The sequence below is a fragment of the Gigantopelta aegis genome, chromosome 8, assembly GCF_016097555.1.
Source record: "Gigantopelta aegis isolate Gae_Host chromosome 8, Gae_host_genome, whole genome shotgun sequence".
NCBI classification, from domain to species: Eukaryota; Metazoa; Mollusca; class Gastropoda; order Neomphalida; family Peltospiridae; genus Gigantopelta; species Gigantopelta aegis.
The window spans coordinates 34,885,118-34,947,307 of NC_054706.1; the positions used below are offsets into that span (position 1 = coordinate 34,885,118).

Below are 62,190 nucleotides of genomic sequence, written 5' to 3' on the forward strand. Positions count from 1 at the left end.
ACTTTTAACAGCACCTTTAACACTGCAATGCCTGTAAGATATATGATAGAACCCATTGTCATAAAGTGTTGATATATAAATTTATATACTGTGATATGAACTACATGTAACTACATTTTGTGTGGATCTACATGGCATGGTAGTTAAGAATGCTTTTGAGCAATGTAAGGACCAATGTTCTTTAATTAATTGTAAGGATGAGGTGTTCTAGTATTTATATATTCATGTTCAATGGAAGTATACAATGATGCATGTAGCAAACAGTAAGAATACAGCAGAATTGTTGACTATGAGATTTCATAAATTTTGATCATATATACAGGGCATTATTGAGAAAGCTTATAAGATTACTATTATCCTCCAACCCCTAACCTAAAACAGACATACATGTATCTGTACTGCAATTTATGTGTAGGTCAGTTATCTGTATTTCAAATGAAAACAACAAAAATTAAATAAGAAATGTTACTGACAAGTTAAAACAATTTTGTACATTATTTTCCTTTACTTACATGTTGCACTTTCAGAAACCATTGTAAATTTAGTTACTTTAACTTATAAATCATTAGTAAATCATTAAATGTTACAATGACAGATACCCATCAAGTAACAGTTTTAAAATTATTTCAATACTAGCTGATAATGATATATCAGGGCTTCTAGAATGTTTATAAAAATCACTAGCCATGGGATCAGTGATTTTAAAAATGTACTAGCCATGATTAAAAATTCACTAGCCGTACTTTTGAGTAAATACAATTTTACTTATAGTAATAATCGAATATGTCACCTTAAGAGGAAGATAGAGCTTAAAAACTCTTAGATTTGGGAAGAGGATATTCATATTTACTAAATAAACTTAAATACAGCATTTGACAACTTCTTTTTTTCACTAGCCATCGGATAGTAGTTATATATACTAGCCCAACATTGAATATCACTAGCCATGGGAGTGGGGCTACCATAATCTAGAAGTCCTAGATATATACCTATATACATGTACTGAGTAAATTATGCAAAATACTTTTCAGTGTATATATCTCTAAAGTACAATAAATACTGAATGGAATTATAAAAAATAAAATAAACTTTCAGATTATAATGAATAGCATGCAGCATCTACAAAAACAATTACTTTAAGCTCTAGATAAACATTACCAATTCAGTCAGTGTATTAAATGCATTATCTACTGAGTATAATGTGCTACTTTTGCTATACACTACAATGTATACTCTTCAAAAGAAGAAACGCAAAACCACATTGTCGTAACATTTGGAGAATTGATTTAATTATTGAATGGTGAGTCCGATAATTACCAAATGTTGCAGGATTGTTCACAATTCACTCTAGTCCATTGTGAGTAAGTGATAGGACACACCACCAAGGTCAAGGTCATCTGGAGTCAATACCGGGTGTGGCCTCCGCGTGTGTTGACAACTGCATGGCACCGCCTGCCCATTGAAGCAACCAGAGTACGGATGACGTCCCGGGGGATGGTGGCCCACTCGGCCTGCAAGGCTGCTGCCAGCTCGGGCAGGGTCTGGGGCTGTGGTTGTCGCTGTCGGTCCAACTCGTCCCATAGATGCTCAATTGGGTTCAAATCCGGTGATATCGATGGCCAAGGAAGGACATTAATGTTGTTGTTCTGTAGGAAAGCCGTTGTGAGACGTGCTGTGTGAGGCCTGGCGTTGTCATGTTGGAACACTGCGTTGGCATTGGCCATAACTGGAACGATGTGTGGCCGGAGGATCTGGTCAATGTAGCCCTGTGCATTCAGGTTGCCCTGCACGTGGACCAGGTCAGTTCTGCCAGTGTGTGAGATGGCTGCCCACACCATGACCCCCGCCGAATCTGTCCACTTCCTGCACGCAGTTTGCCGCATAACGTTCACCACGACGCCTATACACGCGACATCTTCCATCATGACGTCGGAGCAGAAATCGGGACTCGTCACTGAACCACACCTGTCTCCATCGCAGTTGAGGCCATTGTCGATGAATCTGGCACCACTGCAGTCGGAGTCGACGGTGTTGTGGTGTTAAGATGACACCTCGAACTGGACGTCTGGCACGAATTCCTACCTCACGTAGGCGGTTCCGTACGGTCTGGTCGGATATCCTGCGCAAACCTGGTATTGCTGCGGCTGTGGAGGTGGCAGTAGTCAATCGTTCCCGAAGGTGGCGTACCCGGATGTAGCGGTCCTGCCCGGGGGTAGTGACCCGTGGTCGACCGGATCTAGGGAGGTCACGTGTTGATCCATGTTGCTGGTAACGGTCCCACAGTCTGGAGATGGTGCTTGGGGACACATGGAATGCCCTGGCAACGGCCGTTCTGGATTCGCATGCGTCTAGTCGGCCGATGGCATTGTTTCTCTGCGGTTCACTGAGACGTGGCATGTCCTGGATTGTCAACTGTCGGCCAGATACAGAGGCCAGGCAAGCGAACACCCTGCACTTTTATACTGTCGGTGTTCATGTTGCACGTGCAGACAACGCACGTGCAGTGGTGACATGGTTTGCACGTGGCTGCGTTTTTGCGAATATTCACATTTTGGAACTTTATTGTACAGTAGCTGCATTTTATCGAATGTAACCGTGGGAATGTGTTTGGGACATGCAATGACCTTATATTCACAAAGCATGAACCGGTAGGAAACATAAAATCGGAGTTATAACCCATTTGTACCCTTTTGCGTTTCTTTTTTTGAAGAGTATATATATGAACTATATATACTAAAGACTCATACATATAATACCCGGTATCCTTCAGTACAGAAGAGAACCTCTCTAAATCAGATACCACTTAAAACTAGACTTTTTACTTGATCCCTTAGGTATCTGGTTTAGATGGGTTTTACTGTGCTAGACAGTTTGCAATCAAACTAAAAATACCGGTAACAAAACTTTAATAGCCATAAAACACCTTTTTATTATTTTACTAAAGAACTTGAGAACTGACAAGCATGCAGTATTTGATGTATCAGTACTTAAATGTACATATACTTACTGTATATTTGTTGACTGCTGAGGTCAAAAAAAGATGCGACAACCAGCACAAAGAGTGCTGACTGCGGCAACGCCATGGCTTAGCGTTAGACCTCGGTCTCTGGTAGATGAACGTCTGCAACAAAAATACTTTAATTTTAAAAAAGGTTATTTAACCAATTCCATAAAATACACTGTTTGCACGTATCTTCAATAAATATATGTCATTTCTTTTTTATTTTTGAGTTCTCGATTGATGTGTGGTCGGTCTAGGATCGATCCCCGTTGGTGGGCCCATTGAGCTATTTCTCGTGCCAGTAAGTGCACGACGACTGGTATATCAAAGGCTGTGGTATGTGTTATCCTGTCTGTGGGATGGTGCTTATAAAAGATCCTTTGCTACCATTGGCAACATGTAGTGGGTTTCCTCTCTAAGACTATGTAAAAATAACCAAGTGTTTGACATCCAACATCAAATGATTAATAAATCAATGTGCTCTAGTAGTGTCAAGCAAGAACATTAAAAAAATATATATATAACTTTAAAAAAATAATAATAATAATAATAATAATTAAAAAAATTGGTGCCTATATTCATCGAAAGTTCTATTATTGTTCTAACCACAACTCAGCTTCAAGTATTTGTATGGACATTGTCCAGAACAAAAATTAAAGAACTGACTGGTGATGCTTTGCATACATTACTTGCTTGGACCATTTGACCAATTAATTTCACGATTGAGTACAACCAAGTATAATAAAGAGTTACTGCCCTTCTAATTATATGGTCCTTGGTACACTAATGAATACATTCATAAAAATATACATGTTATGTATTATTGGAAACATACACATTTCAATTATTTGTACTACAAAAGTTATACTAGCCAAAAACATGCAGGCAGCAGCCATATTTATTATATCCTTGTAGCTATAGAAACACTACATGTACATAAAGTACATGAACCCCAACCATTAAAATTGTAACTCAAAATCCATCTACCAATCTAAAATTTAACTTTAATTTAATACTATGCTACAGTTTGCACTATAAATTGTATATACATATAACACAAACTCATATTTCATTCAAACTTTATCTTTATGAATTTTATATGTTTAAACAAAATGATAGTAGTTTGTCCTCAAGGCATACGTGTATATATATGTATAATATTTAACTAAACAGTAATTCAAAGAAAAACAACTGAATAGTTTGGTTTACACAGTAAATATGACAGTGCATTAAAGTTCTAAGAAGACCTCCGAGGTCAGAAGAGTGTGTACAAGTAATGAAGCAGTGACTCCGACATTTCTCACATAAATCCTCCAGTATATTGCTTCTTTTACTGTTACATTAACACTTTAGTGTGTCAAATAAAACATATGCAATAAAACCACACCTTTGCTTGCCGTAAACGAACAGCAATCCAATACTGGTATGCTTTAGATATCGACATGAATTTTCTCTGGGATTCATTTTTTTTTTTTAATTGTGGAATGGGAAATAAAAAATGGCAATGTGCAGGGCTTGAAATTGCATCTGACAAAAAGCAGTCCATTTTGTTTAGACCAATCTGGTGATGTAAAAATTCACCTGCTAAACCTAACAAAAAAGTGCTGATTATTTTTCAAGAGACAGACCTACATACATGTATGTATGTACCAATAGATCTCATCTGCTATGTTATGTAACTCATGATCATGTTATTTTTTAATTCCATAATCCTCAATAATACATCTCATAGCCCTGTTATAATTTTCCACACACTGTCCCAAACCCATCCCTTCACCCCATATGGTCTTATTTCCAGCAGGTCATATGTTTTTCTTAGTAAGACATATTTCTTTTGGCCTGCTATGTTAAAAAAATAAAACAGCACCACATGTTTTACTTCCTATTTCAAGCCCTGATGTGTGTCGTCTTTTTATTAAACTTCTTCATGTGATCATTTATGAACACACCCATATAAATATGTATTAGCCTAAAGACTTATTTAATTCTGATCGTAACAATAAGGTCATCCTGCAAAACCGACAACAAAAAAGAACCTCTTGAGTTTTAGAATTTAAGGTGTGGATGGAAGTTGGGTAGAGGTTGTCAGATTTTAAAAACTTTTTTTGTTTTTTTTGTTTAAAGGCATCGGTTTTAAAGGCATACTGTCACGGATTTAAGGACCTTATTTCTCTAAAAATGGATAATAAATAAAAATTGCATTAATTGTTGGAAAACAAATCTAGCTATTGCATCACTTTAACTAAACCATGATGGAATGAAATCCATGTTAGCCATCAAGGCAATTTTAGTTTTTGAATTATGGACCATTGCCATAATTCAATTATTTTTACAAAATATCATTAATAAATGGAGTATGGTGGTTATGAAGATGCTAGAATGAAGTAAATTTAGGGACAAATCAAATAATTTTTGTTCAAGTAATAGTTTGTTAGGTCAGTGGTCTGTGACAATATGCCTTTAAAAACTACATACCAAATTTAAGTCTATTTATTTACATGTAAACTGGGTGTTCTACATGAGTGAAACAGAGAAAGTAAACATACAATTTTAAGGAACAGTGATGTCATATTATTATGAATCATGACAATGTTTCTTTGTGACATGTTAAATAAGCATACCCACTCAGGTTTTAGGAGTGTCTCTTAACACTGGCAGATCTTAGTTAAAATCTGAAACCAACATTACTTGTACACACAATTCTGACCTCTGAGGTCTTCTTAGAACTTTAATGCGCCATCGTATTTACTGTGCCATTGATTTGTAGGCCAGCTAGTGCAGGGTCAGTGGGGGTGCATATCTTTGGTGGGTAATTTTCAAGTCTTGAAAGGTTTAAAGGGACATGTGCATTCGTATACTACAATCATGGAGAGATAATATTTGACATATAGGACCGACAATGGCATTATGTAACACCAGCATGGCAGAGCACCAACCTGGTTAGGGAGTTGGAGAACACTGTACATTTGTTAAAATACAGCATGTGTCATGAATGTTAAATATAAGTACAGTAAAACCAGTCTAAACTGGACCCTGAAAAAAACTGGAATCATGTCAAAACTAACCAGGTTTCATGGTCCCGAAGTTTCTAAATTCTAAAATGTAACCTCTAAACACCGGATTCTGTCTAAATCAAACAAATGTTACTTGTTAGGTCTCCAGTGTGATCTGGTTTAATCTTGTTTCACTGTACATACTTGGACCTGTACATGTTCAAGGAACATTTTGTTTTCAAAATCTTTAACAGCAATATAACTAGTCAATTGAAAATGTGTTAGCAACTGCTGTTTAATGTTTTTAAAATGTGCAGCAATCTCTGAAAGGTGAGTAGATACTAGATACTGTATGACTGATTAAATAATTGATAATGTTTATTAAACTTTGGAAAGATAATATACAATTGATGTAGATTTTAGAATTTATCAACAATGAGATACAGTGTACTGACATTGACATTGCCCCTGTGTATATGCTTCACTGCATGTATGCTTCAGCAGGCAACAGCATAATGAACAGGCACCTTATTATGAAAAGCTATGTTAGAGCTTGAAATCGCGGCTGGCAAAATTTGAAAAGCAGTCCATTTTTAAGACCTAGCAGGTGTAATAGATATTACCTGAATACCTGTATAGACCTGCTAAAGCCACCCAAAAACTTCAGCAGGTAATTTTTCAAGATCTATCTCAGAGGTTAATATTTTTACCCACTATTCCAGACCCTCCCCTCACCCCATGCTGTCTTATTCCAGAAGGCCATATGTTTTTCTTAGAAGGACATTTCAATTCAACTTATTTTTGTGCTTATATCCAATTAAGGTTCAAGCACGCTGTCCTGGACACACACCTCAGCTATCTAGGCTGTCTGTCCAAGACAGTAAGTTAGTTGTTAGTGAGAGAGAAGAGGGTGTAGTGGTCTTACACATACCCAGTGAGTCATTAAAACTCGCTCTGGGTGGGAGCTGGTACTGGGCTGCGAACCCTATACGATGGCTTAACCACTACACCAGTTTTATTAACAACTGCTGAAGGGTGGTTAGTATTTAGAAATGCATTTCAAGTTATTTTTTCAATAATAACATTTCAGTTGAGGTGAAATGTTTTGAGATCAGCACGTTTACAAGTACTTAAATTGAGCATGTTTATTTTGGCACAAAGTTTTATCACCTTAAATTTGGTGCAATCTAAAGCACTAGCAGGCCATATTTTACTTCCTATTTTGAACCTAGTATATATAGGTTTGTATAGGTACATGCAGATCTGTGTGTGTATTTAACCATTCATGTACGAGGATATGGATGTTTGTTTAATGACACCTTAGCATTTATATATATATATATACACATTTTGCTATCAATTTAATAACTGATTATCAGTATATGTAAATGTAGCATCTACTGGTTAACATTTTAGAATTGTCAACTGATCTCTATAATTTGCATACATAGCAAATCATGATGCGATGGACGTAACCCAACTTAGTAAAGTGCTTCCTTGATGTGGGGTCTGTCTACAATTGATCCCCATCTGTGGGCCCATTGAGCTATTTTTCGTTCCAACCAGTGCACCATGACTGATATATCAAAGACAGTGGTATGTGCTATCCTGTGTGTGGGATGGTGTATATAAAAAGATCCCTTGCTACTAATCCCATAGCAAAATGTAGTGGGTTTCCTCTCAAAGCCTATATATATATCATTTATATGTCTAAATTACAAAATGTAATCAATATGCTCTAGTGGTGTCATTAAACAAAACAAACATAGTGTTCGAAATAAGCACTTGTCTGTTTGTCCTGACAAGTGAAAATCGGCACAGATAAGCATAATGTACCTCCTTGGTTGTCAAGTGCACAAGTGAAAATGTGCAATGCAGTTTGATTTTGAGCAATCAAAACAAAAAAGCACCTTACCAATCAATGCATTCACATTCAACTGTGCATGCATGTGCATTTAAAGATGTCATTAACTGGAGTTGGGACGAGGCCAGTTACACATTATTTTATTTTCAAATGGGGCAATGCATTATTTTCAGTCAAAGGGACCAGTGTCCCCTGGCTTTTCTCCCACACTTCTGATGCCTAAGGTATGCATATAATTTAGTTTTTTTTAAATTCAATGTGTTTTTGATCACCCTAAAAATTAATTTTAAGCATTGTATTGTATTATCATATCGCCATTTCATTATACATGCATGTACTTGAAGAAAAGAAATGTACAAAAAGACATTAAATGTTAGTTTATAAAAAAAAGTTTTTTGTATGCTTATTATGCCCATTCAATGCAAATTTCCCTGTCATTTTGTCCTTTAAAAGATTTGAACAATTTTGAAATCACTTTTTTTTTTTCAGGGGGAGGGGGGAGGTCCGACCAAAGGTGTGTGCAGAAATTTATTCAGGGAAAAGGGGTCTTGATTGTGGCAATCAAAATTGATAGTGGGATTGGTCGAGTCATGCTTAGCCGGAAAATATATGGGGGAATTTTTTTTTTAATCTGCAATCCACCCATCACTACCCCCCCCCCCCCCCCCCCCCCCCACACACACACCCTCAGTGACCCTGCACTCTGCTCTGGTACAGTAATCTGTAAAATGTAACAAGATTAGATTCTCCACCCCACCCTGTCTATAAAACCAGCCATATTTAATGTGTTGTTGAAAAGATCCTTTCTAAGTTTCTTGTAAAATTATTATTTCAATTAACAAAATAATAATAACTGGATAATGTGTATTAATTACAACATTATCAACAGCCTATCACTATGACTGTACACATCAATTTTATTTTACAAAAATATTTGGGCTCGACATTCCTCATGAACGTCATTCTGAGCTAAGAAAGTAAATAAATTAATTAAAATTTAACGAAAAAACATGTTTCTAAACATACCCTCTCTTTCCGTCGTTTTAATCCAACCTTGTTGCATAAAATCCTATGAATGATTACGTTTCCACGTGAAAAATATATAAACAAATCAGTAGTAATGTCAGCCGGCAGTCTCGCTACCACGCCTTGTGATACAGGTTATGATATGTCGCTAGCTTTACCCACTGAGTTTCAATAATAGCAGGCAGTGCCAACCTGCTATTTTGAATAGCTTTCAATGGCCAGTGATTATTTCGCAGAAGTCGCCAAACCGGTTGGGGCAGACACACCTCCATCTTTGCAAACCGCGCCGAGTAGCTGATAAAAATAACAACCAATAAAAATGTTTTGCTAATAAGCAAAGTTATACTATTAGTTTCGCTAATGTCAATATTACATGTTACAAGAATGGACTATTAAAATAATATAACATTATTAATCATGAATGGGTACTGGTCGTATAATTTATTAACGAATGGTGATGTTCAGTGTCGTGCACTAACTGCACCAGAGACGGATTTTGTGGAGAACGGGTGACATAGGTTCTCTTGGACGAACTCTAGTCCCATTGTCGACAAAGTTAACATTTTCTCATAAAACTGTCTGCATTTAATCGTTAATTAATATTTCATTTGGTACAATTTACATATTTAAATTTGACTGTCAATTAGCATATCATATTTACGGGATGATTTAAAAAAAATTTTTTTTTAATTAGACCACATAAAAAAGTAGATTAGCGTCAAATAATAATAATAAACAAAAATAATAAAATAAACATAAACATAAGCAAATAAACAAATAACAAATACAAATAAATAAAAAGCAAAAAACTAAGTTGCTGAGCGCCCCCTTTTTAGACACAAATGCTGTCTATTTACATACACTTAGTTTCATTAAAAAAAAAAACCCACAAAATTAAACAGCTCGAGAGTGGCTGTCCTCTTATAAACGAGGCACTAGATCGCGATTCATGGAATCGGCCACCATTTTGCCAAATACACATTCGACTCTGCATTGTGCAGAGATACGTTTTTGACCATGAATAACGGTTTTGACATTCAGATTTATGTATATATATGAATTGATGGACATCAGTTGTTTTTTGATCGGGAGGGGAGGAGGGGTGGGGTGGGGTAGGGAACTCAGGGAGTAAGAGAAAAAAAAGGAAACGAGAGGGACTGGGAGATGGAGCAGAAGGAAGACGTACAGAAGATGAGAGAAACAGTAATCACTTATGGTGCGGTAACAGATGAGGTAGCTACAGGTCCAAACAAGCAATTTTTGTTCAAGCAAAATGGCAGGGGCGGATTATGCTTTAGGTTCCGAAACAATATGTAAATGTTTACATCTACGTGGTGGGATTGTTGTTTTTTTAGCCGGAGGGGTGGGGTGTGTGTGTGTGTGTGGGGGGGGGGGGGGGTTCCGTGCAACTGGGAAACCCCCATAATCCGCTCCTGAAATGGTATCAGTTGAACAAAAAGTAATAAAAAAAAATTCCCGATTTATGATAAAGAAATTGAATAATTTTCCTCTGTATTTGTGGAATTTATCGTACTCACAGTTTTTTTAAATAAATAAATTTGAATTTTGGTTTTTAGGATGTGTTCAATAGCATTTACATGTAAATCTTTGTGGAGTATTTTCATGTTATAAATATAATACTTTATATAGAATATTAACCAATTCACTACTAAGCTATAGGTTAGTTCGCCATCCTCTAGCGGAAACACAAATACATCTTTGTTCAGTGAGGTGCCAACTGCGGTTTTTTTTTTAAATATATATAATTTTAAAAATCAAATATCCACTTTCCAATAGTTCCCCATAGGTTTCTTACTTTAATGTCACCATAAAACTGTGCTGCAAAGTCTTTGCTTCATTATTACAAAAAGTACATTTGTTTGAATGTACTTTGGGACATTCCTGAGTTTGCTGCAATTTTAAAGATGTTATCGACTAACAGAGACTTTTTGACGACTGTAATTACATATCAAATATATTTTTCTGCATAAAATATTAGTGGCTGTATATTAAACGTGTTTCTGATCGTTCTAATATTTGTACTAGATTAAATTTCATTTTATTTCCTAAAAAAAGATTTTTTTCGTACGTACGAAATTATTTGAAGACAAAATCCAGTTTGGGCTTCTTACAAATATTAAGACGACCAGAAACACATTGAATACACTGATATTCTAAACAAGAAAATATATGTAAGTTTTTTTAATTCTTTTTCTTCTTCTTCTTCATGTATCATTTCATGAGATGTGAGTTCAAATAAAGTTCTGTTCTGTTCTGTTCTATTTTTACAAGTCGGCTAATTCATGGTAGAAGACCTTAAAAATGAAAATCTCGATTTATACTTGGGGGGGGGGGGGGGGGGGGGGGGGGGAATCAATGGCACAACATAGGGTTTGTATCAAGCACAATTTTAAAACTAAGCTATGTATCACAGTGTAAGTTACACTATTAATATATAATATAATAAACTGTTCTTGTACAAAATTACAATGTGTTTGTGTGTACACTTTTACTTCTATTCAACTTTAAACAGTGGGACCTTTTTATATATAAATCATCTGATATATTATCATCATCATCATCATCATCATCATCATCATTATTATAACATAGGTCACTGTGACTCGAATCATTGTATTAAGTAAATTATTGTTCATGAACCGGCCTCGATGGTGTCGTGGTTAAGCCATCGGACTTAAGGGTAGTAGGTACAGGGTTCGTAGCCCGGTACCGGCTCACACCCAGAGCGAGTTTTAACGACTCAATGGGTAGGTGTAAGACCACTGCATCCTCTTTTTTCTCACCAACCACTAACAACTAACCCACTGTCCTGGACAGACAGCCCATATAGCTGAGGTGTGTGTCCAGGACAGCGTGCTTAAACCTTAATTAGATATAAGCACGAAAATAATTTGAAATGAAATGAAATTGTTCCTGAATATAGTGTTTGTGTTTACTTTATTGAATATACATGATTATGGTCGTTATCTGTGTTATTATAGACTACATGTAAGGTCTCCTTGAGTCAAATTACTGGTTCCCGATTCAGAACGTTCTACTTTTAGGTGTTAAAGCGATCTATCAACAACACAGGCACTGCTGTTCCGCTGTTCGGACGGCACTGCGAGTGTTGTGTACCGTGACAACGTAGCGACAGGTTGATGTATGGTACGAGTGGTAGATCTCGTCAAACGGGTTGGCCAGTGTACAAAAATAGCAACTACACCCAGCGAAAACCTGCCTGTGTAGGTGGAGACTTCGCAACTAGAAGAATGTGTAATACCTTATGAATGTGAATAACCTTGTGAATGTGGATTAGACTTAAAAAGGTGAATACAATGTATAAAAAGATTGAGGACACAAAACATTTACATAATTATTACACTGCATGCCTTAACGATTAATAAGAAAGGGGTGGGACTGAATGGTGTGTGTATTGTGTGGGTACGTGTATGTTAATGCGAGAGGGAATATATTCATATATAACTATGCACGTGGGTATGTACTGTACTTATGTAGTGAACAGACAAACAGAAATACTGACATAATTATTTAGTCGTAAATGATGACAGTTTAATGAGGCTCTGGAAAGGAATATGCCTTGCTTGTTTTTGTTCTGAGGGAGCAGTCAAATCATTGTTTAAATACTTTTTATTTGTATTTGTTTGGTGATATGCCGTGATTATTATATTTTCTTTCTTCGGGACTCATTATAAAAGCAAAAGTATGTTTTATTTAACAACCCCACTAGACTTGTGTACATTGATTAATTCGTCATCGGCCATTGGATGTTTGTTAATTCGGACACGCAGCGTTCAATGGAAACCCGCTACCTTTTCCATCAGTATCAAAGGATCTTGTATCTATGCACTTTCAGTCAGTATTTATATAGGTAAGAAGATGATAGTATACGAAATAATGTTAATACTTGTGGCCCTCAACGATACTAGCAAATCGTTGTGTTTTCACAGTGTTACACAACAAGGAGCTATATATATTATAATATATTATTTAAATTTAATAATTAAAACGTATTATAATATATTATTATTAAAATTTAATAATTAAAATATATTATAATAGATTATTATTTAAATTTAATAATTAAAATATATTATAATAGCGTTATTTATTATTTAAATATTAATAATTAAAATATAGTACTAGTATAATAGACTATTATTTAAATTTAATAATTAAATATATTATAACAGATTATTATTACCACGTCTCATTGCACAAACATTTATTAGCAGCATTACTGAGTGTAAGATAGCTGATACTAGATGTTATTTATATAATATATACGAAATACGAATGCATAGATATATATTAGCATATCGGCAATGGGTCACCAGCTAGACATGAGTAAGATAATACTAGTCTACAAGTGTGTCCTCTAGCTATCGACTTGTCACGTTTACACACTCTTGAGTCTATATTTTACTAGGTATATATGTTTTCTCATCTCAAAGATCGTGGTATGTGCTATCAGAGGTGTCTGTAAAAATATTAATGTAAAAGATCCGTTGTTGCTATTGGATCAGAGTAGCATATGTGTCTCAATTCTAGATCAAGAGTCGCATTAATAATAATAATATATTAAAGTCGCAGACCTAAGTTTCAACCCGTGAAAATGGACACTGAATTTAGTTAATATGTAACACGTGTGAATGAAGTTACACATGTCCTGCATTTCGTGGTATTAGAAACAGAAAAGCAAAAACACTTCGAATGTACGGAAATGGATAATCTAAACAATAGTATCTAAATAATATCTGATTTCAGTTATCAAAAACGGCTTTAATAGTGAAAAATACAAAGGTCTGTCATTTTAAATAAAGACGGACATTATATAGATGGTGACGAGCATTACGTTCCCTTGATGAAAGGCAGCGGGATTCTGCCGAAACATTGTAACTTATATAATGAAATCTTTAACTTTTCGCCGATTTAGGAATTTCGTATAACTATCTTAGACACCAAATAGACGTAGTTTAGAAAATGTTTTGAGGTGTCATTATATAAATACATTCCTTTCAAAACCAAAATCTTATTTAAGTTCAGAAACTTTAGTCTTTATTATTGGATGGTGCTTGGACGGGAGGTTGTCTAAAAAGACTCATATTGTAACTACTAGATAAAATGTTTTATGTTGCCACACATGGTTGGTAGCAAAATCATTATTTGCCACGTGTTATGACAATGTGTTAAACACACCTTTCTAATTCTTCAAATTAAAATTTCTGATAAAAACATTTCATGGTTCTCATGATGGTAGCTTTAGGAAAATAGGACATCTTCTCCGGGCTTTAAATGTTGAGACAAGAGGTAAACGTCAGCAGATGCCTTATTGGGTGATGACCGGCCTCGGTGGCGTCGTGGCAGGCCATCGGTCTACAGGCTGGTAGGTACTGGGTTCGGATCCCAGTCGAGGCATGGAATTTTTAATCCAGATACCGACTCCAAACCCTGAGTGAGTGCTCCGCAAGGCTCAATGGGTAGGTGTAAACCACTTGCACCGACCAGTGATCCATAACTGGTTCAACAAAGGCCATGGTTTGTGCTATCCTGTCTGTGGGAAGCGCAAATAAAAGATCCCTTGCTGCCTGTCGTAAAAAGAGTAGCCTATGTGGCGACAGCGGGTTTCCTCTAAAAAAATCTGTGTGGTCCTTAACCATATGTCTGACGCCATATAACCGTAAATAAAATGTGTTGAGTGCGTCGTTAAATAAAACACTTCTTTCTATTGGGTGATGAAGTTGAGCATTTTACTTTTACCTTACACACAATACAAAGCTGTTACATTTTTTCATTAATTCAAACGTCTGAAGGGTCCATTGGCGAAAGATGTCATTGCAATTGCTTAGGTATTCAAGAACACAGCATTATGTTAGGTAAAGTGCCGCAGTCGTAATTACAGTTTTTATATTATCTTGGTATAGGACATTTTTGGCGTGCTTTCATCAGAAAACTGTTCAAGTACGCCTGTCGTTGGCACAACCCCTGAGTTCGCTAGAAGGTTCTGTCCATGAGAGGGAAGTTTATATCTTGTCCAATGGTGTATTTAAGGCGTGTACTTGCAAGGCTACTGTATACTTGACTGCAAAGAGGTCTCACATAATACTCTAAGACAACCAAAATAATATAATATTCTGTACAAATATCTATCAAAGAGGGTTTTGCAATAAAAAAAAAGTTTACCACCGAACACCTACATGGATTGGGCGAAGGACCACAGCCGATGAACCATTGTTTTATGAGAATTGCGAATAGTGGGTCAATGTTTCTCCGGTTATAGACACCTACGTTTTCCGGTCAGCATAAACTATTTGCATGTTTAGTGGACTATCGAAGCAAACGATTAGTAATGCTTTTGTAACTTATTAAAACATCGATGCAAAGACTACACAAATATTTGTAATCTGAAATGGATTTGTAATGTTACAGTGTATTACACAATGTTTGTTTCAAATTCCGAAATTATTTCTGAAAATCCAAGGGGAGAATAATCCTCTTTTTTTTTTAAAGTTTCTAAAATGTATATGTTTGCTAATCTCCAAAACGTTTAATAAAATTATACACAAAACTTGATTTTAATGTTTGTATTTGGCTTGATAGGACATGTATTCGAAGAAAGCCAATTTAAAATGTTTTAGAATGTATAAACTACATACACCTTTGTTTAGGATGGACGTCTATTTAAAGCCCTTCAATCACACGTATTCACAATTGTTTATAATTAGTTACTTCGTGGGCCTCTAGGTTACTCAAATCCTGCTTATATAAACATTAATTAAAGTTACTTCCTATTTTTACACTGGGGAAATGTGCTACTATTTTAAGTTTTATTTCTTAAACAAATATACAAACAACATATTTATTATCAAAAAATAAATATACAAATAAATAAACAGAGAGAGAGAGAGAGAGAGAGAGAGAGAGAGAGAGAGAGAGAGAGAGAGAGAGAGAGAGAGAGAGAGAGAGAGAGAGAGAGAGAGAGAGAGAGAGATGTTTCTTAATGCTAACAAGGGTACAGTTAATAACACTGTTGCCCTTCGGCCATAGTTATAAATGACATGACCAAGAGCGTTCACCTATGGCAACCACCAGTAGCCTTGCAGACAGAGGCGCGGAACGCACGGGCCAGTGCACGCACGATGTGCTTTCATACCACCTTAACATGCCATAAAGTGGACTACAACTGGGAAACATGACCACTAAAAAATATATCCCAACTGCAGGCATGTTCGGGCGGTGAGCAAACACGCCATAACGATGCATCTTTAATTGGTATTGCTGGGCGGTAGCAAAACACTACGACCTCAGGTTGAATCAACTGGGGACACACATGTGTTCTGGTTTGACCTAACTGCATACCAACGCAGGCGACATACCTCTTAAGTAACATATGTCAACGCATATAAACCAATAGTAGTTAACGTGGGGTTCATCTCGGAATATAATGTTACTGAAACAATAAAGAGCTATCAGTCTATTAAGAAAATAAGAGATTCAGTGGTAATTTTTTGAAGAAAAATAAATTATTATATACTATGTACTGCGAAGTTATATATATTGTTAGTTTTATTATACTGAATAATTTGTAGACTTTTCTAACAAATTTATAACGCATATTTGAAAGCACCGTTCAAAGTGTACATTTATGATCAACCTTTATTGTTAGTTTTATTGTATTGTATAATTTATAGATGTTTCTTGCAGAAATGTATACTGCATATTTGGAAATACGGCTCAGTAAACAATACAGATAGTTTTATTGTATTGTATAAGTTATAGATGTTTGTAGCACAAATTTATAATGCATATTAGGAAATACTCGGTAAACACTAAAAATATGTTGTTAGTTTTATTGTATTGTATAATTTATAGATTTTTCTAGCAAAATTTATAATGCATATTTGGAAATACTGCTCAGTAAACAATAACGATATATTATTAGTTTTATTGTATTGTATTGTATAATTTATACATGTTTCTAGCAGAAATGTATAATGCATATTTGTAAATACTACTCGGTAAACACTAAATATATATTGTTAGTTTTATTGTATTGTATAATTTATAGATGTTTTAGCAGAAATGTATAATGCATATTTGGAAATACTACTCTGTAAACACTAATTATATATTGTTAGTTTTATTGTATTGTATAATTTATAGATGTTTCTAGCAAAAATTTATAATGCATATTTGGAAATACTGCTCAGTAAACAATAAATACATAATGTTATTCTTATTCTATTGTATAATTTACAGATGTTAATAACATAAATTTATAACGCATGTTTGCAGGACAGTGCCGTTCAGTCTGTAAGATTACATTTATAGAACGATGTACAGACATATGACACGGAAACGCGTTGCAACATTCACTACTAATGCAATACAATTAAATAATAAAAAATAATGTTAATTTTGTGCATCATGTTATTATTTATTGGACCATTGAGGAAACTGTGTGTGTATGTTGTGTGTGTATGTGCGTGCGTACGCGATATGTACTTTCGACTTAAACGTGCCGACAAAAAAAGTTTGTTTAAAGTTTGTTTTGTTTAACGACACCACTAGAACACATTTATTATGTAATCATCGGCTATTGGATGTCAAACATTTGATAATTCTGACACATAGTCTTCAAAGGAAACCCGCTACATTTTCTTAAATGCGCAGACAAAGACATTTACTCAAGATGATCGTGTTTCACAACAACATGCAGAAGTATGTTGAATATTTTCTCTATAGAAATTTGAATGTACGTATGTGTGCGTACACGCACATGCATACATACACACAAGCACATATGATCGTATAATCATTTATATATGCTATGAAAATATATGACTATTTTATATGTAAAGGCATCGTTTATTTGTAAAGGTACATAGCAAAATAAAGCAAACAAAATAAAGTCACTTATATTATATAAGTTAATTGTAGAGAACAACCAAGGGTTACAGAATACGATGGCCCAATGCTCAAGACCATTATTTTCATTGATCCCATTGGTCAGTGTTAAAATAATCTTCCCAATATAGAGGTACCATATTGAGTGATAGAATGAATGAATGAATGAATGAATGAATGAATAAATGTATAAATACACACACATTCGTGTATAGAGCCTAAGTATGTGTATGTATTTAAATACACACATATACTACATATATAGTTAATAAATAAAGAAGAATTAATCATTATTAAGTTAGTTTGTTTTAAGCACACCACTAGAGCACATTGATTTATTAATCGTCGGCTACTGGATATCAAACATTTGGTAATTTTGACGTCTAGTCATATTTGTTTCATTAGTATAAAGGGATCTTTTATATGCATTATCCCACAGGCAGGATAGCACATACCATGGCCATTGATACACCAGATTTAACGAGAAATAGGCCAATGGGCCTACCAACGAGGATCGATTCTAAACCGACCGCGCATCAAGCAAACGCTTTGCCACTAGGACTTTATTAATGAATAATTAACACAAAGTCTGTCAGACAAATGTGTATTTGTAAACATAACTATTTTCATTTTATGAAATAAAAAGAGCATGCATATCTTTGTTATTGTCGAACTATTTAACTGGAGGCATGTGGAATAAATAATGCACAGAAACCCTCTACACCCGATTCACAGTGGTTAGATTGTAGCGCGGTGAGCAGTAAAAAGGTGTGAACCGTATATGCATACCGAACGAACCGGGAGAACCAGTTAGTCTGCATAATGTGACAATAGATATAGACGTCTACAAATACAACTGTCCTATTAATCCAGGGATTTCACTGTTGTTACGCCTGTGCTGTATGCATATGCAGTAATGGGGGGTGCAACTCTATTGAAATGAAGCGAACTGAAACTAGACTTTAGCAGAATTCCTTTTGTCATACCTAGGTAATATTGACCCAGCTGATACCATGGCCGTAAACAGAGGAAACACCGTGGGAAGAGAGATGTGGGTGGGGGGTGGGGGGGGGGGGGAGTGGGGGGGGGGGTGTCAATTGGGGATGTATTAAAGAAGTTTACAATGCCATTTTTGTGAGCCAAAGAATGAATGAATGGATGGATGAATGGATGAATGAATGAATGAATGAATGAATGAATAAATGAAAGTTAACGACACCCCAGCACGGAATAAGCCAAAGAAGACCACATTGTTCCATTTTAGTTTTTAAGAAGAATTTACTGTCTCCACCCCTAGTTGTGTTTAGGCTGGGTACGGCCCGTAACATCAACTATTATTTAATCTTTAGTTAAAAACATACATACCCAAAGGCCTAATTCACTAAACTCTCGAAATTGTGCGATCTCGCATTTCAATGCAAAAAGACATGCAATGATGATAGTGCAGTCGATCTTGTCACAAGGCAAATATAGTATTTTGTAAATAGTTATTTGTATTAGTATAGTTGATGTATTGAGCTACATAATCACTGTGTATTTTATTGGTACATGTATATTGTATAAGTTAAGACAGTGTGGTAAATAGTTATTTTTATTAGTATAGTTGATGTATTGAACTACATAGTCACTCTGTACTTTATTGGTACATGTATATTGTATAAGTTAAGGCAGTGTGGTAAATAGTTATTTTTATTAGTATAGTTGATGTATTGAGCTACATAGTCACTCTGTACTTTCTTGGTACATGTATATTGTATAAGTTAAGGCAGTGTGGTATAACAAGCTAGAAGTAGCTTATTGACAGACTTGCGTGTTAAGTTTGGTGTAATGAAACAAAAGAGAAATAGCTTGGCTTGTACTTGTTGAGGACGAGTGCAATGCGTATGCATGGAATAATGTGTGGTGCACGTAATGTGTGCTTGGGTATGAGTAGTTTAGATGAATAAAAGAAGTGTGTTTGGTTGTATCGGCCCCTATCTTGGACATAACTCTCTTGCGAAGTCACATATTGTACCCACGACAGGCGTGCTTGAACAGTTCTCTGATGGCAGCAAGACAAAAATTACCCAAATCCACATGTATTGGTCACTTAGTAATTGAAAAATATATCAAATTGGGTGCCCATTCAAAAATGGCGTTATATAATTCATTTAATAATAAATCGAAATTTCCCCCATCCCCTTACTCCCTTTAACCCTGGACCAAGTCACTGGTCATACCAGAGGCAGGAGCTAGGATGGGCATGCCTGTACCTGAAGGATGTGGGCATGTGACTTTTTATTAGTTTAAGAGTTCGTAAGTAGATTGTCCCATAAACATGATAGTACATACATAATACATCATTTGTGGAGCACTGGCTGGGACAAAGAATAGCCTAATGGGCCCACCGACGGAGATCGATCCTAAACCGACCGCACACCAAGGAAGGAAATGTTTTATTTAACCGCACACTAAGAAAACGCTTTACCATTGAGCTATGTCCTGCCATCATACTGGGTTCATATCTCGATGTTGGCTATCACTCGGAGCTTTCATTGTGAAGTGTCAGACCGCAGACTTCTCTCTCACTAACCACTGACAACTAACCCTCTTTCTTTGGTAGACAGCCCAGATAGCCGAAGTGTGTATCCAGGACAGCGTGCTTGAACCGTAATTTGATATAGGCCTAATCACAAAAATAAAGTTAAAATTAATTAACAATAAACATGTTTAACAGAGATAAACAACCATTATACATTTTTATGACGAGGTGAGTGGTGAAACCACAATAATGTTTTGGCTGTGCTCTACAACTGCTATCTCAGTATCACCCTGGATACACAAAACCTGCACAACGACTTCACTTATAAGATCTTTTAGATCTTCCCGGCAACGCATCATAAGAGAATGAATGAATGAATGTTTTACGACACCCCAGCACGAAAAATACATCGGCTACTGGGTGTCAAACTATGGTAATGCAAATAAATAAAGTAATGATCAACATCAATATAAAAATTCAAGGTTTAAACAAAAACAGTGTAAAGAACAGTGTAAAGAACTGTGCAAAAACACAAATATCACAGAATTGTACGGATACTGAATTTTACTCAAAACTTCACTTTTGTGCTGTATTGGCCATTCTTAAAGAAAATGCTACACCCCTGCACCGCGGTGAGGTTACAGCACGTACAGGGGCATCATCATAAGAGAAGTCGAAATGTTAAGGTCTTGCTTTATTTTGATCAAAAGTCAATAAATTAGGGACCCATTGTGCAGAAAGGTTTTCCATGACTAAAACATTAGTCTTAAGTCCTGTTCACACGAACAAATGTACCCCTGGGGCAACTGTATCCTATGGGGAAATATTACCCCAGGAGTTAAATTGTCATGTAAACGTATTTACCTTTGGGGTAAAACTAACCCCTGGTTGGCAATTTGCCACAAGTCTTGATGTGCTCCAAATCGTGTTACTACCTACCATAGGCAAAAATACCCCCATAGGCAAACATGTCATGTAAACGCTGTTCTGCAGTATTTGACTAGGGACAAATGACAACTATTTGCTATAACACACATTTTTTGACACAGGCTTTGTGTATTGCGTTATAATTACCAGATCATCCGGAGTAGATATTCTGAGCTATTTTGATGTGACCTATATAATGACCTATATAATCAGTACATTCAAGCTGCTCTTGGTCGATACATATATTTTGATGTCTCCATCAAAATTGCTATTGGTCTCAAAATGATCCTTGGTCGTGCAATTTTGATTTAAGCAGTTCGCAAGTCACAACTATCGTTCCGTCTAGACACTGATTAATAGTTTATCAAAAGAACAAACCATGGCAGCAACATTCATTTTCAAGAATGGAAGAAACTCAAAATTAAGAGGAAAACTCAGCCTTTAGATGTTGTGGTTGCATGTCAAAAGGAGTTCCATATATATATATATATATATATATATATATATATATATATATATATATATATATATATATATATATATATATAACAGGGGTTGAAATTGGCTGAAATGTTTGCAGAACATTCGGTCCGGAAAGCTACAAATTCAGCCGGCCTGAATCAAAACCAACCGGACCAAATATGATTATATATTATCATTACTGGGGTATTTAAAAACAACAACAACAACAAATAACAACAACAAATAATAACCCCATGTTTTGTATTAAACTATTAACATAAAATGTTTTTTTTTTTTACAGATTAACATTCAAGACAAAACACCAATGATCGACTATGTATATATATATATATGTGTGTATATATATATGTGTGTATATATATATATATGTGTGTATATATATATATATATATGCCTACCATTCTCATTATCTTAATATAAAAAAACAATTTCCAATTACAATGTACATGTATGTATGTATATATGTATGTATGTATAAATGGCTTATTTGTGATCCTTATAAGGAGTAACTTCTGTGGTAGCAAGGAGTGTCGTCTCTAACACTGGACAGACAGTCAGAATTATTATATACGCATGTATTATTACTGACGCCGAATGGTCGCTGACTAAAGCTTTTCCTCTTCTTATGCAAAGTCAACTTCTTTCGCCTTGTGGTAAACTCACAAAGAACCCCAAATCATGACAATCAGTTTAAAATTGTTTATACAAGTACAACACGTTTTCGACTGAACATATATTCAAGTCACACCGCATTGCATTCAGCTGGTATCAAAGCGCTAAACAGCCTGCCAAATATCTTTCATTTTTATGTTACAGACTAACATTATGTCGTTTCAGATCAATCATATTATACGTTAGATACGCATATGTCTATAAAAGGAAATGAGAAACAGCAGGGCGGTCGTTTTTTTCCTCTCTCTTATTTTCTCTTGTCTCTTTTGTGTGTGTGTGTGTGTGTGTGTGTGTGTGTGTGTGTGTGTGTGTGTGTGTGTGTGTGTGTGTGTGTGTGTGTGTGTGTGTGTGTGTGTGTTTATTGTCCCAGAAAAGTGTCATCGCTAAATCACTAAATTACATAGCAAACATACACTACACAATCTTAATCTGAATATAACATGTATATTGGAGCAGCAACAAAGTATAAAAGAAATAAAATATAGGCTTAAAGAGACGAGGCAAGGATAAAAAGACATACTTTTAGATATACTTCCCAAACTGCCATCATTATTAAAACAAAATATGTAATAAAAAATATTAAATGTCTCTCTGTAGCGTTCTAGAACTCTCAAGCATAATTACGAGTTATCATCAAATTTTATATGTTACAGTTTGGTAATATGTGTGGGTGTATTTCTCTATTTGTAATTTGTCTTTAATGAAATGTTTAACTCCAGTTTAATTTAGTATATTCTTTTGTGACTCTGTTTTATATATTATATAATACTTAACGTTAGCAATTAACCAATTTACAAATGTGTATTTACTATTAATAATTCCAAATAAAACGGTGGTCCTATTCAGCTGGGTAGAATCACTTTCAGGGCAGTTATTAAATAGATGTTGAAATGTTTCTGGCTCGTGTGACAAATATTACAACTATTAGAATCAATCAGTTTTATTTTGTGTAATCTGAATAACAAAACCGTATACCGTAATCGAAATCGTATCTCTGCACAAAGCAGAGTCGAAAGAACGTTTTTATGCAAAGCCGCGATTCCTTCCAGTATCCATTATCAGGAAGAACCGCCAAAAGCTGAAGCAGAAGGAATATTGCTCGACATGAAGGGGAAATTGACTTATCGAAAGCTGAAGTCATCCATTTTATCATAGAGCTTTGTGTGAAGGCCAATATCGGTCTGATTATCTATGTATGTCCCATTCCCAAATCTGACATACATGTTGTCAGTGAGGAAGTCCAGAATTTCACATGTGTGTCTCATGATACCTTTGTCTTGATTTACATTCAGTCTTAACAAATTGTTCAGATCCAACGAATATAAATTTGTATCTCTGTTCACCAGGTGGATTTTAAAAGTTTTTTATTTTTTATTTTTTATAAATACAATGGTTTAATGAGATAATAATAATCCATTAGGGTTTCCGCCAGGATAGAGTATAGAATTTGATAATAACCTAATAAGAATGAAGGAGTAAGAATTACAAAATCAAGTAACATGGTAAAGAGTTGGTCTAAAAGTATTACAAAACTTAAAAACTTCGAATAAACATAATAAACTTTCTTAAAATCATTGTGCTGACAAATAAATACTACTACTAATATTGGGATTAAAATAATGTAAATTAAAACTAATAAGACATAATAATTATTAATCTTAGCAAGGAAATAATTTTTTTTTTACAATTATGAATTTGCTTATAACTATACTAAATTGTAGATCCTTAGTATTTAAAAACATTGCCTAATGGCATTTAAAACAGTTTTATGATAGACATTTGGAGGTTATATCTACAAAATGCAATGCATTGCTGACCAAAATTGTAACTGTTGCTATTCCATATTTTGAACTTCTGCATACTTTTTCTTCTCTTTTATGAAACTCTTACACATTCTGTGATCGTTTTAAATGAAGTTACGGATTTGACAGCTGTGGTGGCAGTACGCATGACGGGTGCCATCGTTGGGGCAGGATATACGAACGCACGATGTCATCACTGTTATGACAGAGATTCGTGAGTGCATGTCGTCACATCTATACTAATTTGGGGGTGACACGTAGCCCAGTGGTACAGCGCTCGCTCGATGCGCGGTCGGTGTTGGATCGATCCCCGTCGGTGGGCCCATTGGGCTATTTCTCGTTCCTGCCAGTGCACCACGACTGGTATATACTACCCTGTCTGTGGGATGGTGCATATAAAATAGCCCGTGCTGCTAATCGAAAAGAGTATCCCATGTAGTGGCGACAGCGGGTTTCCTCTCTCAATATCTGTGTGGTCCTTAACCATATGTCTGACGCCATATAACCGTAAATACAATGTGTTGAGTGCGTCGTTAAATAAAACATTTCTTTCTTTCTATACTAATTTCTAATGAGCTCTGTCCGTTGCTAGTTTTAATTTAGTAAACTAGTCTGGTAGTGGTAGTCCTCTTTGTGGCGGTGCAAGGATGAAATCTCTAGTCAAAGGATCACTTCGGGAATGACAGTCCTCCTATAGACGAGGCACTAGATAAAGATTCATGGAATCAACCATCATTTTGCCAAACGCTCATGCTTTTCATCATGGATAACGGTACTCTTCAAACAAGAAACTTGACATTGCTAACAATAATGCTATTGGATTATTTTTTACAGAATCAGACATCGTAAAGACAATCAAGTAAGTCACCAAATGGTGATGCAAAAGAACTAGAAAACACGTTCGATTCGCATAAACGTAGCCATAGTCAACGTTTGTACTGACACGCAAAAGCGCAATCCTCAGAGAAGCACGTGCCTCATGACGTTCTGTAACATTGCATGCCGAGCCCTCCGTTGGTGGGGCTTAAAAGGCCACATCAGTAGTGATTCAAACATACCGCATAACGACACTGTAGGTAATGCAATAATGCCAAGATTGACGTCAGCTCAACGCAATAATGCCATTGGGAGATTGCAAGCATTGGCAACTCAACAAGCTGTGGCAAGACACTTTGGCGTCTCCAGACAGACCATATCTACTTTATGGGCCAAGGTCAGGTCGTCCCAGAGTAACCAGCGCCGTTCAAGATCGATACATCCGGGTGTGTCATCTTCGAAATCGAACCACAACAGCAACAATCACTGAGACACAAATCCCTGGACTACGCAGAATTTCTGACCAGACAGTTTGTAATCGGCTGAGGGAGGCAGGAATTTTCCCTAGAAGACCAGTGCGACATAACGTTTTGATCCCACGTCATTTGCAGTGGTGCCAACAGAGGGTGAGATGGACATGTACCAGATGGAGGACTGTTTCGTTCTCAGATGAGTCTCGTTTTCTTTTGACGCGTGCTGATGGACGCACACGTGTCAAAAGTCGTCGAGTTGAACGTTATGCTCCAAACTGCGTGCAACAAGTCGACCCTTTTGGTGATGGCAGTGTCATGGTGTGGGCAGGAATCCATCATGGTGGTAGGACGGCTCTTGTGCATGTGGCGGGTGCACTGGCGGGTATCAGATATCGAGATCCTGCAGCATCACGCCATTCCGCACATGAACGTCAACGGTGGAATGTTTCAGCATGACAATGCCAGACCACATGTTGCCCGTGCTAGTCAGGAGTTTCTGCAGCGCCACAACGTCCAGACATTACCTTGGCCTGCCCGTTCGCCGGATTTAAACCCAATAAAACATCTATGGGATTCACTGGATCAGTGTGTGCGCCGGAGGAATCCACCACCCCAGACACGTCTGACGGCACTGCAGCATGAGTGGCAGAACATTCCACAACGTGATGTACAACTTTTGATTGCATCCATGCGTCGCCGTTGTCAAACTGTCATCAGGGCTCGTGGTGGTCATAACCGATACTGACATTTTGCCCACCCCTATGTCACACAAATGCCTGTGTACATGTTTCAGGTGGATTTCCAAATATACTCTTTCGGACATGTACAGAGTAATCCCCTTCACACGGCGTCTTGATCTTTGGTTGCTTGTATCATGTCTACCAGTTTTTTATTATTAATCTTTACAACAAAAAAACAACTTTGAAAATCAATGTCAAGTTTCTTTTTTTTGTGTAAGAGTGTATGCATGTATGTATGTATGTATGGATGGATGGAATTTTTCGATCTAGAGGAAGAATTCTTCATCTTTAGAGGAATCCAGGCACTGCAACATCGCTGTTAAGTGTATGGACCTCCTAGGGGCTTACCTTGAAAAGTAACAGGTAAGTACTAGTATGCTCATAGAGACGTCCGCCCTAGTTAGACCAAACACTCTTTGATCACCCCTCGTCGTAAGTGGGATTCCCAGAATAATCTATATTTAATGCTAATGGCCTGTGACTTATATAGCGTGCTATTAGAATGACGATTCTATTGTTCAAGTACCCAGGAGAACATTTCAAAATTCATTTTAGGAACGGGTATTTTTTTATTAACATACTCTAATAATATATTTTAAAGTAAATTAATTATTCATGTGCTGATTACTTGTGTGTTTAAATGTAAACAGCAAAATTAGAAAAAACACCGTTATGCATATTCATAACGGGTGTTTTTTCCCGTTTTCGTCACCTAATGTATATTTCGAGCTGATATTTTGGGTAATGACGATATATATTTAGAGCCATATCACCTATTGTCTACTACTACGATATATAGGCCTTACTGCTTATATTCTGCATTACATAGTACACCTATTAGTTCTGAAAGGACGTGATTTTATAAAGGTATGTTAAGATTATATTTTATTAATTTTCATTTAATTTTATATATGTCATGATAAATAAACATTTTGTAATAGTAATTATTGTTATTATTATATATTATTTACTAACATGTTTTATTTTCTCAGAAAATTGGTTAAACTTTGTAATGGTGGATACAAAACGTAATGAACTATCATTGAATAGGCGTCGGGAGTTTAGGGTTGTTATATATTAATTCGTTTTTCAACTGGGTGGGGATCAGTGTATAATCTTCATAGGGGAAATGCCCCCCTTCACACCGCTGTTATACATGAAAGGTTATTTTTTTTATTTCAACGACAGCGCATTTTAAACTATGACTGCTCGGTGTCTAAAATATGATTATTTTCAATTGGAGAGGACTATAGCTTTCGTTTCCGTCCGTCCGTCCGTCCGTCCGTCCAACTGTCCTTCTGTCCCACATAAAAAAAAATTCGGTCCCTTTTCCACACTGCCTCAAGATATTGAGCTGGAATTTTGAGTATAGGTTTATCATGTTGAGTTACAGATCAAGTTTGATTTTTATAGGGATTTACCCATTTTAAAAAAACATATAACCATATAAGATCCAGGTCGATTTATTCAAGAGACATAACTGTGTCAAAATTAGAATTGATCCATATCTCACAGAGTTATGGCCCTTGAAAAAGGTGTACACATATGTGGGGCCCGATAGAGGACACGTATTCCTTTATATAGCCTAAGTTCAGCCAGCAAACGTTTCGCTAACGTTCGCGAACTATTTGATTGATTCCCCACGTGGCCATTTGCCCTCAGATTACAGTTATCTTACAATTTGGAAATTTGTCCGCGCAAGTAGTTTGACTGTGATTATTTCATGGCAGACAGCTATGAAGTGGCAACTATTTGACTGAAGTTGACAGGGGAGAGCATGTAGTTTGTAAACATGTGTAACTTGTTGACATTGAAGACTTGTAACTTGTGGTAATTCTGGCCCATGCAGAAGTAGTCCTTTTTGTGTAAAATGGGTGTACTCCGGCCAGGTTTAAAGGGTGTGTTTGTTTAAATCAATATCCTAGGAGAATGAGCTGAACAACAGGGGTTGTCCTTTTCAGGGTATGTGTCCCCCAGGCAGACAAAGGTACATACAAAAATCCACAGGCCTGCTGATATTAATAAAAATGTTATAGCCACTAAGGCTATATAGAAACATATAGCGAAAGTAATTGTGGTCTGTGCCATTTGGTTTAACGCGAAGCGCATAAACCAGTCTAGCGGATGTTAGCCACAAGCGGTTGATTGAATTTACCCCCAGTACTCTCAGAATGATTGTAGATTGAGATAGGAAATTAGCTATCGCCACATTCACTTCTCCTACCAAAATCCTAATCCTAAACTCTATTAATGTGCTTCTATCCATTTAAGGTTCAGGTACGTCTCTCCCATACCCAATCTCTGACATGGCCAGTAATTGGCACATCCTACCGAAAAGTAGCAAGGAAACTTTTATATGCACACATTTTATAGACCGGACAGAACTCACCACGGGTTTTGATTCACACTGGTTGAACTGTATTTCCTTTAAAAAGTTCAAATTTTATTTTATTTAACGATACCACTAGCGCACATACTATTGAGCGTCAAACATTTTGTCATTCTGACATATAGTCTTAGAGGAAACCCGTTTCATTTTTTAATTTGCAACAAAGGATCTTGCACTTCTCATAGACAGGACAACATATACCAGTCATAGGCCATAGGTTTGGGCGGGGAAAAAAACAATCGTAGAAAGGGTCAACCAATGGGGTTCGAACCCACGACCCAAGCACCTCAAGCGCGCGCTCTACTACTAACTGAGCTAGATTCCGACCCCTTCCTTTGGAATACTTTAAGGTTAAGACAGGACTATTTGTTCAACGACACCTCAAGACATTTCATAGGTAAAGTCACTAACAATGTCTGACTGGCACACTTTATGTATTAGCTAGATAGTACCTTGTGTCAAAACAAAATATGTACGAAATACTGACAAGTTAATTAATTTAGATAGTTCAATATACAATAGAACAGCACCTACATGCAAGTGGTATTCTAGTGGACAACCACGAAAATAACACCTGCTGGTTTCAATAAGTCGGGATATGTACTGGATGTCAGAATTGCCAAAATTAATGTTTGACATCCAGTAGCCGATCATTAATATGTTAAATTTATTGTGCCCTATTTGTGTCGTTAAACTTTTAACTTTTTTGTGATATTTACACATGTCTTAACCTATTGTATAATAACGTTCTTCAGCTCGTTCGCGATGAAAGCCGAGTTGTATAAAAATTGAATGCTGTCACTTTTGTTACATGAAAAGTTATTTCCTTGTTTGTTTTTTTCTTATTTGTTTTTCCTACTTACTTTTCTTCTCATTATTTTAATTATTCTTTTACACTTCCAAATTTGGTATTGATGAACGTTAAGTAAAAATTGAAATACTGAGTATAAAAAAAATCGAAATTAAACAGTTAGAAACACAGAGAGAAAATAATTGAAACAGCAAATAATAATAATAATAATAATAATAATAATAATAATAAATACATATTTATTCGGGTAACAAAAATGGCAGTATTCGGCATTCGTAGATTTACGCCATTTGAAAAAGTGTCAAGTTTCAATGTGATTTGTTTAGTAGTGCATGGTGTCTCGAGAAACCTTTATGCATATGTGTCTCTATTTATAGATCTACATAGACTGGAATTCCCAGAATAATCTATATTTATTTTTTCCCCCTTTTTTCCCCACAGAACATTAAGAGCACTGATATTAATGGAATGACGACACTATTATTGTCTATATATTTAGAACCGTGTCATCTACTTATCTGCCACTAATATTTATAAAGACGCATTGATTAATTAATCATCGGCTATTTTGATAACTGAGTTGCAGTCATCAGAGGAAACCGGCTACATTTTGTCCTAACGCAACAAGGGATCTTTTATACGCACTTTGTCACACACAGGACATCACATACCACGGCCTTTGACCAGTTGTGATGCTCTGGTTGGAACGAGAACTAATATTTATAGGATTTACTGCTTCTATTCTAAATTATGTCATACACCTAATAGTTCTGAAACGACGTTTTTATAAAGGTATGTTAAAATTATATTTTATTAATTTTAATTTAGTTTTATATTTGTCATGATGAATAAACATTTCATAATAATAATAATATTATTATTATATGTATTATAAATGTGTTTTTTTCTTAAACAGTTCAGTCATGAAACTTGTTTAAGAACTTGTTTATACATGGAAAGCAACATTGACTACAAGAAATACAAAAGATGGATTGTGGTGGAAACATAGCATGTAGAACGTTTCGAAAGTACATATGCAGTTAAACGAGTTCAAGGGCGGGACATAGCCCAGTGGTAAAACACTCTTTTGAAGCGTTGTTGGTCTGGGATCGATCCCCGTCGATGGGCCTGTTGGGCTATTTCTCGCTCTAGCCAGTGCACCACGACTGGTATACCAAAGGCCGTAGTATGCGCTATCCTCTCTGTGGGATGGTGCATATAAAAAATCTCTTGCTATTAAAAGAAAAATATAGAGGGTTTCATCTCTATGACTGTCAAAATCACCATATGTTTGACATCCAAAAGTCGATGATTAATAAATCAATGTGCTCTAGTGGTGTCATTAAACAAAACAAACTTCAATAAAAAAAAGTTTATCTACCTATGCAGAAACATATATCTATATATATTAAGCTCTTATATACATGATTTACTCTAACCGCTTTATTTTATTTAACACTTGGTTGAAATAGAAAATAAGTAATTGGAAGTAATTAAAACAAGAAATAAAAACTCTATAAATTACTCCTCTGCCATTCTTCTGAATAAATCCCAATCTAGATCTGTGATTTATTATACTCCACTTGAATTTTCAAACATGATATACGTTATACGTTGGGATAGTCCCCCAAGTCAGCATTTTATGGTAATTAATTTTTTTAAGATGTCAATATGTTTATCCCTCCCTGCACAAAACAGCACACACCATAAATTCAAAACTGATCTTGTACATAATTTCAACGATAACCTACCTCTGATTTGGAAATATTTTATGGTCGTCTATAGAAATTACATCATTTTATAATCGTTGGTATTGGTCTGCTCAACGAAGAAAGATTAAATTATTATTTATTTTGTTCCAGTGATTGACTTTGGGACTAAAAGATGACATCGTTAAAACTGCTACTGGTTTTAACGTTCGTGACTCTCAGCAAACAACAGGTCTACAGTAAGTACTCTATGGCCTTGACTACGTAAGAGCTGAAGAGTTGTGTCCCTTCTCTTTCGACACCAAGCAATTACAACATACGCGCCCTCGTTCGTTTAGCTAGTTAACCATCTATCCAAAGGAAACGGCGGAGAAGAAGGGAAGTATTGGTCTATAATTTAGTGTGTGTATGTGTGTGTGTGTGTGTGTGTGTGTGTGTGTGTGTGTGTGTACACACATATACCTACACACACACGTATATATATATATATACAGTGGACTCTGTCTAAACCGGATTCTGTGTAATCCGGATCTCTGCCTAAACCGGTCCATTTCTAAAGGCCCGTCCAGCTACCGTTTATCTCTTAGGTATAAATCTCTGCCTAATCCGTACTCTGTCTACTCCGGACTCCGGATCAAAAATCAAGAACGAAAGAACCGTTCATGCATTAATTACCTCTGTCTACACCGGATTGGGATTTGACTGAACGACGGGCTGCTTAATTAGTTGAACAATAATAGTCAATTGCCAAGTAATCAGGACGCCGTCGCAAGATCAAATACAAAATGTAATCGCACTCGTGTGAAGTTTACTCTTATTGCGGTAGGCCGTTAGATCTGGATTTTGTATTCAAACAATTTCGTACGTACGAATAAATTTAATAATGTTTTAGGACATAAAATGAAATTGAACCTAGTATAAATATTGGAACGACCAGAAACACGTTTAATATGCAGCCACTAATATTTTATGCAGAAAAATATATTTGATATGTAATTACAATCGTTAAAAAGTCTGTTAGTCGATAACATCTTAAAAATTGCAGCAAACTCAGAAATGTCCCTTGAAGTATATTTTTATGTCTGCGACATAATCGATTGCAAGTCTGGCTTGTATGACTGTTTTCCAACCATCCTTGGGTTCAAATGTCATTGTTGATCGCGAGTTGTCGATCATTCAAGAACCATAATTCTGGATGAACTCTGTCTAAACCGGTCCTCTATGTAAACCGGACTATTTCGACGGTACGAAGTGAGTCCGGTTTAGACAGAGTCCATATATATATATATATATATATGCATACAAATAGTACCAAGTAGAGCCAGTATAATTCGATCATACTTGCTCAAATGATCTCAACTACCAGGTTTTCAGTCAAGTGTAAATTTATTAAACTCAATAACGAAATGCATTCTTAAGTTTCCATTGATCTGTTGTTATTGTTAAAGCTATTGTGTAAATTACGTAATTATATTTGCAGCTACTTGTAAGTCATTCAAAGAAGAGATTGGATCAATTTCAATCTATATGGATGAAGCCAAAACACAGTATGATATTGATAGTAAGTATCACCTGGTCCAGTCTCTTTCAATACTGCCATTAAACTCCACTTTGGGAGCCTACTTCAATAAATTTGGCTAAATCCCGTGTCCGAATGACGGCACCGTACAACGGATAACTAGGTCTGAACGACATCAAAAACGTATCTCTGTATAATGCAAAGTCGGACAATACAAAGCGCACTGTCACTCCCAAACTAGATTACAAATTCAAAACTGGCACAGAATAAGGTTCATTGGAATAAATATAGCTGTGGTGACATGCACTCATAAATCACTGTCAAAATCGTAATGACATTAGGTGTTCTCGAAAGCTGAGCATATCCTGCCTCATCGGTGGCAGCCGTCATTCGTGAGGACTTCCACCACAACGGTCAAGTCCCTGCATGTAGAGTTTAATTTCAAGGTGTACTATCTATTTTTAAATTTCAGGGTTTAGGTTTGAAATGGAATATAAGTAGCTGAAAAAGGTAATTTGTGATTGCATACAGTATTAGTAAAATATTCAAGTATATTTACAGACAAAATATTTTTAAAAAATTAACCAAAGCACCCATGGCATAGCGGTGTCAGTAGCTAGAGAAACCGTAAAGCTGTATCCTAACTGGATGCGAGTGACGCAAGCGATTATTTTAGAAATCATTGATTTCAATTGCTGCATACTAACCGCACGCGTGTGTCGCGACATATTTATGTGTCGCGACATATTTATGTGTCGCGTTGTATGCATGCAGTTAGGACACTGTGATTGAAATCAATGATTTCTAAAATATTCGCTCGCATTGATCGCATCCGGTTAGGATACAGCTTAAAGCTGTATTCTAACCGAACGTGAGGAATGCGAGCGATGCAAGCAATTATTTTACAAATCATTGATTTCAGTTGTCGCATCCTAACATATTTATTTGTATTAAAGCTGTATCTTAATGGAACGCGAGCGATGCGAGCAATTATTTTAGAAATCATTAATAGTAACAATGCCTGTTTGGGGGTCACTGACCTTGACCTCGGTGTGTTAGGCAATGACCTTGGTGTGCATGTGCGCGACCTTGGTCTGACCTTGGTGTGCAGGGGTCAACGCCCAACCGTGTCCCTGACCTAGTTAGAGGGACCGTGCTATCCTGTCTGTGGGATGGTGTATATAAAAGTTCCCTAGCTACTAATGGTAAGTGTAGCGGTTTCCTCTCTAAAACTGTCAAAAGTATGTAACTAGGTCAGGGACACGGTCGGGCGTTGACCCCCTGCTCAAGTCGGTCAGGCACCTGCACACCAAGGTCAGACTCACACCAAGGTTGCGCACCTGCACACCAGGGTCATTGCCTCACGCACACCAAGGTCAATGTCGATGACCCCAAACAGGCCTTGTTACTACTATCATTGATTTCAGTTGTCGCATCCTAATCGCACGCTTGTGACGCGACATATTTATTGGTCGCGCCGTACGCGCGCGATTAGGATATGGCGATTGAAATCCATGATTTCTAAAATAATCGCTCGCGTCGTTAGGATACAGCTTAACACATGTGGATGTTCGCGACAATTCATGTCTACTAACGATGACATTCAAAACAGAAAGGCAGTAGGATTGGATTTTAATTAGATATATTTCATACCATGAATCATAGGTGGCTTCGTGTGTTTGTTTATGTATTTTGTTTTACCATTGTCGGGATTAAAACAGGAGAATTCCACACCACTGTTTTGATTGAGATTTCCTTTACCAAATCCAGTGTACCCCTAATTTGTAGGGTTATACTCGGTGGAATCGGAAACTTGTTGTTTGTTAGACTGGCTAGTATTTGTTTTTATGTATTCTTTGTTTAAAGATTAAACAAGATTTCCCATACAAATGTTTTCAGCTAAGGAAGCAACCTACACAAAAGACCTGCCTTTGAGTTCAACTATCCAGAATCTGAAGTTTGTACAGAGCTCTGAGAACCGCTACTTACCAAATGATTACTTTACACTGACACGAACTGGTCAGGCGGGGAAGTGGACAGTGCAAATGAAAAAGCCCATAGACAGAGACGTAAGTATATTATTTGTAGTCAATGTAACATCCTCTCGACTAATATAGCATTTAAAAATTATTAAAATTACATTGTACTTATTTGTTCTTGTTTATAATGTGAACAACTGTATACTGTAACGGTATTTAGTACATTTCTGATCATCCTAACGTTTGTAGCAGCTCAATACTGACTTTGAAACAAACAATTTTTGAAACACAATAAGGTCAAATATAAGTAAATTAACCCACAGTGTATTTAAATGCTAGACATTCAGAATAGTCTATTTATTAATATTCATAGCATGACATTTTATTTCAGGGTAACTCGCATCTTTCGTTTGATGATACTAATTCAGTTCAGTACCTGTTGAGTTGTCAAGACACTGGTGAAGCTAATGTAAGATATGTTGTTTTTTTAAGTTTAAAAAGCTACACTTTTAGTATTATTTTAAACGAATGTTTATTAAAGTACTTATCGAAATGAAAAAATGTATTTAGATTTTTCGTTATCACTTAGAACACAATCATTATGCTGTGAAACGTTTTCATTTTTTTGTTGCCTTTACCATAGTTTGACACCCAATAGCCGATGTATTTTTCGTGCTGGGGTATCGTTAAAGATTCATTCATTCATTCATTCATTCATTACATACTACATTTACCATAGTTTGACACCCAATAGCCGATGTATTTTTCGTGCTGGGGTGTCGTTAAACATTCATTCATTCATTACATACTACATTTACCATAGTTTAACACCCAATAGCCGATGTATTTTTCGTGCTGGGGTGTCGTTAAACATTCATTCATTCACTCATTCATTCGTTTTCATTTAAAAAGTATATATAATGAGAAACATACTAGGTTATGTTTATATTAGCCGCAATTGTTCAAAATATATAGATACAGCCATTTGTATCAGAAAGTAAAAAAGGAACTGTACTATGTGCATGACAATATATTATTTTAAGTTAAAAAAATAACTGTTCTCTATTGTGCATATATGTTGATTATTGTGACTGTTGATACATGGTTTGTTATTGTAGGTATTCACTATACGGCTGATAATAAACATTAATGATTTGAATGACAATGCACCAACATTTGTAGGAGAGCCTTACAGCGTCATTGTTAATGAGGTAAGATTAAACACTGTAAAGAAAGTGTTGTATATGTACAATAGTTTGAGTTATCGAAGTCTGAGTTTTGAAAGTCTGTTATTAGTTTGTATTGTAGCTCGGCCGGATTTTTCAAGAAATCGAATTTTGAGTTTTCGAAGTTTGACTGTTTAATGCCTATGATACATTATTTTTATGTGTATATATATATATATACGTATACATATACGTATACGTATACGTATTGTATTGTATTGTATTGTATTGTATTGTATTGTATTGTATTTGTTTATACAAGGTATATATATATATATATATATATATATATATATATATATATATATATATATATATATATACAGTGAAACCCCTCAACACCGGACCCCATCTAAACCGGAATCCCCTCAAAACCGGACGTTTTCTTTTAACACTATATTTTACCCCTCTAAACCGGAAACCCCTCTAAACTGAACACCGGACAAACAATTCGGTCCCAATGTGTCAACTTAGTGTAAATCCTACTCCTGAAAACCGGACGATCAAACCGATACCAATCAATATGGCGCCCACCTGTCTGTGAACACCGATGGCTAGTGCAATATGCGCATGCTCGAGATCGCTGTTATCAGTGTAATCACCGCTGCATACAGTACAGGTACCGCTCAGCAGGCAAGATTAGCAACTTGACAATAAACAATTAAAAGGACTGATCGCAAGCTTTGGTATGGAGTTAACTACTGTAAACACATTGATTGTGTTGTAATTATGGTTAACATTAGCGGAGTTCGGGTTTGGGTTAGATGTCTTTATTAAGTTACGAGTGTGTTTTAAAGTCTTAAATGTGATCCTTCACAAACATGTCTCATGATTTGCTTCAAAGATTGACACAAATAACAGGGAATTTAATTTGCTGCCTTCCTATTGTGTGAATGTGTTGGGTTTTTTTAAAACGTTTGTTTAGCGAAATAAAGAGTAAGCAAAAGCACAAACGAGTGGGAGAGAGAACTAGTGGCCAACTTCCGTGGGGACGAAATACCCAATGACGGAAGCGACAACGAATCCGAACAAGATGTATCTGTTCCGGGAAACGATCTCAGCTATCCTGACGTGTTGAACATGCTTCAGATTTTAAAGGACTTTGCAATACAGAAAGATGAACGTTTCCTATTGCATGTACAGGAATTAGAAAGTTTAACGCAGGCAACCATTGTTAAACACAGATGTGAAAGACAACAGACATCGATGGATACGTTTCTCAACGTAGGCTGATTTATCGATTGATTGACAATTTGTGGACTTTTTAATGTTTTTTTTATTCAATATTACTCCCATGGATGTTTTTATTTTTCTAAATGCTCATAAATGCACCATTTTTCAACATATTCTTGTTGTTCTTATTTTAAAACACTTTAACACTTTCCCTATTTTATGGAGAACGGAAGGTATTTCCGTCCAGGCAGACCCCTGAAAACCGGACACCTCTAAAAACCGGACATTTTACTTGGTCCCATGGATGTCCGGTATTGAGGGGTTTCACTGTATATATATATATATATATATATATATATATATATATATATATATATATATATATATATTTTTATTTTCGCAGCTTACTCCAGTGGGCAGAACAATTCTACAATCAATTTCAGCAGTGGATAAAGACCTGGGAAAGAATGGCAGCGTGTCGTACAGCATTTTGCCTGGCAAAGGCAATGTAGTAAGTTTATTCATGCTATTTGTGTTACTTCTAACTATAAGGGCATATACTACCAAATAAAATCCCATATACGACCCCAATAGTAACATGTGTGGCTAAAACTAATACCTGCAGCACATCAATCGACATAAACGCCACGGATATAAATACTACCACTTCTCACCCTTCAAGTGAATCAGAAAAAATGTGGGGTCAAGCTGCTCATTTCTGAGATAACTGGTAGCGTCTATGACTACCCTAGTTCCGCACAAAATTCGAGTACTTTTTTTTACAGGTACCCAATACATGTTTCAAGCACAAGGCTACTTGACACAGTGGTACTAGATAAAATAAAATTGCATATATGTTTTGCCCAGATGAAACTATTTTTTTTTTGTACAACCAACACACTAACATTTATCACCAATCACATGTGGTGTTCACTTCTCTATCAAGAGTTCGGTGCACCCCAACTTTGACCCAGCCGGAAGTTATGTGGTTTAGTACTACCATAAATAAATGCACCTTTATATCTAAATTAATAAAACCCAACGGTAACAAGCACATTGACGTACATTTGATTAATTGATTGATTGATTTGACCATAACAGATTACAGTAGCACCTATATGTATGTATTTTTATTTGAGTCTGAAGTTTTACAGAACAACTTGTACAACACATCTGCATGTAATTATTTTTTTTGTAGAATGATGGTTCCCAAAAATTTGGAATTTCAACTTCTTCTCCACCAGTTTTAACTGTTCTACAGCCTTTGGATTTTGAATCTGTTAATGAAGTTGGTATTCCCATCTACGAACTTGTCATTCAAGCCAAAGTAAGATAAATTATCATTTCTTCTTTATGTCTTCCTGTTCCTCTGTTTAACACATAAACGCACGATTGTATTCAAATGTACATAAACACATGCATGCATATGCATATGAGGTAGATGGATGCTCATATGTTTATGTATCCAACCATCCATCCATCCCTCAATCAATCCATCCATCCATCAATCCATACTTCACCCCAACTCGCACATACGCAACACATCACATTACACACACACACACGCACACACACGTGCACGCGCGCGCGCGTGCACGCATGCACACACATAAAATGTATATATCGGTAAATGAGCATTCATTTTAATGTCTCAGTATGCGTGTACACACACACACACACACATATATATATATATACTAGTATACACACACACACACACACACATATATACATACATATACATACACACACACACACACACAGAAACACACACACACACACACACACACACACACACACACATATATATATATATATATATATATATATATATATATATATACATGTTGTCCTTAGCGAAAATTATAATCATAGCTATAAAATAAGACACACACTCCCTTCTTAGTATTTATTGGGTTAAGTTAAAAAACCGCAACAGTTTCATATTCTTTTTTCTATTTCAAATCGCCCGATCAAACACATTTTGCACTTGACTCGTGCATTGCATTGTTTTCATGCAATAAAGTTGGATTTATTTTTATAAATACTCACTTAATCACTTTAGTCAAATGTCGCGCCTAAGTACAGATGATAAGAATAAAGCATTGGGGTGCGTTGTAGCAGGATGGAGCGTGCCAAGAGTTGCACAGAACCTTGGGGTACACCAGCCTACCATCAACAGGCCTCTCAGGCGTCATCAGCAAACAAACGTTGTCGCAGATCGACCACGTAGTGGAAGACCGAGGGTAACAAAAAACAGACAGGACAGGTACATCGTGACGCCACATTTACGTAATCGCTTCTTGCCGGCATCGTCAACGGCACAGCAAACCATAGGGTTTCACAATAGACCAATAAGCGAACATGCAGTGCGACGTCGCTTGGGAAATGCACTTCTTCATAACCGACGTCCTTACGTTGGTCCAGTATTAACGAGACTTCATCGATGTAATTGGGCCCAGGCTCACCGGAATTGGCGGAACAGGCAATGGCAGAACATCGTCTTCTCGGATGAAAGCAGGTTTTGTGTGCATGTGGCTAATAGTAGAGTCCGTATATAAAGACGTCGAGGTGAACGATTCAGAGATGCTTACGTTATGGAACTTGACCGCTGAGGTAGTCCATCAGTCATGTTGTGGGGTGCCATTAGTTGGGGATGTCGTATCCCACTTGTCATCTTCCAAAACAACGGTGCAGGTAGTGGTAGAGGCGTTTCAACGAGACGTTACATCGACGAAGTCCTGCAGCCTGTAGTCGTCCCATTCATGGACGGTCGACGGCTCACACTGCGCGACTCACACAAGATTTCTTAGCACAGACTAAAATCCATACCATCGATTGACCTGCGTTGAGTCCTGATTTAAACCCAATTGAGCACCTCTGGGACGAAACTGAACGTAGCATACACCGGTGGCCACACCTATTACTAACTTGTCGGACCCATTCATTAGCGATTTTTAATTAATCCTGGTCCAATAACGACGTTTGCTAATTGAAACAATAAAGTTAATCCATTCTTTTGTCGCTTAGTATATACACACACACACACACACACACACACACACACACACACACACACACACACACACACTCATTAGACATTGGGTGATTATCACCTAATGTATGTATATATACTATGCTCCATTTTAATATGTTGAGCACTATACAATAATAAAGTGAACCACAAATACTATATATATATATATATATATATATATATATATATATCTATATATATCTATATCTATCTATATCTATATATCTATATATATCTATATATATATATATATATAACAAAATAAAATAAAATATATATAATATAAAAAGAAAACAGGAAAGAAAGAAAGGAGAGGAAGGCATTTTGTTTCTTTGACTGCTTTAAATCCTTGGATATTTTATTTTACTTGTCTTCTTTTTTTCTCCTTCTTTTTACAACGTTTCTTTAGGATCAACCGGACAGCAGTGTTAATCAGCTGACAACCACCACAAAAGTAACTGTATTGATAACAGATGGCGATGACCAGGGTCCAGTTTATGAATACAGAGGATGCAAAATGACAACACAGAAACCGTTCGTCTGTTACAACGCAGAATATAGCGTGACTGTGAAAGCTGGAGAAACGGTACATGGTATTCTACTTGTTTCTGTCTGGTCAAAATGATCCAGTCTGATCAACATGTCTTAAACAGGTTACAATGGTCCAGTCAGGTCAACTTGTCTTAATCAGGTTACAATGGTCCAGTCTTGTCAACATGTCTTAGTCTGGTTACAATGGTCCAGTCTTGTCAACATGTCTTAGTCTGGTTACAATAGTCCAGTCTTGTGAACATGTCCTAATTTTGTTACAATGGTCCAGTCTTGTAAACATATCTTAATATGGTTACAATAGTCCAGTCTTGTCAACATGTCTTAGTCTGGTTACAATGGTCCAGTCTTGTCAGCATGTCTTAGTCTGGTTACAATGGTCCAGTCTGTTCAACATGTCTTAATTTGGATACAATGGTCCAGTCTTGTCAACATGTCTTAATATGGTTACAATGGTCCAGTCTTGTCAACATGTCTTAGTCTGGATACAATGGTCCAGTCTTGTCAACATGTCTTAGTATGGTTACAATGGTCCAGCCTTGTCAACATGTCTTAGTCTGGTTACAATAGTCCAGTCTGGTCAACATGTCTTAGTCTGGTTACAATGGTCCAGTCTTGTGAACATGTCTTAGTCTGGTTACAATGGTCCAGTCTTGTCAACATGTCTTAGTCTGGTTACAATAGTCCAGTCTGGTCAACATGTCTTAGTCTGGTTACAATGGTCCAGTCTTGTGAACATGTCCTAATTTGGTTACAATGGCCCAGTCTTGTAAACATATCTTAATATGGTTACAATAGTCCAGTCTTGTCAACATGTCTTAGTCTGGTTACAATGGTCCAGTCTTGTCAACATGTCCTAATTTGGTTACAATGGTCCAGTCTTGTAAACATATCTTAATATGGTTACAATGGTCCAGTCTTGTCAACATGTCTTAGTCTGGTTACAATGGTCCAGTCTTGTCAACATGTCCTAATTTGGTTTTTGTATCTGTGGGAAAAAAGGGGCGGGACGTAGCCCAGTGGTAAAGTGCACATCTGATGTGCTGTTGGGTCTAGGATTGAACCTCATCCGTGGGCTCCTTTGGCTATTTCTCGTTCCAGCCAATACACCACGATTGGTGTCTCAAAGGCCGTGGTATGTGCTATCCTGTCTGTGAGATGGTGCATATAAAAGATCCCTTGCTACTAATGGAAAAAGTGTAGCGGGTTTTCTCTCTGAGACTATATGTCTGAATTATTAAATGTCTGACATCCAATAAATCAATATGCTCAAGTGGTGTCGTTAAACAAAACAAATGTTAACTTTGAAAAAAAAAAGTTGTTTGAATACACAGCGACATTCTGTCAGCGATGTAATGACATGGATCAAATAATAATGTTTTGATAAAACTAATGGGAAATGTGATAACATTATAGATGTAACTGTTATAACGTTTTCATTTGCAAAACAAAAAACAACAAAACCACCAATCCAATCCAGTCAATGATTAAGAAATAAGAGACTGACAGAGACTGTTCATAAATAGTGTTTGGGACGTTGATAATGAACACAATCAGTTCAACAATAATTACCTAAGCAATGAATAAAATAGGAAGGAAATGTTTTATTTAACGACGCACTCAACACATTTTATTTACGGTTATATGGCGTCGGACATATGGTTAAGGACCACACAAATATTGAAAGAGGAAACCCGTTGTCGCAATTTCATGGGCTACTCTTTTCGATTAGCAGCAAGGGATCTTTTATATGCACCATCCCACAGACAGGATAACACATACCACGGCCTTTGATATACCAGTCGTGGTGCACTGGCTGGAGCGAAAAATAGCCCAATGGGCCCAATGACGGGGATCGATCCCATACCGACCGCGCATCAAGCGAACGCTTTATCACTGGGCTACGTTCCGCCTCTTGAATAAAATATACGAAATAAAACACAAAAACACGTTGCTGGATAATTTATAATCGCCCGGCCCCCCGAAATTTTGCGACAGTTGTAATTTTATTATATATTAATTTTCACCCCCCTGCAAACCTCCCTCAAAGTTCTCTTGGCATTCCGCCTTAAGTCATTGGCCCCACCCCTCCTAAATGGATTTTCTAGATCCGCCACTGATTAATAACATCTATGTTTGAATCGTCATGGAAGAAATTAAAATTAAGTTCTGATCTAAACCAAGTTAATAATATCTCAAATTAAATATTCCATAGTCATATATCATAAATATTATTTGACGACCCAAAGTGTAGTCAGTAAAGTTGCATTTATCGTTCAGTGTTTCAAAACTTAACACGTTTTCTACTTCCCCCATTCTTTTTGCAGGTCGTCCAGAAGGGCTGATAAACAAGTTTGACCCTCCTCGAGCCTTTCCTCCCAAACGTGGCAGTTTTCTGTATACAACGAGCCTTATCTTGAACCAAACCATTGTCAGGAGCGAAGTGATTAACAACGAGTTCGAAATTATCTTACGGGTCAGTACAAAATGAGTTAGCTCAGAACGTACGTAAAACACTTTTAGAAGGAAATGTTTTATTTAACGACACACTCAACACATTTTATTTACGGTTATATGACGTCGCACATATGGTTAAGGACCACACACATATTGAAAGAGAAAACCCACTTCATGGGCTACTTTTTCGATTAGCAGCAAGGGATCTTATATATGCACCATCCAACAGACAGGATAGTACATACCACGACCTTTGTTACACCTGTCGTGGAACATTGGCTGGAACGAGAAATAGCCCAATTGGCCCACCGATGGGGATCGATCCTAGAGCGACCGCGCATCAAGTGAGCGCTTTACCACTAGGCTACGTCCCGCCCCTTACTGCAACTAAACTCATCCTTCTAGGAGCGAGTTGATTAGTCGTTTGTTAAATATTATATTAAAAAACAAAGAAACAAAGACAGAGTTACGGTGCGGGATGCAGCCCAGTGGAAAAACACTGGCTTGATGCGCTATCGGTTTGGGATCGATCCCCGTTGGTGGGCCCATTGGGCTATATCTCGTTCCAGCCAGTGCACCACGACTGGTGTAACAAAGGCCGTGGTATGTGCTATCCTGTCTGTGGGATGGTGCATATAAAAGATCCCTTGCTGCTAATCGAAAAGAGTAGTCCATGAAGTGGCGACAGCGGGTTTCTCTCTCAATACCTGTGTAATCCTTAACCATATGTCTGACGCCATATAACCGTAAATAAAATGTGTTGAATGCGTTGTTAAATAAAACATTTCCTTCCTTCTTCAAACCAGTTATTCCAGGTAATGGCTTCATCTTCATTTTAATCTTCATAGATTGATTAACATGTCAGTATGAGAAAGAGGTCAATAGGACAGCCAAGCTCCTCAAAATGATTTGACGGTCTTAGCATTTTAGTGGTTTGCTTAAAGCTTATTGCACTGCAGAACAAAATTAACTTGATACATCGAATAGAACACTTTATTTATCTTTTGTTTTTTCATGTTGTTGTTTTTCTTCTATTATTGTGTTCATTGGTGTAGATTTACTTTTCAATCCAGCTGTGCTATTTTCAATTTGTTGTCCCATAAACAGATCTCGACTAAGACATTGCGTGGTATATTTTGTCCTGTATTTAATGTAATATTAGCTACAGTGACGTAGCCGAGGGTGGTGGTGCTTGTGTGTGTGTGTGTGTGTGGGTGGGTGGGTGGGTGGGTGTGCGTGTGGGGGGCGGGGCGGGAGACATGCCCTCCCTACAATAAAACCATTTTAGAAAAACTGTATTGAAGTTTATAAAATCATACATATGATTTTATAAAAAATGTAATACATACATAGTGTGGGTTGCCCCCCCCCCCCCCCACCCCCAATATAAAATCCTGGCTACGCCAGTGATTAGCCAAAAGTGGTAACATATACATTGTTTTTTTTTCTGTTAATGTTTCAGGCAACAGAAGCCGGCCAGCCTTCGACAGGACCAAGTCGATATCAAATGGCTGTCATCAGGGGGAAGATCTTGACCATTTCCGGTTCTCCAAAAGTACATACCAATTATGTGCTTTCATTCATGTCACTGTGCATAATACATTTGTATCTGACTGGGTAAACCATTAACCTACATAGTCCATGAGCCAGACCAGTTATTGGTACCACCTGGGTGGGCAAAGTCTACCAATGTTTTTCTGAAAGCCCTATGCCTATAGATAATAAAATCACTTGATAGACCTTCAGAACTCACAGCTTAGTGGTAGTATTCACACTTTGAAGTAAGGCACTTGCGTCGGTTTGGATCAGTCCAACTGTGGGGTAGGGCAAATGTAAAATAGACTTTCTTGATGACCAATGGTCCGTTTTTCACAAATTACCCATCAAAAGGTTTGTCTTGATGGGTACTACAGACAGTTTAAATGAGGTATCGTGCAATTGCGTTCATTAAGTAGGTCACCAGAGGTCAAGAGGTCACAAAATTTGACATATGCCCAAAATTTGGATGCCTGACAGAAAATACTCTATAAAACCCATATGCATTAGATTATTTTCACTTAAATTGATTTATTTATTAGCCAAAGCAATACAAGAGTGATTTTAAGTGTCAAATAAGGGATGTTCTATGTAATTACGTAATGGTCACAAACGTTATTTGCCGTTCTTTTGAAATACATGTTTTTTGGTGCAAAATCCAGACATTACTCTTCAGACAAAGATATCCATAATATTTTGTTATAATAATCACTTCATTCAACACTGACTAATATGTTGGTTCTGATGTGTGTCAAGGTGTATTTCACACAGTTACACTTGCATATAATTATGATGAAGGTCACCCAAAGGTCATGAAAATATGCCATCGTCCAATGGTAGAGTTATCCGGTATAGAAACGCTTTACTTATTTATTCAACTGCTTCAAAGATAGGTTCACAGTTAAGTCAAATACTGATACCACTTTCACATCAAGACTGTGATTGTTATTGATCAATGATTTGAGAAATGAGAGTGTTTGTGATTTAAATATCATTCAAGTCAACATCGGAGTTGTCCTCTTCATCCTCTTCATCATCGTCAGAAAAGTCAACTTCTTTCTCATCGTCCTCGGGCATCTGATTGGCACATGTAGCTAGCTTACACAAGTAGGTGCACTTCATCTTGTTCTGAAGGCATGTGCAACTATCCACCAAGCACTCTCTAGAACATGTACAGGACAGCATTTCCATCACTGCTTCTGGAGCAGGCAAACCATCTCCCCAGTCAATTATTAACTCTCCCCCCTCCTTTGACCAACTATTGCTAACGGGGTCAGAACTCTCTGGAAAGGCATCCAAGCCCCTCTTTCAAATTGCACATTGGTAATTTGTACGTTTGCAATGATTCTTCAAGGAAGAGGAACAGGGCGGAAGTTGCCATGAATCAATCTCTCCTTTCTTGGCGCAGACGATACTGAAGTGCAGGTCATTGACACTTTCTGTAGTAGACCTTGCGCTGTAGATACGGCAAGTTAGCGATTCCAACCTGTTGAATAAGTCATCAGACAGGCTCCAGTTGGTACCGAGTTGTGCAAGCGTTTCCCTGTGTTCAGTACTCATCAAGTGGAGACATGATAATTTTCCTTGACCGGCAAAGGCACTCACCGTATCGCAACCACTGAATGCATGGAGCCCAAGTAGTGCTTTGCATTTTTCATGACCGAGTATTTGTGCCACCTTCTCAACATCTACATACTGTACCTGTGTCTGCAAATCCCTTTTCACATACAATGGACACGCAACATGGTCTGCGAATGCGATACAAAGAACAAATACGTCCGTGTCCTCAGAAACAACCACAGCTGACCTGTAACCAGAGTTCGAACAGTGTATGGCATGTAAGATTAGGAGAGTGTCCGCTTCCTGCAGTCCCGATCTCAGACCTTCAACGTCACTCACAGAGTCCTCTGTTAACACCTTGCAACAGGTTAGAAAGGAAGTTTCTCCATTGTGTTATTCTGTCGCCAGGTTCTATTGTTCTGAACAAAATCCCTGTCAGTGCTCCTCGGTTTCCTCTCTCGGCATTTTTGACTGACTCGTTTTGGTATATGTCAAACACAATGTCTATTCGATTATTTCTGCCCCCCCCCCCCCCCCCCCCCCCCGCCAAGAGCATTTGAAAAAAACCCCTGTTTTTGAAACATCACTAAAGTACATATGATTTGTCTCTAAACATTGAACTAGTGCCATCCCATCGATGATACTTGCAGAATTTCCAGGTAGACTTTCCGCCGGAGACAAGTCCTTCTTCGGCTTTTTTGCCAGAGCAGGTTTGCTGGTCTTCCTGAGGGTTCCCTCAGGTGTAGCTAGTGCCCTCGGTATAGGACCTAGAGGATGGAATGAGACATCCCTCATTTTAAGTTTCCGCGCCCGTCCTATTAGGATAATTTTAGCGAACAAGTTGCGATCTGCTTTCACAATTACCTGTCTTCCTCCAGTGTTATAGGTTTTCTTGAACTTCACATCACTGAACATCTTCAGGTTCTGCTTCTTCAAGGGTTAATGAAACTTCTTCATTGAGGGATCTGTCTCCAGTCTCTCTTCCCTGAACGTTTTGTATGCAGACCAATATCCTTGGCTTGCATGAGACCCTTGGTAACTTCCGTTCGTGCCAGCATACCCGTATGAAGTGTTCCTATCGGATAACTCTACCATTGAAAGAATACCAACTTTCATGACCTTTGGGTGACCTTCATCATAATTATATGCATGTGTAACTGTGTAAAATACACCTTGACACACATCAGAACCAACATGTTAGTCAGTGTTGAATGAAGTGATTATTATAACAAAATATTATGGATATCTTTGTCTGAAGGGTAATATCTGGATTTTGCACTACAAAACATGTATTTCAAAAGAACGGCAAATAACGTTTGTGACCATTACGTAATTACATAGAACATTCCTTATTTGACACTTAAAATCACTCTTGTATTGCTTCGGCTAATAAATAAATCAATTTAAGTGAAAATAATCTGATAGAGTATTTTCTGTCCGGTGTCCACATTTTGGGCATATGTCAAATGTTGTGACCTTTTGACCTCTGGTGACTTACTTAATGAGCATAATTGCACGAGACCTAGCAACCCACCCCAAAAACCCCAAAACAAAACAACAAAAAACCCAAACAAACAACAACATCCCCACGCCAAATAGCATCAACAACAATCACAGGAACTTTTGGGAAACTAGCTTTGTTCAGAAAGCCACGCACAGTGAAACCCCTATAAGCCGGACATCCTAGAGACTAAGTAAAATGTCCGGTTTTTAGAGGAATTCGGTTTAGAAAGGTTAAGTTCTGTACTGATTTAAAAAAAAAGGACCATGAAAAATGACCGGTTATGGGGAAGTTCGGTTTTACAGAGTGTCCGGTTTTGAGAGGTTTCACTGTACCAGATACCTTATAGAAATTATATTTAGAGGGTCGGGGGCAATAAATTAAGAATTTTACAAGTATTCTTATTTTAAAGTAGAGCCAAATGTAACTAAGTCCCTGCCTTGATACCACAGAAACCTACTCGCCAAGGTTAGATGTGGAGTTACCCACCTATCCACCGAAACCAACTGATACAATAATTACACAGCTGGAAGAAAGGCCGTGTCTTCACTGTCTCAAAGAGATTAGAGACGAGGGAATTTATTTATTGTATTGCCTGTAAACTTATGAGCTTTATATCAATTAATCAATCAATCAATTAGTTTAATATTATGCCATTGGCTGAAATATACAACATACATTGCGTGGTTATTAATACAAAATTTGATATACATCTAAATAAAATATGGTACCAAAGTACATAAAAACTGAGAAAATAAAGTAAATGTATATAACAATTAATGATTAGTTAATAATAATAATGATACTATATTAATCATTGTGGTAAAGGAGAAAACAAGAACTGACAGTAACGTTTTACGTATTTGCATTGCAACATAAATACATTTTGATAGATCTAATACAATTTTCTTTGAGTTTAATGGTAGTAAATTTACAAACTTGTTATAGGAAGGTCAAACACAATAACAATTCTTCAAAAATTATGATCTAATATCACAATATCAAGGACAAACAAATAAAAAGTAACATTCATCTTCAATTGTTTTTTAACTTATAAAAAGTGCATTTTCGTTCTCTAGGGATATTGTTAAGTCTACCATTTTCAATATCAATATGAAGGGTCCATGCTTATCTAATGACGTCACATGCATACAATTTGTATGGTGTTGTCATGACTTTAGTATCTCATAATCTATTAGTCTTGAGTCTATACTCTAAAAGTTTTATAAACACCAGGCCAGGTAGGTAGATAGGAACTAAATTAACTTGCTCTTTGAGGATACAAACTGTGACATAGCCCTGAAAACTCCCAGTTTTGACACATACACCGGGTAATCTCGGACGATGTGCCCAAGACAGTCGTGCTTGAACCGTCAGTGGATGAAAACACGAGTCAATTGGTTGATTGATTTGTAACCCCGAAGGGTCCGTGCTTATAAACCTTTTAGAGTCCAGACTCAATCTCTAATGACGTGACATGCATACAGTTTGTATGGCGTTGTCATGACTTTAGTATCTCATAATCTATTAGTCTTGAGTCTATACTCTAAAAGTTTTATAAACACCAGGCCAGATCTTAAATTAAATAACGCAGTCCTATATTTTGTACAAAATAAATATGCTTCATAAAAGTAATTAGTTTTGAACTTGCAATAGTATATAGCTTAAAGTCAATAAAGATGAATGAATGTATGAATGAATGAAGACAAGGGTCACATACTATTTGATTTCTCATTAAATTTTGATATAACGATAGAACTATTCACCCATGGTAGAGCATTACTCTCTAATTATTATGAATGCAGAAAGTGTCTTCTATCTTGTCTTGGCCGAAAATATCTATTTTAGCTGCCAAAACCTACCATGGTATTCTTAACACACAAAATCACTTTTATATACTATGAGATTATTCATGTATAATATTAGACAATATATTTTATTGTTTTATTAGTTATGTCATTGTTTTAACTATACTACATGTGTTTGGGTTAGAGTGGCTCATTACAATTTTATTGGTTGTATGTGTTACATTTTTTATTCTGTTGTAAGGAGGTGGAATTGACAATAAAATGTCTGTCTGTCGTTTTGACCAGCAACAGATATTTAAATTCGTCTAGAACTTCATTATTAATAGTAAATGTTGAGGAAAATTAATCATTGTGTAGACTAACAAAATATTATGTTATCAACCATTCCCCTTCCTTTACCTTTCTTTTCTAGCTTTTCTCCCCATCCCTTTCTCCAAGAACGTTACAAATTCAATAGAAACTATGTACATGTCATGCTGACTAGAAATATTGTAGGAGAGGCCATAATCCAATATAACTAAATATTATATTAATTATTAATATTATAACTATTATATTAGGTCAAATCCCATGACTATGTCTTCTTTTATATAGTTATATAGTGTGTATAGTTATTTTAATCATGTCTGTGTATTTGTTTATGAATGCCTACGTTCAGTCAGCCGTTTTTTGCTTTACATTTGCAAATTATTTTGATTGGTTCCTGAAGTAATTATTCGGTTTAATATATAGTTTAAAAAAACAAAAATAAAAACAGTCTAGCAAACTTTAGCGACAAAGAGCTGGCTAAACTTATGTCTGTTGTCATATTGCAGTTGTAAATATTCATTGTACAATAACATGCTGTCGTCTAACGATCTTAGTGTATTGAATAAAGTTTCAAAAACTATGGGATCTATTTTTATCCAAGTAATTATTTGTCATGCATGTAGGTAGGTAGATAGGAACTAAATTAACTTGCTCTTTGAGGATACAAACTGTGACATAGCCCTGAAAACTCCCAGTTTTGACACATACACCGGGTAATCTCGGACGATGTGCCCAAGACAGTCGTGCTTGAACCGTCAGTGGATGAAAACACGAGTCAATTGGTTGATTGATTTGTAACCCCGAAGGGTCCGTGCTTATAAACCTTTTAGAGTCCAGACTCAATCTCTAATGACGTGACATGCATACAGTTTGTATGGCGTTGTCATGACTTTAGTATCTCATAATCTATTAGTCTTGAGTCTATACTCTAAAAGTTTTATAAACACCAGGCCAGATCTTAAATTAAATAACGCAGTCCTATATTTTGTACAAAATAAATATGCTTCATAAAAGTAATTAGTTTTGAACTTGCAATAGTATGTAGCTTAAAGTCAATAAAGATGAATGAATGTATGAATGAATGAAGACGAGGGTCACATACTATTTGATTTCTCATTAAATTTTGATATAACGATAGAACTATTCACCCATGGTAGAGCATTACTCTCTAATTATTATGAATGCAGAAAGTGTCTTCTATCTTGTCTTGGCCGAAAATATCTATTTTAGCTGCCAAAACCTACCATGGTATTCTTAACACACAAAATCACTTTTATATACTATGAGATTATTCATGTATAATATTAGACAATATATTTTATTGTTTTATTATTTATGTCATTGTTTTAACTATACTACATGTGTTTGGGTTAGAGTAGCTCATTACAATTTTATTGGTTGTATGTGTTACATTTTTTATTCTGTTGTAAGGAGGTGGAATTGACAATAAAATGTCTGTCTGTCGTTTTGACCAGCAACAGATATTTAAATTCGTCTAGAACTTCATTATTAATAGTAAATGTTGAGGAAAATTAATCATTGTGTAGACTAACAAAATATTATGTTATCAACCATTCCCCTTCCTTTACCTTTCTTTTCTAGCTTTTCTCCCCATCCCTTTCTCCAAGAACGTTACAAATTCAATAGAAACTATGTACATGTCATGCTGACTAGAAATATCGTAGGAGAGGCCATAATCCAATATAACTAAATATTATATTAATTATTAATATTATAACTATTATATTAGGTCAAATCCCATCACTATGTCTTCTTTTATATAGTTATATAGTGTGTATAGTTATTTTAATCATGTCTGTGTATTTGTTTATGAATGCCTACGTTCAGTCAGCCGTTTTTTGCTTTACATTTGCAAATTATTTTGATTGGTTCCAGAAGTAATTATTCGGTTTAATATATAGTTTAAAAAAACAAAAATAAAAACAGTCTAGCAAACTTTAGCGACAAAGAGCTGGCTAAACTTATGTCTGTTGTCATATTGCAGTTGTAAATATTCATTGTACAATAACATGCTGTCGTCTAACGATCTTAGTGTATTGAATAAAGTTTCAAAAACTATGGGATCTATTTTTATCCAAGTAATTATTTGTCATGCACGTAGGTAGGTAGATAGGAACTAAATTAACTTGCTCTTTGAGGATGCAAACTGTGACATAGCCCTGAAAACTCCCAGTTTTGACACATACACCGGGTAATCTCGGACGATGTGCCGAAGACAGTCGTGCTTGAACCGTCAGTGGATGAAAACACGAGTCAATTGGTTGATTGATTTCTAACCCCGAAGGGTCCGTGCTTATAAACCTTTTAGAGTCCAGACTCAATCTCTAATGACGTGACATGCATACAGTTTGTATGGCGTTGTCATGACTTTAGTATCTCATAATCTATTAGTCTTGAGTCTATACTCTAAAAGTTTTATAAACACCAGGCCAGATCTTAAATTAAATAACGCAGTCCTATATTTTGTACAAAATAAATATGCTTCATAAAAGTAATTAGTTTTGAACTTGCAATAGTATATAGCTTAAAGTCAATAAAGATGAATGAATGTATGAATGAATGAAGACAAGGGTCACATACTATTTGATTTCTCATTAAATTTTGATATAACGATAGAACTATTCACCCATGGTAGAGCATTACTCTCTAATTATTATGAATGCAGAAAGTGTCTTCTATCTTGTCTTGGCCGAAAATATCTATTTTAGCTGCCAAAACCTACCATGGTATTCTTAACACACAAAATCACTTTTATATACTATGAGATTATTCATGTATAATATTAGACAATATATTTTATTGTTTTATTAGTTATGTCATTGTTTTAACTATACTACATGTGTTTGGGTTAGAGTAGCTCATTACAATTTTATTGGTTGTATGTGTTACATTTTTTATTCTGTTGTAAGGAGGTGGAATTGACAATAAAATGTCTGTCTGTCGTTTTGACCAGCAACAGATATTTAAATTCGTCTAGAACTTCATTATTAATAGTAAATGTTGAGGAAAATTAATCATTGTGTAGACTAACAAAATATTATGTTATCAACCATTCCCCTTCCTTTACCTTTCTTTTCTAGCTTTTCTCCCCATCCCTTTCTCCAAGAACGTTACAAATTCAATAGAAACTATGTACATGTCATGCTGACTAGAAATATTGTAGGAGAGGCCATAATCCAATATAACTAAATATTATATTAATTATTAATATTATAACTATTATATTAGGTCAAATCCCATGACTATGTCTTCTTTTATATAGTTATATAGTGTGTATAGTTATTTTAATCATGTCTGTGTATTTGTTTATGAATGCCTACGTTCAGTCAGCCGTTTTTTGCTTTACATTTGCAAATTATTTTGATTGGTTCCTGAAGTAATTATTCGGTTTAATATATAGTTTAAAAAAACAAAAATAAAAACAGTCTAGCAAACTTTAGCGACAAAGAGCTGGCTAAACTTATGTCTGTTGTCATATTGCAGTTGTAAATATTCATTGTACAATAACATGCTGTCGTCTAACGATCTTAGTGTATTGAATAAAGTTTCAAAAACTATGGGATCTATTTTTATCCAAGTAATTATTTGTCATGCATGTAGGTAGGTAGATAGGAACTAAATTAACTTGCTCTTTGAGGATACAAACTGTGACATAGCCCTGAAAACTCCCAGTTTTGACACATACACCGGGTAATCTCGGACGATGTGCCCAAGACAGTCGTGCTTGAACCGTCAGTGGATGAAAACACGAGTCAATTGGTTGATTGATTTGTAGCCCCGAAGCTCTTGTTTCATCGTATATATATGAATACCAGTATTTAGAACCCTCATTGATCGAGTATACCGTAATGTGCATATAACCATCAACAAATAAATGTAATATTAAGAAATCAGACGCAATATACTCTAGTGTACGTATGGCTACTGTTTTAGTAAATGAAATTAAAGTTTGGTTTGTTTAACGACACCATCAGTTATTGGATGTCAAGCATTTGGTAACTCTGACACGTAGTCATCGGAGAAGACCCGCCACAGTTTTCCTCATGCAGAAAGGGATCTTTTATAGACACTTTCCCACAGACAGGAAAGCACATACCACGGCCTTTGACCAAGTGTGGTGCACAATGAAAACCCAATCAGTTGAATGAATCCACCGATGTGGGTCAATCCTGCGACGCGAGTACTCAATCGACTGAACTAAATCCCAACCCTTTTAATAAATATGTTACACATGGATATTAAGACCACTTAGTGAATGTACCCTAATGTACATATGGATCTAGTTCTTAGAAACTATATCGTATATCGTTCATTGAGTATACACTTGGTATATATACGTAAAGGGTATACAACTGGCGTCAATGACCTAAAGAGTATACAACCGGCATCAATGACCTAAAGGGTATACAACCGGCATCAATGACCTAAAGGGTATACAACCGGCATCAATGACCTAAAGGGTACACAACCGGTATCAATGACCTAAAGGGTATACAACCGGCATCAATGACCTAAAGGGTATACAACTGGCATCAATAACCTAAAGGGTATACAACCGGCACCAATGACTTAAAGGGTATACAGCCGGCATCGGTGACTTAAGGGGTATACAACCGGCATCAGTGACCTAAAGGGTATACAACCGGCGTCAATGACCTAAAGGGTATACAACCGGAATCAATGACCTAAAGGGTATACAACCGGCATCATTGACCTAAAGGGTATACAACCGGCACCCGTGACTTAAAGGGTATACAACCGGCATCAGTGACTTAAAGGGTATACAACCGGCATCAGTGACTTAAAGGGTATACAACCGGCATTAATAACCTAAAGGGTATACAACCGGCACCAATGACCTAAAGGGTATACAACCGGCGTCACCAATGACCTAAAGGGTATACAACCGGCATCAATGACCTAAAGGGTATACAACCGGCATCAATGACCTAAAGGGTATACAACCGGCATCCGTGACTTAAAGAGTATACAACCGGCATCAATGACCTAAAGGGTATACAACCGGCATCCGTGACTTAAAGGGTATACAACCGGCATCAGTGACTTAAGGGGTATACAACTGGCATCAATGACTTAAAGGGTATACAACCGGCATCCGTGACTTAAAAGGTATACATCCAGCATCAGTGACTTGAAGGGTATACAACCGGCATCAGTGACTTAAAGGGTATACAACCGGCACCAATGACCTAAAGGGTACACAACCGGCGTCACCAATGACCTAAAGGGTATACAACCGGCATCAGTGACCTAAAGGGTATACAACCGGCATCAATGACCTAAAGGGTATACAACCGGCATCAATGACCTAAAGGGTATACAACCGGCATCAATGACCTAAAGGGTATACAACCGGCATCAATGACCTAAAGGGTATACAACCGACATCCGTGACCTAAAGGGAATACAACCGGCATCCGCGACTTAAAAGGTATACAATCGGCATCAGTGACTTAAAGGGTATACAACCGGCATCATTGACCTAAAGGGTATACAACTGGCATCATGACCTAAAGGGTATACAACCGGCATCAGTGACTTAAAGGGTATATAACCGGCACCCTTGACTTAAAGGGTATACAACCGGCATCAATGACCTAAATGGTATACAACCGGCATCAATGACCTAAAGGGTATACAACCGGCATCAGTGACCTAAAGGGTATACAACCGGGCATCAATGACCTAAAGGGTATACAACCGGCATCAATGACATAAAGGGTATACAACCGGCATCAATGACTTAAAGGGTATACTACCGGCACCAGTGACTTAAAGGGTATACAACCGACATCAGTGACTTAAAGGGTATACAACCGGCATCCGTGACTTAAAGGGTATACAACTGGCATCAATGACTTAAAGGGTATACAACCGGCATCCGTGACTTAAAAGGTATACAACCAGCATCAGTGACTTAAAGGGTATACAACCGGCATCAGTGACTTAAGGGGTATACAACTGGCATCAATGACTTAAAGGGTATACAACCGGCATCAATGACCTAAATGGTATACAACCGGCATCAATGACCTAAAGGGTATACAACCGGCATCAGTGACCTAAAGGGTATACAACCGGGCATCAATGACCTAAAGGGTATACAACCGGCATCAATGACATAAAGGGTATACAACCGGCATCAATGACTTAAAGGGTATACTACCGGCACCAGTGACTTAAAGGGTATACAACCGACATCAGTGACTTAAAGGGTATACAACCGGCATCCGTGACTTAAAGGGTATACAACTGGCATCAATGACTTAAAGGGTATACAACCGGCATCCGTGACTTAAAAGGTATACAACCAGCATCAGTGACTTAAAGGGTATACAACCGGCATCAGTGACTTAAGGGGTATACAACTGGCATCAATGACTTAAAGGGTATACAACCGGCATCCGTGACTTAAAAGGTATACAACCAGCATCAGTGACTTAAAGGGTATACAACCGGCAGCAATGACTTAACGGGTATACAACCGGCATCCGTGACTGAAAGGGTATACAACCGGCATCCGTGACCTAAAAGGTATACAACCGGCAGCAATGACTTAACGGGTATACAACCGGCATCAGTGACTTAAGGGGTATGCAACCGGCACCAATGACTTAAAGGGGATACAATCGACCTCGGCACTGTCTCCCAGCCAGAGGGGACGTATACACAGAGTTCTGTCTCACTAACCACCAACCATAAACTTACTATTCTGGAGAGAGAGGGGGCCCAGATAACCCCGGACAGAGTGCTTGGACCTCAATTGGATATTAGCACGGAAATTAATTAAACATTACAGGGTACAAGCTAGTCGTTTAAACATTATATTATGTTTGCAATTCTCAGATATAAAAGTGTACTAGTGTTGTAGCGATAGACCCGATGACACATTCCTAATAGATTTTAATAGTTGTTGAAACTGGTATGATCAATTCTGTGCTAAGTACTTCTGCCTATGGCAAAGTTTACTTTTTAAACTCCATTGCTGTTCTTTCAATAGGAGTAGCCAATATGAGTCGGCAGTAAAGCTATACAACCAATATAAATAATGGCGATAATAAATATAATTAAACAAACAACCTGTTCCGTCCTATATGTAAATAGCTCATTGCAAATATCACGTAGCATTTGTATGCAACCACCCGTGAAATATGTATAGATACTTTCATAATTTTGTTATAAGGTGTTCAGTTCAGTTCGTGACGGTTTACTTGTACACTGTTACCAGTCACACATAACATTATAAGGGCTGTACCTAGCCTAAAATAAGAGGGGTGGTCGGGGAAAATGGACTCTTTATTTATAAAGTTTTATTTTGGCATACAGGCTGAAAAAGAAATAGAGTGGTGGATGCAGCATTTTCCGGGGATTAGGATGCAACGATTAACAAGGACCCCAACAATATTCAGTGAAGAGTGCAATGTTTAAAAAGGACATCTACTATATTCAAAAGTACACTAACATGCATTATATATATATATATATATATATATATATATATATATATATATATATATATATATATATATATATATATATGCCTATGTTCCCCCAAAACACCAAGCCGACGATGATATAATATACTACACACACACACACACACACACACACACACACACACACACACACACACACACACACACACAGATATATAGATATATATATGTATATTACATGTGCCAAACACAAATATATTCATTGTACATTTATTTATTTGCTACACACAGGATTTTTCGAAGGACTTCAAAATTTACGGTTGTATTTATGGAATTCATCATGCGCAATATTTAGTACGATGTATGTACGATAGTCAACATGGGCGGATCCAGGAAATATTTTTAGGGGGGGACCAAAAAAGAAGGGCACATTGACTCGTCAAAAGGGCACCTTACTACAAGTTTTGATATTTACAATTAATATGAATTCCTACAGTTCTACGTCATAATATACCAGCAATAATGAAGTAAATTGGCGTCACTCGCGTTAGAACCTCAATGGGGCCCCATTGAGACTCAATAACACAGACACATATCTGCAAGCTTGCGCATGTACACGAAAATCTTGATTTCATTTATCTACAATATAATTATTGTTTACTTAAAAAAAAAAAAATTCTACAAACAAAAAGGGCACTTGGACATTTTGAGGGCACTTGAACAATTTTTGGGGGGGACGCGTCCCCCTGGTCCCCCCCCCCCCCCCTTGGATCCGCCCATGGTCAACTGAGCCTGAGCGCAAAAATATACTTGCGAAATGCGGTATCTGGCAGATCGCTGTCGCTCAAAGTACAAAGAAAATATCAGAAGTACAATCCAAAGAGGACAAGCGGTCAGAACGATCGTAAACTGTTAAAAAGGCCTTATATTATATATTATATTATATTATATTATAGATATCACACTTGTACAACATAAAGCTAGAATGATAATTTCTGTGATACAGATATGTTAAGTTAATTGGCGTATCTTCATTGGATATTTTTCTCTGTTCGTCGCTCTGAGTATGGGCTAGTTGTTTCCTTTTAATTCGGGTTGGGTGAGTTAACATCAAGAGAAATCTTTTCAATAGGCGCCAACTAAAAGTAAACATTTGATAATATAATCTGTGACCTCGTTGATATGTTGATATATCGCTTCCAGCTGCTGTTATTTAAAGAAAGGAATGACAACGGCTCGCGTGATTTCATTATGATATATCTCATTTAAAGGGACATTCCTGGGTTTGCTCCATTGTAAGATGTTTCCGACTAATAAAATATTTCTACGAATAAACTTGCATATTAAATATATTTTCTTGTTTAGAATATCAGTGTCTATATAGTCAGTGTGTTTCTGGTCGTCTTAATATTTGTAATAAGCCCAAACTGGATTTTGTCTTCATATAATTTCGTACGTACGAAAAACAAATATTTTAGGAAATAAAATGAAATTTACGCTAGTATAAATATTAGAACGATCAGAAACACGTTTAATATACAGTCACTAATATGTTATGCAGGAAAATATATTTGATATATAATTACAATCGTTAAAAAGTCTCTGTTAGTCGATAACATCTTAAAAAGTGTAGCAAACTCATAATGTCCCTTTAAGTCCGATACAATGTATAACCCACAGTGACAACAAGAAGTCTTCTGGATAACAGACATACTGCCATACAGCAGCACATAGTTACGGTATCATAATAAAAAATGTCGAGTGTGAACAAAAGACATGTATGTCGAGGTCAGGCTACATTATCCTATTCAAGCAACACAATGCCTCAACATAAATGTCGATTCATCTCTAATTATAGAAGAATGAATGAATGAATGAATGTTTAACGACACCCCAGCACGAAAAATACATCGGCTATTGCGTGTCAAACTATGGTAAAATGCAACAACAGTGTGATGATGATCATCAATATAAAAATTCAACAGTTAAATAAAAACACAGTGTAAAGGACTGTGTAAAAATACAAATATCACAGATATATATAATTAAAATTTTGAATAAAATTCAGTATCACATAAAAATTGTAAAATAAGTTCTGGATGGAATCGAAAGGATTCCATCACAGTTCGTGGTCCAAATATATCTTTTCGAATTTCTTTCAAAAACTGACACTCCACCAAAATGTGAATCACAGTCAGAGTACACTGACAGTGCTCACACTGAGGTGGAGGATCTTTCTTTGAGATAAATGAATGGGTCAAGTAAGTATGACCGATGCGGACACGACACAAGACTATTTCATCCTTCCTGCACTGTCTATAGGATGACTGCCACTCTCCCAAGACTGGCTTGATAGCATGAAGCTTGTTCGCAACCTCACCGTCCCAATCACGTTGCCAAGTCGAAAAGATAAATTTGTTGATATCATTTTTAAAATCAGTATAAGGTACACCAACCCTGGCATGAGGCAAATCCAAAGCAGACTTGGCTAATTATAGAAGAAGAAGATTTATTATTATTATTATTATTATAGTGTCACATGCTGTACATAAGTCATAGCAGGAAGAACAAAACTATTATCTGTTGTTGGCGATTTCACCCTATGACAGTGGTCAAGGGCCAACCATTGTAAACTACAAGCCAGGGGACAATTTCACAAAACGTCGTAAATTTACGTCTCCTACTAGCTGTTATATTAAGAATACATTTACATGTGTTTCTCCTCTATTTCACGCAGAAAATTACATCATTACAGAAGATGGAGCTTTTTGTAGGATACAAGACAATGAAATACGTGTACTTCAAACTATATTTGTTGTACTATAATAGTAATACGAATTGTGATTTAGTCGTAGATTTACGTTTACGTGTAAAACAAGGCTTACGATATCTTGTGACATTGTGACCTAGAATTGGGTTAAGCCATCGGATTTAAGGCTGGTAGGTACTGGGGTATTATCCCGGTACAGGCTCCTACACTGTCTTCTCTCTAACCACTAATCCACTGTCATGAACAGCCAGTCAGGATAGCAGAGCTATGTGCCCAGGAAAGTGTGTGCTTGAACGTTAACCTTAAGCACGAAAATGAGTATAAATGAAATTAAACAGTTTCCGATCGTTCTGACAATTTCTCCTCTTTCATTTGTACTTCTGACGGTTTTCTTTGTATTTATGCCTCAGTCACAAATGCATCGTAAGTGGGTAAGATGCCCGTACGATGTGCGTTTTTGACGATATCCTACGAATATAGTTGAGGTTTTGGCCGATTTTTGGGCAACGTAGGGTCATCGGAAACTTTTAATGCGGAATTATAATTTTTTGAAGACCGTATGATTTTTAAAATCAGAAACCCACCGCAGACATACCGTAGGGGCACCTTGCGGCGTTGAGGTGACCTTGCGGTATTTGGAGACATCGCAGGGAGGCCACACGGTGTCCCTACGATTTCCTTAAGATTTGATGGCCCGAAAAAATGTGTCAGCACGTAGGGTCCCCATAAACACACCGTATCAAATGTGACCATGGCAAAGATTTTTGGGAGAGCCCTACGATTCATTCCCGATGTCGCGGACGCCAGGACGCCGTACGGCTACCGGTGCATTTGTAACTGAGATATTAACAGATGCTGCATTTCGCAAGGATCGTTTTTGCACTCAGATCCATAACATAAATACAACCGTAAATTTCCAAGTGCTCCGAAAAATCCAATGTGTACCTAATAAATACACGTACAATGATTAAAACCCCACACCTCTGCTTTGCGGTTAGAGGTGACATGTTTTTGTTTTTTATCAGTTTGCATCTGAATGAACACTACACATAGCGTTGGCTAAATAAGCAGTTCGTGAAAATTGCAATACACAAACATTACCATTTAATCATGGCCAGAATGGCTGGCACTACTACTACGATATGGCATTTATCTACTTTTTTGTGTATCGTGTATGGTCGTGACCATCAGCTTAACCTAACAAGAACTTTTATATCGGGATACTTTCTTTTGCCGGTCAAAACATAAGCGTTCTGACAACTGGAGGACACAATCAGAGGTTACACCCGGTAACATATCATATCACATACGCTTTGGTGAGTTAGACACTATTCTGAATTAACATTTTGTAATATATAATTACTGGAAATTCTAAATATACATAATTTCAAAAATTTAAGGGGTGAATTATATTATATTTCTTGAAATCGTTCTTATGAGTTGTGTGGATAAACAAACAATGATATTAGAATATGTATTTTTCAACCATAAATGTATTAATGTATGAATATCTATATATTGTATGTATGTCGAATTTGACCATGTCACCTCCCGCCTGTTACCAACCTCGATTGGACTGCTGGTGCTCCCTTGCACTTGTTAGTGCAGGCGGTCCCTTCTTCACCCCCATCCTTTCCTGTCCTGGACAGAGGAGCCGGCCGAGGCCGGCTCTTTTGCCCAAGACAGGCGTGCGCTACAACAGCTTGCTCTGAATGTGCACGTTAACTCCTTTGGTATTGGTATTGGTTGACTGTGATCTGAACAGATCAGGAATTTTAAGGGCCCTATGGGCCATCTAGGGAGACAACTCAACCTACATAGGTCCTAATTACCGATCTACTCTCGGCCTACTAAAATTCCAAACCTATACGTACCTCCTTACCTTTTCATTTAGACCGACCGTTCAAAATTGCACCAAATTTCCTTCATCAAAAATGCGCACTCTTTACCCTTTGGCTCAATCCTACGGGATATTCCAAATTACATAGCACCATACCATCCTCCGCCTGTTACCGACTACGGTCGGACTGCTAGTGCTCCCTTGCATCTGCCAGTACAGGCGGTCCCTCCTCCTCCCACCCCAACCCAAGACAGCCGTGCGCTACAACAGCTTGCTCTGAATGTGCACGTTAA

General features: G+C 36.8%; 1 protein-coding gene across 1 annotated transcript; it reads left to right on the forward strand.

Moving 5' to 3' along the window:
- The first annotated feature begins 36,834 nt into the window (after nt 1-36,834).
- On the forward strand, nt 36,835-45,151 carry LOC121378246 (cadherin-99C-like). Its single transcript, XM_041506324.1, has 6 exons — nt 36,835-37,103; nt 37,456-37,563; nt 38,251-38,379; nt 40,499-40,675; nt 42,966-43,114; nt 44,558-45,151. Exons 1-5 carry the CDS (start codon nt 36,960-36,962, stop codon nt 42,981-42,983), a joined length of 576 nt encoding a protein of 191 aa, XP_041362258.1. The 5' UTR covers nt 36,835-36,959; the 3' UTR covers nt 42,984-43,114; nt 44,558-45,151.
- The last annotated feature ends 17,039 nt before the right edge of the window (nt 45,152-62,190 follow it).

What these genes read in the sequence shown, in the direction of transcription:
- LOC121378246 (XM_041506324.1), top strand. Translation starts at nt 36,960, where the DNA reads ATGCTTCAGATTTTAAAGGACTTTGCAATACAGAAAGATGAACGTTTC. An exon ending in TGCCTGGCAAAGGCAATGTA is followed by an intron (nt 37,564 to 38,250) that starts GTAAGTTTATTC and finishes TTTTTTTTGTAG; the next exon opens with AATGATGGTTCCCAAAAATT. An exon ending in AACTTGTCATTCAAGCCAAA is followed by an intron (nt 38,380 to 40,498) that starts GTAAGATAAATT and finishes ACGTTTCTTTAG; the next exon opens with GATCAACCGGACAGCAGTGT.